Below are 72,089 nucleotides of genomic sequence, written 5' to 3' on the forward strand. Positions count from 1 at the left end.
TATAAAAGAGCTAGCAGTCTTCATGATGTCCGTATCCTCAGATTGCTGTGCTAGAGATTTCAGATAACTTCCCCTTAGATGAGATTAAGCTGAGGTATCTTGCTCTCACTAAGAGAGCTCCTTTAATCTGTATGTTTGATATATATTCTTTCATGTATGTGTTCTCTGATTTCTGTTTTGCTATTGACTTGGATAAATATGTTTCTTTGCAACTTCCTGTGTGTGTTTATTGTGGAACTGGCATTTTGGTCAAGTCTTAGATATAAAGCTTGGGGTCCTGCTTCCCTCATGATGAAACATTGATCAGAAGTTAGCATGAATCTGAAAATCCCCTAGACTAATAATATTTAAGGAAACAGATAGATATAATTCTAGGTTTCCAATCTCCTAGTTCCCCTCCTGGCAAGGATTAAAGTGTTTCTTAGACAAGGGTGGGGGAAGGAGAAGAGTCTAGACATGTCTCCTCTGCCTCCTTTCTAGCCGCATAATGCCTTCATGCTACATTTTTTTTTGTAGGGCCCCTTTCTTCACTTCACAGAAATATAGAATATCATAGTTAGAAAGGACCCAAGAGGCTGTCTTGAACAAGAATTGTCTTCACAATTTATCTGACAAATGACTATATTAATAATCGTAACTGGCAACAATATAGTGTTTTGAGTTTTGGAAATATGCTTTATATAAAATGCTTTACATATTATCTCATTTGATCCTCATGTGCTGATATACCCTTAGAATAACCTTATGAAATGGGTACTGATATGATTCCTATCGTACAAATGAGGAAACTGAGGTTGAGAAAGAATAAGTTACTTGCCAAGGGTCCAAGTGTCCAAGGGAGGATTTAAACTCAAACCTTCCTAACTTCATGTTCAGTGCTCTATATGCTATGCTAATGATCTGATTTTGATTATCCTATGTTTGTTTGGAGACCTCCTTTGAGGTAGATTACACTAACTCCAGAGACAATCCACTCAATTTTTCTATCATTTTAGTTGTAAGGAAATGTTGTTTTTGTTTTATTTTTAATTTATGGAATAAAACAAGTATTGCCATAACATAATACAACAAAAATATGCTTGTACATGAAATTGCAAATCTACTATGCACAACTTGCTATTCCTTTCAAATATACAAGAAAATTATTATGTAAATTTACTATCTTCCACCTCCTACCTCCCTAAAGATGGCTGCCATTAGACATGTATATATATGCATATATATGTAAAGTTACATATATATCATATTTCTATTTATCATCTCTTTCTCTGGATGAAAATAATGTTTTTCTTCATATGTCCTTTATAGTTAATTTGTGTATTTATAATAGACAAAATAACAATTCACTCAAGTAGGTTTTAAAACAATATTGCTTTTACTGTATACAATGTTCTCTTGGTTCTGTTCATTTAGCTCTTCATTATTTCATTCAAGTCTTTCCATGTTTCTCTAAAGTCATTGAGCTCATCATCATACTATTATTATTATTTTTTTGCTTTTTGGTGAGGTGATTGGGGTTAAGTGACTTGCCCAGGGTCACACAGCTAGTAAGTGTTGTCTGGATTTGAACTCAGGTCCTCCTGACTACAAGGCCATAGCTCTATTCACTGCGCCACCTAGCTGCCCCAAGCTCATCATTTCTTACAGCACAGTTGTATTTCATCACAATTGTATAAAACCAAGTCTATATTTTCATTTTTATAAGTTACTCTTAGTTCTACTCTCTGGGTTAAGTAAACAAGTTTAACCCCTCATCTTCATGGTAAGTATTCAGATATGTGAAGATAGATATCGTGGGCCGCCTATGGCTTCTCTTTTTTGAAGCAAACTTTCCAGTTCCTTCTGCCAATCTTTACCTGACATGAACTCAAGGTGCCTCCTCCCGACACTCCCTCTTTCTCTCCCTCTCCCTTGTCAGTGTCCTTATTAAAATGTGTTGTTCATAGCTGAACACCATATGCAAAGGTTCATGGATCTGTAACAATAAGTGACCTAGAGGTCATTTCTTTTGAACTGCTCATTTTACAAATGGAGAAAACTGAGGCCCAAATAAATTGAGTAACTTATCTAAAGTCAGTTAGTTAGTAGGTACAAAAGGAAGGCTTTGAAACCAGCTCTCTCTCACTCTACAGCCATGGCACTTTCCACTACACCATCTGCTTCTTATTCCACAGGGATTTGACTGGAGTAGAAGGCTATAGAACTATTTACATTTTAATTCCTCCACAGTATTTCTGTCTTAAGTCAGCCTAAGTTTGTATTAATTTTTATAGTGGCTATATTATACTGATAACGTGTTGAATCTGCTGTCTACTGAATCCCCCTCTTATTTTTCAGACAACCTTCTCTCTCACCATGTCACTCCTATCTGTCACTTGTAAAATTGATTTTTTTGAGCCCAAGTTTAGGGTTTTACATTTATTCTTATCAAATTTTATCTCATTAGATTAATTCCAGTGTTCTTGCTTGTCAAGATACCATCATGTTAGTTATCCCTCCCATATTAATGTCATCTGAAAATTTAATAAGCATGCCATTTATGCCTTACAAAGTTATTGATAAAACTATGTAATAGAATAGGGCCTAGTGGAAATTACCGGGAAGGCACTGGAGATTGTCTTTCACGTAAATACTGACTCATTAATTGCCACTCTTTGGATCATCATTCAACCAGTTAAAAATCCATTTAATTGTATTGTCACCTAGCTCATTTCTCTCCATCCATTTTTTGCCATGATAAAAATATGAGATAATTCATCAAAAAATATTTTGCTAAAATATTTCTGAGCCAGAGAAAAGAAAGAACTAGGTTGTAGTGTTAGTGGAGTAGGATATGACATGGCCTGCCATTCCTTACCTCTCTCCTCTCACACCCATGGGGAATCTTACCCATAAGTGGATGGATCAGACAGATAGCTATGAGCTGAATGAGTAGCTCGGTAAGATATATTATAGGGAGCTTCTAACACCTTCTTTTCCTCTTCAATTCTGAGTAAAAGAGCAGGCATCTAATAAATGACTATCTTTCCTCCCTTCCTGAGATGTGAGGAGTTACAGGAGAGTTGCCCTAGGCAGCTAGTAATCCAAATGAACTGTTCCACATTATCTACTGTGCTTTCTTTGCTTATCGGCTGATTTACTTTAATTATGAAAAGTAAAAGCAGCTTAGCTAAAATCCTCAGTTGTGTGGCTAATGATAAGGGGCAGGGATCTTGGAAGTGGAAGTTTCTTTTCCTATTATTGATTCGGGGAAACTTTAATTCTCTTATCGAAAGTTAAGAGAGAGAGAGTTAGAGGTTTTTCCTTTGAAAGAGACAGAAGACACTATTTCTTTATAACTCAAACCAATGTGCGTAGGGAAGGAGGTCCCTGGATTCTCATAGAAGATAAGTATAATGTAAATTTAGATTAATAGGAGAAACCATTGAAGGAATATATAATTATCATCATGATTGTCACCATCATCTTCATCATCATCATTATTGTTGTTTATTATTATTATCATTGTTGTTTTTATACTCAGAAATGATACTGCACATGAACCCCTTCACAAGTGGGGAGAGCTTTTTTGCTGCAGTAATATATGATACTCCAGACTCCATGTTTACATATCTCATTTCTTTTCAGTAAGCTATAATCTGCCATTTAGAGGCTCTTAGAGCCTTAGATATTTGCCTGGGAGCACAAGAGCCTAATTAACCTGCTCAGGGACTCCCGCCCAGTATGAGTGAGAGGCAGAAAGTGAATCGAGGTTTTCCTCACTCTGAAGTTAATTATTTATCCATTATGCTATACTCTTTCTCTCATGAGTTTTATTACTGATTTCTATTTCTCTGCCTCTGTCTTTCCTTAAAATCTAGTTTGCTTTAGATGATTTTTTTCCCTATATTTAGTATCTAGCTTGGTGGATATGCATAGGCAATTTTCTCTAGGTCTCTTCTGTTATTGAGTCATTTTCAGTCACATCTGTCTCTTCATGAGCCCATTGGGATTTTTTGACAAAGATGCTGGAGTGGTTTGTCATTTCTTTCTGCAGTTCATTTTACAGACAAGGAAACTGAGACAAACAGGGTAAAGAATTGCCCAGGGTCATACAGCTAGTACACGTATGAGAATGTTAATGGTAGGATAATTTGTTAAGACTTATAAAGGGAAACAACACTATAAGCTAGCATGAAGTCACTAAAACCAAATCATTCAAAATTCAGTTCATTTCCTTTTTTGTCAAAGTTATTATTAGACTTTTAAAATTAAAGAGATTTTATCAACATATTTTGATTTTAGTAAGGCATTTGACATCAACACTCATAACCTTGTGAACAATTTGAAGATACGTAGGTTAGATGATAATATATATATATGTATATATCAAATATAAATAGATAAATAAAGATAGATAGACAGAAGGATTCAGAATTGGAAAAAAGACTGTGTCTATAGTATTATGTTACAAAATCACAATCTCAAGGGAAGAATCTGCTGGAGTGCTCTAGGATCCCATTCTTGGCCCTGGAAGCCATATTTTTTAAAAAACAACTTCAATGAAAATATAGGAAACTGGCCAAACAAATTTCTATGTTACACAAAATCAAAAGGGACACTTAAGATATTAAATTTCAATAGACTAGAAACATAGACTGAATTTGCTAAAGTAAAATGATTCTCAAAAAAACAATTGTGTGGTCTTGTGATTTAATTTGGGTGACACATTCCCGAGAAGGAAATTCCCTCTAACAAGGTAGTTTGTCAACTGTTTTATTATTTACTTTTTCTTTTTGTCAAAATACTTTTCAGCTTTTCGTAGAAAGTAACTCAGAGAAATGTTGACAGAAAACACACAAACCAGTTATTGAATCAAAAAATAAAACAAAAAGCTGGCAGCTTTCATTTAAATTTCCTGTCTCAACCTTCTGCCTGCATTGGGAAATACACATTAACACATTGCCAGTCCCTTGGAAGAAGCCTTGTTTCTTTGAGAAATAACCCTGGGAAGTTCAGGGTATGTTTTCAGGAGATAAGTGCAGGTTGCCTATATCACACTGGTCAGGATGAGGTAGATATCACCTTTCCTACCTCAGAAAGCAAACTCATCCTCAACCTTTGGCTAGTAACAATCTTTATGTAAAGGGAGAACACAGGACTCAATGTCATTTAATGAAAACCTACTTAGGCAAACCAAAGTCTCAAGGTCACATATCTTCCACTTCAAATCTTTACTGAGTCTCTATTATATAAAATCTTTTGTTACCGGATGCAGATAGAATGAGGGGTTCACCTGAGTAGAAGGCAACTTCATTGACTGAGTCAGTATAGCCAGGAAGCTTGTAAAGGGACCTCCCGCTTATTGCATATAAACCTGTCGGCTTACTCAGGTTGGAATTTTGCTTGCATGAGGTGACCAGGAACACCTCCGGAGGGTCTTCTTAAAGTCGTGTACATTTCCCTGAAATATCTTCATACACCTCTCTTCAGGGGCAAAAGGCTGGGCTTTCCAAATCCAAACTGTATTGTCCATTGTGTTGGAGAGCAGGTAAGACTCTTCAGAACTTGAACTCAAGCCCAACACAGAGTCGAGGTGATTCCTCATGGTGTACGTCAGTTGAGATCTTGATATCATTGTTGATGCCAGCAGAAATAATCTGATCACTAATCATTGAAGATCACAGTCAACTTGTTTTGTTCCTTAGTCATTTCAGTCATTTCTGACTCTTTGTGACCCCATGAGGGGTTTTCTTGGCACTGGAGTGGTTTGCCATTTCCTTCTCCAGCTCATTTTATAGATGAGGAACTGAGGCAAACAGAGTAAAGTGACTTGCCCAGGGTCACGTAGTTAGTAAGTGTCTGAGGCCACATTTGAAATCAGGAAGATGAATCTTCCCAACTCCAATCCTTGTGCCACCTAACTTCCCACAGTGAATACTTGGTAGCTATTCAAAAAACATCTGGACAGCCACTTTATTCCAGATATCCCAATGCTTAACTGTAGTCTCATCACTATCAGTGCAGACTAGCTGGGGCCCCCTCCTGGCAGAATAATTAAACTTGACAAAGAAAGTATGCCCCTTCACCCTCTTAATTCTCTCTTTCATCTCATTACCCCAAAAGTGACAGTCTTATCTGTGGAAGCTGAGAAGAGCATGCTCCCATGTATGTTAGAGTACAACTCCATGCCTGCCTCACTGTGTCCTGTCAAGGTGGCACAGTTATCCCAATCACCATTTACATTCCACAGCAAGATAAGCATGTTAAATCCTTCAGATGTGAAGGTGGATCTATTAGGGTAGAACTTGCTATAGTATGCCTCCCCTTCATGTCCTGAGAACAGCATGAGAATAATCTGAAGGGAGAACATCTTGGAGGATCTGGTCCTAGCAGGTCCCCACTTGGCAGCTGCTGCCTGTGTAACATCACTCTGTCCCATTCAAAATGAAAGTGGGAGCGGTCACCTGTTAAATCCACAGGGTGCTATGGAAGGCAAGGGGTGCTATCCCAAAGTGGCCGCTATTGGTGTTCCAATCTGTAATGGGTGTAATGGGTTATAATTGCCCTGAGGAGGTCAAGTCTTGGTATAAAAGGCAGGAGGCTGGAAGCTTGCATAGTGGAGGGAGTGGAATTGGTGGAATGTCAGATGATAATGGGTAATGAGTAAAGGGTAAATGTAGTTGTTTTGGAAACAAATCCAAAACCGGCTATCACAGAGAGAATAAAACATGGTCCATTGTCCTCTCCCTACCCTAGTATTTTCACCCTTTCTTTCCCTATGGGATCATGCTGTGGATCCCAGGAAACCAAGGCCTCCACTTTGGATAATGTTGGTGTAACAGACGCCCTTCCAGCATAGTGGATCCTGCCAATGCTTGTGCCCAACTCTCTTATCCTTTGAGAATTCAGAATCAATACTGAACTATGATGAAACTGTGGAGTCTTTTACTTAGAATTCTAATATTCAAAATGAAGGATATTCTGTTTTTTTTTCCCCCTCTACCTTGAAAAGAACACCACTAGAGAATGCTGTTCAGTTCTGAGTGATAAAATTCAGGAAGGATATTATTAAGTTGGAGAGCATCCAGAGAAAAGGACTTGAACCGAATCCGTATAACAATTGTTGAAGGGACGGGGAATATTTTCCACAGAGGTAATAAGATTTGCAGAAGGTATAATAAATGTCTTAGAGTAGTGCAAAAGAGATTTGACTTGTTTAACTTGGGTCAAGAGGGGAGAACTAGTGGAAATGGGGGTAGGGGACCAGCTCTATGGCATAATATACAGAGTTCTGGACTTGGAATCAGGAAGACCTGAATTCTAATTTGGCCTCAGTAACTCACTGGCTGTGTGACCTTGAACAGGTCAATCAACCCCTCTGAGCCTCAGTCTCTCCATCTGTAAAATGAGGATAATAATATAACAGGGCTGGCACATGCCAATATAGTGTCCCTAATGCAATTCCACACATGGGGGGAGGAGGTAACAGTAACTAAGCTCTTGACTTGTTCTCTGTGAGCAAGCCACTAACTTTTACCTTAATTCTAATAATTTGATCATGGATGCTTTATCCCCCTTTGTTTAATTCTTAGGTGTGTTATAAAGTCCTATGTTTGAATCCAAGTGTCCATAACACGGAGAGTTTATCCTTTGTATCCTTTGCTCACCTAGACTTTGGCCTGTTGTCAGAATCTCCCAACATCATGCTCTGCTCTCCTGCTGAGGGATCTATTAGTGACAATTTTAGGACATCTCTGACGCTGACTTTCTACCCTTTCTACCTTTCTGGGATTTTTTTTTTCATTTCCTGCTGCTGAAAGCTGCCCTAATTATGTTATCTTTTCTTGTAAGTCTGCCTCATTTCTGCCTATTGGCCTTCTTTAGATTTGTCCAATCTACAACCATCCAAGTACCATTTCTGACAGCATCCTGAGTCTCAAAACAGGTCAGCTCTCCTCTTAAGAAACGTGGGATACGTCTTCATCTCTATTAGCCATTAGAGGCTAATTGAATACATAGTTTGCTTAAGCTGACCTCTCTGAAAAGGGAGATAGCTGCTGGAGAGAATGAAAAAGTCCATACTTCTTTGGTGTAGTGGAAGGCCTACCTAAATCTCTCTTTTCACATACTTCATCCTCTGCCATTCTTTTATACCTCCTGGGCTCTGCAAGTTATTTCAATGAAATGTACATGTTTTCCTCACCCCCTTTTCATCTAGACTGGGGTTGGGGAACTCGCAGCCTTGAGGCCACATGTGGCCCTTTAGGTCCTCAAGTGTGGTCCTTTGACTGAATCCCTTGGATTGCACTTGAGGACCTAGAGGGGCACATATGGCATTGAGACCACAGGTTCTCTACCCCTTACTCTAGACACTGACCCCAGAAAATAAACAGGAATCCTTTTTGGAGAAAGAAAGGTATTGATTCAAATTAGGAGAGGGACCTTGGCAGAATGAAAGAACATTGGATTTGGAGTCAGAAGTTCCGGGGTTTAAGTCCAAACTCTGCCACTTGCTCTCTGCATGAAGCTGAACAAGTCAATTAACGCCTCTGAGTCTCAATTTCCTCGTCTATAAAACAAAGGGAGGGTGTGAACTGGATTGTATTTAAGCTCCCTTCTAGTTCTCTAATACTATCCTAATCTCTTCCTACCCTCAGTTCCACTACTATTGACCTCAGTATTTGGATGGTTAGATAAATTGACAGAAAGGGGCCACAAAAATAAGGGCATGTATACCAAGTGGAATAATGGTTTAATAACAACAAAAAAATGCTAATCAGTTGGTCAATAAATAAACACCTATTGAATATCTACCATGTGCCAGGTACTGTCCTATGTGCTAGATATATGAATACAAAAAAGGAAACAGTCTGTCCCCTCAAAGAACTTACATATATACTTATATTATTATAAGGAAAATATATGTATATATATGTTTGTGTACATATTTGTATATGTGTACATACACATAACATGTATACATAAACTACATACACATACATATGCATATATATAATACATAAAGTGACATTTAAATGACAAATAAATGTTATATAACCTTCTAGTGTGGAGGGGAGAGCCATCTTAGAATACCTAGCCTCTTTCACCTCTCATCTCAAGAGCCATTTTCTACATGAGGCCTTTGGCTGGGAGCATGAAAGTCCTCATGTAGAAAGTGACTCTTAATATGAGAAGTGAAACAGACTAAGTATTCCAAGAGGAAGAAGTAAAAGAATGCGTTATAGGCATGGGAAAGCAGCCAATGCAATAGCATAAAAATGGAAAATCATCTGTCAGGTGTGATGGACCTGTAGAATGCACAAAGATGGGGGATAAGAAAAGGCACTGAACTTGTGATTTCACTGGTTTAAAGAAGTGCCAGATGAAGAATTCCCTCTACCAATGCAGGTCAGCACATTTTCTTTAAACTGTACTTAGATTAGGGCCTGTTAACTTGAGGCTTATGAATTTAAAAAAAAATGGTAACTGTATTTTAATATAATTGTTTGTTTTTGCTATCCAATATATTTTTTGGCCTTTAAAAACATTATTCTGAGAAGGGGTCCATAGGCTTCCCCATAATGCCAAAGAGGTCCAGGATTTAATAATCAAGGACCCTTATATAGAGGTTACCTATGGCAGTGAGAGATTAGGTGACTTGCCTAGGGTCACACAGTCAGTATAGGTTAAAGGTAGGACTTGAATCCAGGTTTTTCTGGATTGAAGGCAAAATTTTTACACTATTCCAGAATGCCTCTGCATGTAGGAGGGTTATGTAAATATCTGTGATTCAGTGGTTTGGAACCACATCATTTTTATATTCTATGCAATCACTGATTGATTAATAAGAGTGCGACAAAAGTGTTCATTTTGTTCATAATGAAATCATAAACTGTGCCATGTTAATGTTGCAGGTTTAGAGTCTAGAAGGGACTGAATGTTATATTGAAACATCCTGAGTGTGAGATATATTGCATAATGAGCAATAAAGCATCATCATATTCCAATTTGGGACTGAATAGTAGCAGCGGCTGAGGATGGGAGGGAAATTTCTCTCAGAAGAAATAAAGGGAATGACCATCAATCTTAGGAATGTGACAGCTTACTTATGGCAGTGTTAAAAGGCCTGAAGGGAACAGGGGGTCTTGGCAGTGTATAAGTTCTCTTGTGTTTATCTGAGAAGATGAACACCAAGGCTGCAGCTTACAGAGCGGCCATATTCTATGGAAACCTTGTCCTTGGAAAGCTAGCAGGGTTCTTCCTAGGCAAATCTCTCACCAGCTGTAGAGGGAAAATGGTCAGAGGCCAACACATGCCAATTAAAGGGGCTCAAAGTCCCTGTTCCATTCCTCCTATGCCAGAAAGCCCACTGGACTATTGCATTACAAAGAAGGGCCAGTGTGCCCAGAGAAGGCTTTGATATATATAACTGCCTTTGGCTTTGAGAAGGATTTCAGTTGCTTCAGCCTCAGGTCTCAAGTTTACCCAGTACACAACCTGAATTAGCCTCATACAATTCACCATCAATCATTCTTAAACTTGGGGATGATGCTCCTTTGAAACATTTTCCTCTCTTACTCATCTGTTTCTCTTCATTACTGATTCCCCTTTAGAATCAGGGGCCATCTCCAGTTGTCCTGATCTCTACATTGCCACTGCACTCAAATAGTAGATAAAAATAGAGATAGAGATATATCCTTTTCCTTTTAGCTAGTAAATAAACTCACGAAAACTCGATTTGCTTCTATGTAAATTAAGGTATTAAAAGGGAAAAAATAATGAAATGAAATATGTTATGGTGTCAGTGGCCAAATGTAGATGCTTAGTATTGAGTCTACAGAATGAAAGTCACCAGAGGCTAGTGATTTTGCACAGCCCTCCCTCACTTAAATCCAATTCACTTGGAAGTCATGGCATCACTGTCCTGATGTCATGGTCCTCTTTGAGAATGAAGGACAAAACAGTAACACTAACAACTCTTTGGAATCTCATACAATGACTTTTAGAAATAGAATTTCCTTACAAATTTATTCATCACATTACAGAATTACAAATCCAGAATTTTAAGAAAAAAAATTTAAGAACTTCCTCATTTTACAAGTGATGAAACAGATCTCTAGTTAGGTTTGAGAGACTTGTCCAAGGTCACATAGGTCATAAACACCAGAGGCTTGATTTGAGCACAGTTCTTCTGAATACAGGTCCAATCATCTCTCCCCTATACTACATACACTGCCTCTAATCCAACATTCAAGTCTGGCCTGGACTTTTAAGTCATCTAGTCTGACACCTAATATTATGGATGAGGTAATTGAGGTTTACAAACCTAAGTGACTTTCCCTAGGCCATGTAGGTCAGGACTCTAGCAGAGCAGAGATTCTTACTCTCGTGCTCTGACTTCATAAACGCTTTTGCCAAAGGAATGCCACAAGCTGTGTGCTTTATATATGAAGGTGAAAGGAAATATAGTTCATCAAATGAAAGTCCTAAAGCCTTTTGCAATTCTTTCCAATAATGTCAGTATGTCTCTTTTTCTTAGTAACATAAAAACACTCACTGTGCAGGCAGTGAGTGACATTAAGGCTTTCCTCCCCTGTAATCTGTCACTCATCCTGGTGTTCTTCCAAGAAAACCTAGTATACTTGTGCCGAGTGGCAGCTGGGTTTGCATGGCAGGGGAGGGAGACTTGGCAAAAATTATCCAGCTTCGACTACTGTAGACTGGGAGAGATCATCTGCCATCAGGCTGCTCATTTTCAGGAAATGATTTGCCAACTCTCATATAAGGAAACAGGATAGGGACCAATATCTTCCCTGGTTCAGATGTTTCTCATGGTCTCCAATATTCCCTCTGGGCTTCATTTTATAGTCTCAATACCATGCATCTAAATTTGGCCACTGACACCATAACACATTTCTTTTTTTTTTTAAACTTTTAATACCTTAATTTACCTAGAAGCAGAATTGAGTTTTCATGAGTTTACTTACTGGCTAAAAGGGGAAAGGATGTATCTCTATCTCTATTTCTATTTCTTTTTTGACGATCTCTATCATCTCTGTAGCCCTCTGTTTACGTATTTATATGTACATATATATCATCTATATACGTATATGTGTATATGTATGTGTGTATATACAAACACATATTCTACTTCTATCGCTATCTGTGTGATCTTATTCAGACCAATGGACCTCACTGGGTCTCAGTTTCCCCGTCAGATAGACCATCCCCTTCTAGCTCTAAATTCACGATCCTATACAGGTAGGTAGGTAGGTAGGTAGATAGTCTGACAGACAGACAGATAGATAGATAGAACATTTATTAAGCACTTACTAGGCACTGTGCTAAGCTCTGATGACACAAAAGCAAAGAAACAAGCCAGTCACCACTCTTAAAGAGCTTGCGTTTTAAAAGGAAGACAAAATATAAAGGAGGGCTATAAAGAGGGGCAGGGGGAATGGAAGAAAAGTATTGTAATGGAGGCCAAACAACTAGTATGGAACTGGGAGCAGCCAGAGGGTGAGCCAGAAGGGGAGGGTTGGCATAATAGTCAGGCTGTGTCACAATATGGTGATTCCAGGAAAGGCCTTGCAATCACTGAGTAAGCCTCAGGATGGAGTTGTCTCCACGGGGCTAGTTAATAGAATCCAAGAATCCAAGGACTGCCCCCCCCCAACACACATACCAATCATAATCAGTACTGACTTGAATAGCCTAAGATGACTCCTATTTCCAACTGTCTGTGAGCTGGCCCTGCCTTGTATATGAAGTCTGCCATCTTGTTTGAGCATAAGAGGTCATAAGTCTCTTGATCAGTTCAAATCTCTGCAGAAGTTATTTCTGCTAGCTGCATTTAGGCAGCGTCCTTAGATCAACCTACCGGCTTGCAGAGAGGTGTTTCTGACAGCCGTGATATCCCCAAATGAACAGAACATAGCCCAGAGTGTTCCACAGCAGCAGAGCACCCCTGAGTCTGCAGTTACAACACAACGAATTTATAACTAATATCCAACGCGCAGGCAATGCACATATAGCCTCTTCCCAGGATAAGAAAGAGTGAGATGAAAGTTTGTTATGATCTAATCTCTAACTCCTTTTGGTATCTTTTGTATTGTATAAGGGAGGGATGAGTGGGAAAAGATAAAAAACATCCAGCATCTTTGGAAGTGATTTCAATAGAGGCAAGAGGAAGGATAATATACAATTGACTTAAGTCTGTGAGGGAAGATTGGTAATCAGTCTAGAAATGGGAAGAGTATTATCCCAAGGGATTTCTGGCACTATTACAAGAAGTATCAGAAGGCAGTGTGGGCCAGTGGAAGGGGCACTGACTCTTGATTCAGAAGGCCTGGGTTCTAATCTCACCTCCGATGGTGGTTTCTTATGTGACCTTAGGCAGGACATATTCTCCCGGGGAGAGGGGTAAGAAGGAGGGGTTTATTTTTTTTCTCTGTAAAATGAAGTAATGTATTAAATGGCATGTGAGATCTCTTCTATCCTTAGATCCCTGATGTATGTACATGTATGTTACTGTGTGTCGATACTATTTACTCTCTGTGATCATAGTGTCTGATGATACAAGGAAGCAAAAATGTGCCGTCAAGGTTGAGCCAGGCATTGAAAATCTTAATGCCAGATGTTATTATAACCCCTGAGGGCAAATCATAAACTTCCTAAGGTTTAAAGCACAGGTCTGCCTATGTCACCACATAATTAAGAAACTCCAACAGCTCCCTATGGCCTTCAGGGTCAAATGTAAAGTCCTCATCTTGACATTCAGTGCTCTTCCTACCTTACTAGTCTTCTTACACTTGACTTCCCCTCCATGCACTCTCTTATCAAGTCCTTCCACATGACTCTCCTTCTTCCATCCTCTATGCATCTGTAGCTGGCATGTTCACCCTCCTCATCTCCATCTTTTAGTTTCTCTGGCTCCCTTTAATGCTTAGGTCTAGCCTCTGGCTCCCTTTAATGCTGAGGTCTAGCCTCAGACAAACTGAGACCTGTGAAAGACTTGGTCTTTTTACTTTTTTTTAGGCAATTGGGGTTAAGTGACTTACCCAGGGTCACACAGCCAGTGTTTGGTCTGAGGCTGTATTTGAACTCAGGTCCTCCTGACTTCAGGGCCGGTGCTCCAGTCACTGCACCACCTAACTGCCCCTGAAAGACCTTATCTTAGAGATCCTCTGTACCCCCACTGCATCCAGGGCCATCACCAGTCATCCTGACCTATGTCTCCAATGACTCTGGAGGAGATAATGAGGCTGATGACTTTGCACAGCTCTGCCCCACTCAAATCCAATTCACTTGCAAATTAAGACATCACCATCCTAATGTCATTAGTCCTCTTCAAGAAGGAAGAAAGAACAGCAGCAAACAAATCCCACCTTCTGGAAGAAGCTTTTTAGTTCTTCTAACTGCTTGTGACTTCTCCTCTGAGATTAACTTCTTTCAGCTCTGTACTTATGTCCCTAGTCATCTCCCTCCATTCAGATGTGCACCCCTTGAGGACAAGAATTATTTTTGCTTCCTTTATATGCCTAGACTTAGCACAGTTCCTGGAACACTGCAGGCACGTGAGCAATACTTTTTGAATTGACTTTGTGTTAGCATGTGCATAAAGGGGAAAGTCTATATTCAAAAAGTCTTGAAAGCATTGCTTGCTTTTGGCAGCCTTGATTCTGCAGTTCTGGAAAGTCTTCTTGGCTTACTGTACTGAGGATGGATTGTTTTGCCAAACTCTGCTTGATTTGTCACTAGATTCACTTAGCCATTCTTCATTCAGCTGGTTGACCTTACTGGTGAATCATTTGCATTTTTATATTCTCTTGGGACATTGTAATAATGTTTTCACAGTGCTTTACAAATATCTTATTTCAACTTACAACAGCTCTAGGAGGTAGGTGCTATTATTATTATTATTATTATCCCTGTTTGACAGGTAAGGAAATGAAAGCAGAGATTCCTAAGTGTCTTGATTAGGGTCACACAACAAATAAATGTCTGAGGCCAGTTTTGAACTCAGGTTTTCCTGACTCTTATCTTTGCATTCTATCCATTGTGCCATCTAGCTGCCAATATTTACAAATAGATTTAACCATTGGTTAATAAAATGATCATTCTCCCTATTTTGTTCCTGAAGTGTTTCCTAGTCATAATTTCAGATTGTGGTCTTCTAGTACTGTAACATCTCTGGGGTGATGGCTCAGTCAGGACTGGTCTTTGTTTTTCCAGGACCATGCACAATCTCCCGTGATACCTCGCTCTTGAACGGATTATTGGAGAGATCATACTTTTTTGGCCATGATTTTCAGAAAATAATGAGAGCCCAGATACCTACTGTGTTTATGTGAAGGGATAAAGTGGAGAAATATAGCTGAGTGGATATATACAAAGTCCCCTCTGTCAGCCTCCCACTCACCAACAGAAATTTGACTTTCATGCTGAAAGTCACATGGTAGGAAAACCAATGAAATCCAACGCCTTCTAGGGGAGTAGGCCAACCATCATCATCTTAGAATCCCAGCTGGAGAGCTGGAAGGGACCTCAGATTCAATCTACTCAACTCCCTAATTCTATAAATAATGAAGCTAAGGCCCAGGAAGTTTATTGCTTAAATTCACACGGATAGCAAGTGTCAGAGGAAAGATTTGAGCCAAGTTCCTATGATTCCAAGGTCAATGAACTCACTGCCTCTGTCTCTCTTTGTCTCTGTCTCTTCTTCCCTGTTTCCTTCTTTTCTCCCTTTATAGTATATAGTATGGCTGTTATCCAAGGCTCAACCCTGCCACTAGAAAGGTGAAGCACATTAATATAATGAAAGGTTTATTTTTTTGGCCCTTTTGCTTACCTGTTGAGTCATCTCAAGACACCCTAATGTATGAAGTTCTGAACAAATCTGAGTGCCTGAACCTACGTAATATTTTAAAGCTCAATGTGATTATGTTTGATTATTTCATAAAGAGAGGGGGATGGAGAGAAAGGTCTGTGTGCTTGCCCTGGCAAGGGAGTTGATGAAGAAGTTGGGGAGGAAGTAATCAGAGAAGAATGACTGAGGTGAAGTATGGTCAGGGCTTTCCTGAAATAGCGTTCTAGGGGAGAAACAGTTACCAATCAAGAGAGTGATTTCCACCTCCCAACTCCCTGGAAGTTCTTCCAGGACATGGTCTTTGGGCAGTAGGGCATTTGATGTAGAGTTTTAGAGGAAGTGGTCAAAGAGGAGAGAGTGAGTTATTTCTTAATATAATTAAAGAACTCTTTTGTTGTTCAATCATATCTGACTTTTTGAGACCCCATTTGGGGTTTTCTTGGCAAAAATACTGGAGTAGTTTGCCATTTCTTTCTCCAGTTTATTTTACAAATGAGGAACTGGGGCAAACAGGGGTAAGTGACTTGCCCAGAGTTACACAGCTAGTAATTATATAAGGCCAGATTTGAACTCGCAAGATGAGTCTTCCTGACTTTGGCATTCTACCCACTATTTGGTTGGCTGCCGTGGATATAAATTACCTAATGACATAATGTTTCATGTTATTCTTGTGGGGAAGATGGAGAAATATGAATTGTCAAATATTACAATTAAATGGAGTTAGAACTGGAACTGTAGTTGGATAAAAGGTGTTAATGGAGCAATGGCTATGTGGAAGGAGCCTCCACTAGAGTGCCACAGGTATCTCTGCTTGGCCTTTTGCTGATTGACATTTTTATCAATGCCTTAGATAAAAGCATTGATGTTAGATTTATCTAATTTGAAAATGATGGAAAGCTTGGAGGGGTAGCTCTCACACTGGATGGCAGTTAGAGATTCAAAGGGATCTTGATAGTCTAGAGACTTAAGATAATTCTAATAAGGTAGAATTGTAAAATAATAAATGTAAATTTTACACTTGAGTAAGATAAGTCTTCTTGACAAAGGAAGATTGGGGAATTATGGATAAGTATACATTTTTCTGAAAAGAAGAGGGGGAAGGGTTAGTGGATTGCATGCTTGATATGAGTAAGCTGTGTCATGAGTTTGTTGAATAATCTAATATGATCTTGGGCTACCTTAATGGGGGCATAGCTTCCAGAAAAAGAGAGGTCATGCCCCATTGTACTCTGGCCATACCAGATCTCATCTAGAGTATTCAGTTCTGTGTGCCATAGTTTAATAAAGGCATTGATAAGCCAGGAACTATTCAAAGCAGGTCAATCAGACTCATGAAGGCTGGGACCTATTGTTGGACAATCAATGACACATAACAAGAGCTTAATCAATACCATTGTATTGAAGAAAGGAAGCACGTGTGCTTCCTTTGATTCCTGTGATTAAAGGAGGTTGTCACCTTGATTGCCTTCATCTCATCTAAAATCCTGCCTTCTCCAAGAAGCATTTCCTTAGCTCCATTAATTCTACAACTTTCCATCTATTCATCCTCACATATCTTGTTTGTACACAGTGGTTTTCATGTTGTGCATTTTAAACTGTGCTGTTGTTGAGAACAGGGACTGTCTTTTGCCTTATTTTTCGGGTATCCCCAACGCTTAGCACGCCTAGCACAAATTTATGTTCAGTCATTTCATTTGTGTCCAACTCTTCATGACCCCCTTTGGGTTTTCTTGGTGAAGATACTGGAGTGGTTTGTCATTTGCTTGGGGTCACATAGCTAGTGTCTGAGGCTGGATTTAAACTCAGGAAGGGGAATCATCCTGACTTCAGGCCTGGTACTCTATCCACTGTGCTGCCTAGCTGCTCACCAAGTACAGATGAGATGCTTAAGGAAGGCCAGTGGACTGACTGATTTAAAAAAAAAAAAGGAAACAAATTCAGAAATTCTTATGAAGAAAGTGAGAATAGAGTCTACAAGCGTAGTGGATGGACACAAATGCAGTGGGATAGGCAGGGGAAGTAAAGGGATCAAGCATTTATTATTCTAGATCAGGGATGGAGAACCTGCAGCCTCGAGGCTACATGTGGCCCACATGTGGTCTCCAGGTGTGGCCCAAATCCAAACTTTTTTTTATTCTGTGAAGTTTGGATTCAATCAAATGGCCTCACCTGAGGACTTAGAGGGCCACACGTGGTTCCCCACCCCTGCTCTAGACACTGCACTAAGTGTTTTACAAAGATCATCTCCTTTGAGAATGTCTCTGGGGACAGTGGGCATTTCTTTTTTCATCTGAGAACATTACGTCCTTCCCCTTTAAAGTATACCATGCCCATACGCTTTCCTGTTTTCCCATGCTGGATGGCACATGACATGCAGAAAAGTTTTAAAAGAGAGGCAGAGATTATCTAGTCACTACAAAAATCATTGTTTTGGTTGGGAGCACATGAGGGATGCATGCAAGCTGGTCCTTCTGTTCAATTCCATAGGTTGCTAAAATCATAAAATAACTGAGGGGACAGAAAGTACTAAACTAGGTTACAGCACAGGCATTAGGTTAACAATGATCTAGGATGGGGCAGCTAGGTGGCGCAGTGGATAGAGCATCGGGCCTGAAGTCGGGAGGACCTGATTTCAAATTCGGCCTCAGACCAAACACTTGACACTAACTGAGTGACCCTGGGCAAGTCACTTAACCCAGATTGCCTCACTAAAAAACAAAAAAACAAACAAAAAACCCCCAAAACAATGATCTAGAGTGCTGCCATTGTGAACTGGTCACAAGTCCTCAGTGGCTGCTGAATGCCTGCGTGGAAGGCCTCTCATTTCCATCATCCTGGACCAAAAAGGGCATGAATTCTGCTACCAGGAAAACAGAAAGAGGCATGGCCTCCAGGGCAGGCACAATTTACAGATAGCTGATCAAATAATGTAAGACATTAAGCAAGAGTAAAACTGATTTTCTCCCTGCTCGATGTAGATGTGAATCATAGAAGCAGTAACTTGGAAATGTTCTTAGATAAGCTGTCCTGCTCACCCATCAGAGCTCACTTGGTGAATTTTATAAAGTGTTAATGACAGCTGGTTCTTATCTTTACATTTCCCATCACATCCAGAAGCAATCGGTTGAGGTTGGCAAGGCCGGTCTGCCTCTGGCAGTGGGCAGCAAGGTGCTAAAGCAGCCTATGTTTGTTTGGAATGTATAACTACTTCTATTCAGAGTTGGTTATCACTTGTGACTTTTAGATACTGTGCCTGTAGGGGCTCATGGACTTGGAGGTCTACCAAGGTCATTTCCTGAACCCACTCTTTTTTTATCCACCAGCAAAAGGGGAACAAGCATTTATCATTCGCGCACCATGTGCCAGGAATTGTGCTAAGCACTTTATAAATGCTTTCTCATTTGATCCTCACAACTAACTACCCTGGGAGTTAGGTGCTATTTTGATCCCCATTTAATAGTTGAGGGAACTGAGGCAGAGAAAGTGACTTGTCCAAGTCCACACAACTAGTGAGTGGCTGAAGCTGTATTTGAACTTGTCTTCTTTTTTTCTCAAATTCTTCTTATTTTTAATTTATGGAATTAAAAAAAGCATTTCCAAATCATATTATGATAAAAATATGATTGGACACGAAACTGCAAATCTGTTATGCACAATTTACTATTCCTTTTAATATATAATAGTTATCATGTAAATTTCTTTTTTCTTTCCCTCCTTTCCCTGTCCAAGAGATGACTACCATTAGACACAAATATGTATATGTGTGTGTGTATGTATATAGAAATGTGTGTTCATATATATATTTTTACTCTATATAGAATATAGAATGTATGTATGTGTGTATATATAGAAGTGTGTATGGAATGATTTTACATATGTATATACATATGTAAATGATATGTAATGATTTTACATGTATAAATATATATGTAAAGTCATTCCATACACACTTCTATTCATCAGTTCTTTCCCTGGATGCAGATGATGTCTTCCTTCATATGTTCTTTGTAGCTAATTTGGGTATTTATAAGTCAAACTGACTTATTTGCGCAAAGTTTGAACTCAAGTTCAAGTTTAAAATTGAATAACAATTTAATAGCAACAAAGACCAGGAAACCAAGTAGGGACCTGCCAAGTGTAGAATGGCTAAGAAGTCATGGCACATGAATGGGATAGAATCCTACTGCCCTCTAAGAAACAATGGATATGATGAAAAGAAGCAGGGGATTACTTATATGAACTGATGCAAGAGATAGTAACAAGACCAGGAAAACAATAAATGTGACTTTATATAAATGGAAAGACCAGTAACAAATCTTCTAAAACTGAATGATACAAAGATATAATGAACAATTTTTTTCTTTGAGGGTTGAAGGACTATGATTGTGAAATACTGCATATAGTATCAACAGTTTTCAGTGTGTTGGTTAATTTTGCCTACCTTTTTTTTTCTTTTTCCTTTTTAATGAGGCATAGGGAAAAGGGAAAGGGATAAAGTGAGAGGTGTAGGCAAAATAATAAAATATAGCAATGAATTATTTTTCTAAAATTTGAAAGAAAGCTATATACACTAAAGGTAATAATACCCAGCATGGAAAATAACAATTTACTAATATACATATTATTACAAGAAATTATTTTCAGATATACCTGTTCTTATGTATTTATATTCTGGGAACTAGGAATTATTTTATCTTTTTATTCTCCCTTACTTGCTTATTTATCCTTTCTTCAATTCTCTCTCTGGGTAACCCTACCCAAAGCTCAGTGTCACTTTTTTTTTTTTTGGCCTGAGTATTACTAAAATTATCTATCCTATTGCAGAATTCAAAAGTCTCTGAATGAATGAAGTGTTTATTAAACATAATTATGTGCAGAGCATTGTGCTAAGCACTGGGTACACTAAAAGTCACACAGTCCTTGCTCTCAAGGAGCTCACATTCTAATGAAGAAGACAACATATGGGGAAGGATTCAGCTGCAAGTTAGTTGGGGAGGTCCCATGGTTTTTAGGGTACAGCAGCAAAGCAGATGGTAATGTGCCTTCCTCAATGTAATTTCCATTAATAAAATCAGTTCAGTTTATGACCCCTCAACAGGTCTCTAATTTCTAGCTGACTGCCCTGGAGATGTTAGGAAATTCTCCTTTGGGTGAAAAAAAATTGAGGATTCTCTGTCTTTTGCCTAAGGCAGTGTATCTCACTCCAAGTGGGAGGACCCATTTATTCTGTGTATTTTATGGTATATTCTAATCTGTATAAATTCTTTGATTTCTTTTTTGCTATCAGTTTGTTTAAATGGTTTTGTTCACTATGCAATATTTGTTCTGGTCTTTCTATAAGTAGAATTAGTGGGAAGGACATCATGTCTTTGTCTGTAGCTCAGGCACTTCTTTCCCCTTAAAAGGAAAGCCATGAATGCAACTTGAATTAAAAATTATTTCCTTGTGTCTATCCATATTTAGGAGAACAGTCAGATATAAATATAGTCCAGCATCTTTTATCTAAAGAGAGTAGAGTCAGGCCAGACAAATAGTCCTAAATTTCTATTTCCCTCCAGGCTGGAATCAACATATCCCTTGAATATGGGTGGGCATGATTCCAGAGATAACTATTCTCACCTCACTGTGAACCACATTTAGACAAACCCATGTGGACATTCACATAAACTCTGCAAACAATACACATATTCTGCAAGTAAAGGCAGGAAAAGGCCAGATTTTATCTCCAAGGCAGACTATGGGTTGATTGAGGCTGGTTCATTCTGCTATTATATTAAATATGTGTTTTATTTTGGAAAGAGAGTTTTTTTTTTTGAGACAGTTTCAACCACTGTGTAGCAAAAAGAATAATACTGGGGGTCTTGCTACCTGAGTAGCCTTCTCTTTGTGTTTATTACTGTGTTCCTAATGTTCCCAATGTTCCCTGAAAAAGTCATTTAAAAAATAATTAGTCTGTATAACAGGATATTTGTTTTTTTAGGCAAAGAATAAATGCCCTTTCAGTGTTGATGCTATGTCTCCAAATTAGCCATGATTGCATCCTTGCTGACCCCTTTGGAATCCTTCTTAGACATGCTTAGGACAGATGTTGTGAGAACTGGAAAACAGAGAGGTTTTATGTGGACTTTGGCATGGTGAGAAATGTTTTATTATATAGTTGATGCCCCAAGGCACCTGCAGGGGTGACAAGCTTCAAAAACATGTTTGTTTGCTTGTTAGTTTGTTTTTAACATGCTTTCCAGAGTGAGAAATTGGTTTGTAGGAAATAGTGCTCACAGCCTCTTATTCAGTTTGGTATGCCATTAGCCATGTGCTGGGATGGGGCATGCTGGCAATGATACCATTCAGGTAAACTCTTAAGTCATAAACTGGGAGTCCTATAATAAACATTCCATGCCTTCAGACATAGACCTTTGAGCTTTCAGGCTTTTGATTTTCTTTCCCTGGTAAGTTCACACTTCATAAAGATTCTTATCTGTCCCATTTTTTTTTAAACCTGTGATTCCCATGTATAATATATCAATATAACATATCAAATTGCTTACCATCTTGGGGAGGGGATTGGGGAGGGAGGAAAGGAGAAAATTTTGAACTCAAAATTAAAAAAAATATTTAAAATTGTTTTACATGCAGTTGGGAAAAATAATATTAAAAATAAACCTGTGATTCTTTTTGTTTAATGTAGTAGTATAACTTGTTGTTGTTTGTAATCCGTGGAAAGAAAGGATATGTGTTCTAACCAGGATGTACCCTGAAGAATTCAGGGACATGATCAGAAAATGTCACTTACTAAAATTGAAATGAACAATGATTGACACAGCCTGGATGTGACAAAATAAATAGTCACTTAGAGATGAATTTCAAAATGTGTTGTAAATCAATCTATTGTATATTCTAAAGCTCATAATAAGTTCCAATTGTAGTGTTAGCTCATTTTGGAAGAATATTTGGATGGCAAATAGGATATCAGTTAGAAAGGAGTGTCGGGTAGGAAAAGCATCTGTTAGATTTACGTAAGCTCAAGTGCTTTTCACATTTACATAAGGACAGAGAGCTCTTGTCTGACGGAATGAGAATTTTAAAAGATCTCAATAAGTTGGAGTAATAGCACTAATAAAAGTAAATGAAATTTAATATAGAAAAATATGAAGTCTCTCTGCTGTGTTTAAAGGAGAAACAGCATGATAGGGTGAACAGAAGAGGGGATTTGGAGTCAGGGGATCTGGGTTCAAATCTCTTATATTTCTATCACTGATTTTTTTGACTTATTTTTCCATATACACAAATTGGTACATAAAGGAGTTATAGAATAAATGAAAGGTAACCTTAAAGGGAAAGACTCTTGGGGTAGGGTAAGGGAGGGGACAGGAAAAAAGCCTCCTATAGGAGTTGACACTCTGACTAAATCTAAAAGCCTGAGATCTGAGGACAAAGGTTAAGAGGAAGAGCATTACATGCGTGAAGGCTAACCAATGAAAAAGCATGGAGAAAGGAAAAGGAATCCTATGTGTGAGGAACAGTAAGTAGGCCAACACGGCTAAGCCATAGAGCTAATGCAAGGGAATAATGTATTAAAAGACTAGAATGGACAATCATGAGGGGGAGAAGCAAGATGGCAGTGACTTGCTTGAGCTCTCCCCCAAACCCCTCCAAACACCTGTAAAAAAATGTCTCTAAATAAATTCTAAAGCAGCAGAACCCACAAAAAGACAGAGTGAAATAAATTTCTAGCCCAAGACAACCTGGATGGTTGATGGGAAAGGTATATCACGCCAGGCTCAGAGAGCAGCGCAGTTTGGCGTTGTCGCGCAGGCCGCAGTGACCCTGGAGCAGGCCTCAGAGGACTGAATCGCTGGCAGCTGTGGTGGTTTCCAGACTTCTCAAGCCCTGAACACCAAAGACAACTTGGAAGGTCAGTGGGAAAAGTCTGTGACTGCGCTGAGAGAGAAGCTAGGTCTTAGCAGCAAGCCCTGAGCCACCCGGGTTGGCAGCCGTCTCCTGAACTTCCGGCCCACAGACTGAAGGGGAATTGAGTGACTGATCAGAGGAGAATTGCAGGGATCTCTTTGCCAGTGCTGAGGCAAGAATCTTTTGCTTTGCCCCTGCTCGGATTTGGGTCACAGTTCTGAGGGGTGGTCCTGGGGGGAGGATGAATGCTGGCGTGGTGGAGCTTGTTGTGGCAGTGGAGAGAAAACACCTTGCCCCTTATCATACCACCTTGGAAGAACTGAAAATTTATAGGTCCCTAGAAGTATCTCTGAAAACAGCTGTACAAATCCCTGAAGCTTGGGACAGTACATTCTCCACATTGGAAGCAGACTCTTACCTTAACAGTGAGTTTAAAACTCAAGTAATTGGCCAGGAACATGAGTAAGCAGTACAAAAACAGTCAGACTATATTATCTTACTTTGGTGACAAAGAAGATCAAAACATACAACCAGAAGAAGACAACAAACTCAAAGCTCCTATATCCAAAGCTTCCAAGAAAAATATGAATCAATCCTAGGCCTTGGAAGAGCTCAAAAGGGATTTTTAGCAGCAAGTAAGAGAAGTAGAAGAAAAACTGCGAAGAGAAATGAGAGTGATGTAAGAAAATCATGAAAAACTAGTCAACAGCTTGCTAGAGGAGACCACAAAAAATACTGAAGGGAATAACACCTTAAAAAATAGCCTAACCCAAATGGCAAAAGAAGTCCAAAAAGCCAATGAGAAGAAGAATGCCCTAAAAAGCAAAATTAACTAAATGGAAAAAGAAGTGCAAAAGCTTATTGAAGAAAATACTTCCTTAAAAATTAGAATAGAGCAATTGGAAGCTAGTGACTTTATGAGAAATCAAGACACTGTCAAATAAATCCAAAAGAATGAAAAATCAGAGAACAATGTGAAATATCTCATTGGAAAAACAACTGACCTGGAAAATAGATCCAGGAGAGAGAATTTAAAAATAATTGACTACCTGAAAGCCATGATCAAAAAAAGAGCCTAGACATCTTTCAAGAAATTTTCAAGGAAAACTGCCCTGATATTTTAGAACCAGAGAGCAAAATAGAAATTGAAAGAATCCACCGATCTTCTCCTGAAAGAGATTCCCAAAGGAAAACTCCTAGAAATATTGTAGCCAAATTCCAGAGTTCCCAGGTCAAGGAGAAAATATTACAAGCAGCCAGAAAGAAACAATTCAAGTATTGTGGAAACACAATCAGGATAACACAAGATTTAGCAGCTTCTACATTAAGGGACCACAGGACATGGATTATAATATTCCTGAGGGTAAAGGAGATAAGATTACAACCAAGAATCACCTACCCAGCAAAATTGAGTATAATCCTTCAGGGGAAAAAATGGTCATTCAGTGAAATAGAGGACTTTCAAGCATTCTTGATGAAAAGACCAGAGCTGAATAGAAAATTTGACTTTCAAATACAAGACTCAATTGGAACATGAAGAGGTAAACAGAAAAGAGAAATCATAAGAGACTTATTAAGGTTGAAATTCCTGCATGGAAAGATGATATTTGTAACTCATGAGACCTTTGTCAGTATTAGGATAGTTGGAGGGAAAAATTACATGTATGTGTGTGTATATACATATATATATATATATATCCATATATATACACATATATATATGGATAGATAGATAGATAGATAGATAGACAGAGAGATAGATAGAGGGCACAGGGTAAGTTGAAGATGAAGGGGTCATATCTGGAGAATAAAATTAAGGGGTGAGAGAGGATTATACTAGGAGAAGGAGAAAGGCAGAGGTAAAACGGGGTAAATTATCTCAAAAAAAATAGAAAAGAAATGGCTCTTACAGTGGAGGGGAAATGGGGGAAGGTGAAAGGGAATGAGTGAATGTTATTCTCATAGAATTTGACTTAACGAGGGAATAACATACACACTCAATTGGGTGTGGAAATCTGTCTTACCCTACGGGAAAATTGGGGGGCAGGAAGGGGACAAGAGAGTAGGGAGATGATAGAGAGGAGGGCAGATTGGGAAAGGGGTAATCAGAAGTAAATACTTCTGGGGAGGGACAGGGTCAAAAGAAAGAATAGAATAAATGGGGGGGGCAGGATAGGATTAAGGGAAATAGAGTTAGTTTTTCACAGCATGTCTGCTATGGAAGTGTTTTGCATAACTGCACATATATAACCTATATTGAATTGTTTGCTTTTTCAGTGAGGATCGGTAGGAAGGATGGAAGGGAGAAAATTTGGAACCCAAAGTTTTAAAAATGCATATTTAAAAAAAATGTTTTCACATGTAACTAAGAAATAAGAAATACAGGAAAAGGGGTACAGAAATCTATCCTGCCCTACAGGAAAATAGAAGGGGAAGGGGATAAGAGAAGGGGGGAGAGATAGAAGGGAAGGCAGACTAGGGGATGGGGTATTCAGAATACATGCCATCTTGTGGTGGTGGGAGGGGTGAGATGGGGTGAAAATTTGAAACTCAAAATCTTGTGTGAGAAAATGTTGAAAACTAAAAATAAATAAATATATTAATAAAAAATAATTAGACCCTTCAAAAAAAAAACAGAATGATTATTTTATTTTGTTTTGTTTTATTTTTTGCTCTTGACTCAGTGTTTAAAAACTGGTGGTGAAGGTGGCAAGCAGTCTAAGTATGTTGGAGTCAAATGTCCCCAAGACTCTGATTGCACATTTTGTCATTCCAAATATTGTAGAATGCATTGTTACAAGGAATCACTTGTCTCTATCTAGGTTGCCTTGCTCTATGCAAAGGAGTTACTTACATAAATCCAGATAAGGGAAGGGAGGAAGGAAAGACTTACCTATTACTTACATAATACTTAAAAAATCTTTTTGTATTTTTCACTCTCCTACTTGTTCCTTTTTCTTTTAAATGTCAAAGCCATAATGGCCACCTCTATTCCTTCCCTGTACCTTTAAAAATATTATGTAGCTTTAATTTATTTAGATATTGGTTAAGGACCCATGAAAGAAGGCATTTTCAGTATCCTCTGGATTCCTTGAGATTAGTACCAGTACTTGGGTGATGGGAGGAGCTTTATACTGACTTAAGACAAGTTCAGACAAAAATGTACATGTTAAATAAACTTGAAAATTGAAAGAAAAGCAATCTTTATATAATGTAGATTTACAGTTTTATGTGCCGTCCTATATTTCTGTTCTATTTCATATATGCAAATGTCTGTTTTATTTGATGTTTATTAAGTTCAGGAAAAAATAAAATAAAACAAAATAAACAAACAAAAAAATTGGAATGAAGATGAATTAAGCCAAACCATCTCATGAACACTTAAAAATAAACCACAAGGGCAATGAACAGATGTAAAATGGAGCAGATTTTTTGGCTATCCTCTTTTTTTATCAAGCAAATGGATATTTAGAAACAAGAACCCTAACACCTCAAAATCTGAAGTGATATAGGAAGAAAAGAAGTTATCTATAATAAAAGTTAAACACAGTAAGAACAGTTGGATGAGAACAAGAAAGCCATATATGTAAAAACTAACAACAAGCAATTTTCTGGTGAAGAAATCAAAACAGTTTATAGTTGTATGAAAAAAATGCTCTAAATCATTATTGGTTAGAGAAATGCAAATTAATACAACCTTTATATATTGTTTTAAAACTACCAGATTGGCTAAAATGATTGAAGGGGAAAGTGACAAATGTTGGAGGGGATGTGGAAAAATTGGGACACTAATTCATTGTTGATGGAATTGTGAACCGGACCAACCATTTTGGAAAGCAATCTGGAATTATGACTAAAGAGTTAGTAAACTGCTTATACCTTTTGACCCAGCAATGCCACTACTAGGTCTATTTCCAAAGATGAGTAGTGAAAAAGAAAATAACCTTTGTGTTCTAAATATTTATATCAGTTGTCTTTGTGGTGGCAAAGAATTGGAAGTTGCGGGGATGCCCATCAATTGGGTAATGGCTGAACAAGTTGTGGTATATGATTGTGATCTAATGCTACTGTGCTATAAGAAATGATGAGGTCCAAGGCAGACCCAAAGTGGCAGAGTGAAGTCAGGGACTCACTTAAATTCTCCCCCAAACCCCACCAAATACCTTTAAAGGAGGACTTTAAACAAATTCTAGAGTAACAGAACCCCCAAAAAGACAGAATGAAACAATTTTCTAACCCAAGACAACTGGGAAGGTTGGCAGGAAAAGTCTGTTGCACCAGGGTGAGAGAGGAGTATAGTCCAAGACAGGCCATGTCAATACAGACAGATAGAACTTATGAAGAGAAATATGTACAGAATGATTTCACACACACACACACACACACAGGTGTGTGTGTGTGTGTGTGTGTGTGTGTGTGTGTGTGTGCGTGTGCCTAATGGTAGCCATCTCTGGGGTGGAAGGGGAAAGAAGAAAAAAAAGAAATTTACATGATAGCTTCTTAATGTATTTAAGTGGAATAACAAGTTGTACATAATAGATTTACAATTTCAAGTGCAATTATTTTCAATTATACCATGTTATGAAAATGCCTGTTTTATTTTATAAATTATAAATAAAATAAGTTTTTTTAAAAGTGATGACACAATTTTGAAAGTTTTGAGGGATTTTTGATATCTGACACCTGAATGATAACTGACAGGCAAAATAACTACAGATTATATCTTTATGGAATGATCTATACATTTGTTGGAAGTCATAGATTTAGAGCTAGAAGGAACTTTAGGTAAATGTTTAACAACTGGCTCTCCAATCACCAATCAATAAAGTTTAATCTGAGTTATTAACATTTTCCCTATCAATTTCTTATGTGTACATAACTAACAAAGCAATAAACCAATCCTCTGTTTGTATTTTTCAATTTCTGAGGTGTAAATACTTACAATGAAAATGTAATAATTGGCAATCACATGTGAATATGATATGAGCTGGCTCCAACACACCCCAGTTTAGAAACCATCATGTTTAACATCTTCCTTTTACAAAAAAAAAATGCTGAGATCCAGAGAGACTACATTACTTACTCATGTTGACAGGCATAGTAAATGACAGATAAATAATCTGAATTTAAATCTGGTGTCTTTTCCAATATGGTGTCTCGCCATTGCATCTATTGTTTCTTACAATAATCAAGCATTTGACTCAGCAGAGCAAAATGTTACTATAAGGAATCTTGGGCAACAAGGTTTCTTCCATGTGTTTGTTAAAATCATACAAAAACAGATATGAGAATGGAGACATTTTTGTCAACCATCTGCATGACAATATCAAATGAGGCATAAAATAGGCAGTTAGTCGCCCAAAGGTCTTCACTAATGTAGTGGAAAATGTCCAACACAGAGCCAAAATGAGAGATTCCCTAGAAAGGTTGAGGTCTTCTACATATTCTAGTCTGGAGAGTATATTGTACTAATTGAATCACAGTCCATAATATTTAGAGATCCAAATCACCACCAAAGAGTGAGAGCAGAGAGGTTATTGTCAACCATGAGTCCACTTCCAAACCATATAATTATTTTATACGTATTAAAATGCAATTAGCAAAAGAGAAAAGAAAGCCACAGAATGTGTTTTGTACAGGTGTTTTTAAGAGAGACCTGGTGGGTCTGAAATGCAAAAAAAGGTGGTTATTCACCCAGATAGTCTGAGACTATCTTTGTACCTTGAAATATGTTAATCTCTGTCCTGGTCTGAAATTTTAGAGCTGCAGAGAACAAATTTCACAAGGCTTATTTTAATTCTTTATATGGCTGGATGTCTGTTAAGATGGGTCAACAGATAAGATTTTTTTTTAAAGGTATGAAAGGACCAACTAATACCCAGTAGAAGACAAATCATATCTAACATCGAACAGGAGATAGCAAACAAATTGGATTGCATTTGAGAAAGTAGAGAGTACTCAAAGAATCCAAATCTGTTCACCAAGACAAACATGCAGACATTTCTTTCAGCATTCATTCCTGCAGTGATATGTTGCTGTAAATCATGGAACAATTACATCAGCAATAAATGAAAATTGTGTGTGACCTAAAAAAATAACAAAGAGACAATCTCTTTAAACTATACCTTGGGCACTTTTCCTGCTGCACTCCCAGCTTCCACATAATGCAGAAAATCAAGAAATCAAAGGGCGAATAGGGATAAAATTTAATTGCTTATCATAATAAGTTGTATATATTGTAAATGTTGTTCTAGCTTTCACATTCACAAAATATCAGAAGTGATCATTATTAATAAGGTTCTCTAATTAGCATTAAAGAGAAATAGCATTTGATGTTTTCATTGACCCTCCAATCAGTGGATTAAATTGTACATTGCAGATAGACGAATACGAAGATTTTGGAAAAAGTTAAAGTGTTTTTGTTTAGTGATATCCCACTCTTCCTAACTCCATTTGGACCTTTTTTCCTTAATAATATTTTTCCAATTACATGTAAAGATAGTTTCCAACATTCAATTTTGTAAAATTTTGAGTTCCAAATTTTTCTCCTTCCCTTCTTTCCCTTCCTCCTCCCTCCCCAAGACTGTAAGCAATCTGATAAAGGTACAACATTTCGAGTTTTCTTAGCAAAGATGCTGGAGCAGTTTGTCATCTCCTTCTCCAGCTCATTTTACAGATGAAGAAACTGAGGCAAATAGGGTTAAGTGAATCCAGAGTCTCACAGCTATTTAGTGTCTGAGGCCAGATTTGAACTCACTAAGATGAGTCTTCCTGACTCCAGGTCTGGCATTCTATCCATTGCCCAACCAATCTGGGCCAAGTAGGATTTACCATTGTAGTCTGAACTGCCTTATTGACATGAAAGTAGGTTTAATGAGAGTTATTGGATTCAGGAAGGAGACAATTTGAAAGCAATTATAAAGATCATAAGTCCCCATATAATTAAATTTGTGACAGAGTTGATGTTTCCAATTAAGTAGTTAGCTAGATCAATGTGTACATTTTTCTCTCTCTGTGTCTCTGTCTCTCTGTCTTTGTCTCTGTCTCTCTCTGTCTGTCCCTCTTCATATATATGTATATATATATATATATATATATATACACACACATACATACACACATATATCTCACTAGATTTGTTTTTCTCTCCTTCCCTCTCTTCTTTTCCTACTTCTTTTCTTCCTTCCTTCTCTCCTTTTTTCTTTCCCTTCTCCCTCCTATCTTTCTTCTCTCCTTTCTTAGCTCCCTCCTTCCTTCCTTCTCTCTTTCCTTCCCTCTTTCTTCCCTTCCTTCTTCTTTTTTTCTTCCTTCCCTCCTTCTTTTACACTCTCCTTCCTTCTCTCTTTCCTTCCTTCCCATCTCACCATCAGTGATTAGTGCCTTATTATTATTGTCTCCAATCTTCAAATGGATCACTATGTATGCTTGGCAAGTCTGTTTCCCTATCTGTAAAATGGGAATAATAATACTGGAACTACCTACCTCACTAAGTTTTAATTTTTTTCATTTCTCCTCTCTCCCTGTCTTCTTTCTTTCCTTCTTACCTTCCTTCCTTCCTTCTTTGGGTTACAGTTAATTTGTAAGTAAAGTCTCTCTTTGAATAACATATCAGGGGACATAACAAAATACTAGCTTTAAAAATAATTGTGCAACTGTAATGATGGCAAATATTGTTTTCTTTTTGCAGTTGCTTGGCCATCTGTTCTTTATATGTATATGTAAATGTAAATGTATATGCATATGTCTGTATCTATATATATATGTATTGTTGTAGAGGCAATATGGTAGTAGTCTAATTAGTTCATTAATTAACTGTATATTTTTCCTTTCCTATTGGTATTTTAAAACTGCATCTTAATAATGTCTCTTAAATAATATTAAAAGTCCTATATGCCTAGAGTCATTTCTACATACATTTAATACATTCAAATACACAAAATATAAAGGGCATTGCTACCTGTGTCATAGGCAGAATCAATTTCAACCAGCATATAATTGCCATCATAAAGCAAATCCTAGGTAGTAGTTGAACAATCAAGTCTTCTGGGACTTCTTGATGAGCATTTTAAATAATTATTTAGGTAAGTCCTTTGAGCTTTCTTATATTCACTACACATTTGTTTTTGATTGTCTATTGTACACAAGATACTAGGGAAAGCAAAATGATAAGAAACATTTACTGCTTCAATGGGCTGTATCTTTTTGTAATTTATATGTCAATTACACATGAATAAATGCATCTGTAAATTATGAGGCTAGACAAACTACACGTGCTAAGTACTTTGGTAAGTGTTAGGGATACAAGGAAAAACAGAAACAGTCAATGCCCTCAAGGATTTCACATTCTAATAAGAGGTAAAGCTGACAAACAACTATGTTCATGTCAGATATATACAGAGTAAATTGGAAGTGACTTCAGAGGGAAGCTACAAGCAGGGTGTGGGATAGGCAGAGGTATAGGGAGAAGTGGAAAAGTTTCTTATAGAAGATAGACAGGCAAAAATTGGGTGATTCATTAACTGTGTGTATGCATAGCCTAAATCAAGAATAAAGTACATTTGGAAGCCTCTTGGAAAACCATTTTCCCATTTATATAACTTGTCTGACTTTTAGACCAGTACATGATGGTGAACATAGAGAAATGAAAATCTGATTTCAAAACTAAAGAATCTAATTTCAAAGCTATATTAAAGATGGCAATGATTAATGTATGCTTTGGTAGGCATAGAATAGTAATTGAATGATGGTTTCATTTAAACAGAGAAATTACCTTTGTTACTGGACTACAAAAAAGCAGTACACAAAATAAAGACATTTAGTTTATGAATGCATGCCTTCCACTTAAAGTGTCTTGACTTATGGACCAATCACTAATCCTTTTATTAAACTGGCTTAATTAATTTGAAAACAAAACAACACATATTTTTTTCATCTTCTCAAAAACTTAATTTTTTTAATTTTAAAAATTGATTTATTTATTTTTAGTTTTCAACAATCACTTCCATAAGCTTTTGAGTTTTAAATTTTCTTCCCCTTTCTCCTCACCTCCCTCCCCAAGACAGCATGCAATCTCAAATAGGCTCTACATATACATTCCTATTAAACATATTTGCATATTAGTCATGCTGTAAAGAAGAATTAGAACCAATAGGAGGAACCACAAGAAAGAAGACACAAAACAAAACAGAAGAAAAAAAAAGAGCAAGTAGTATGCTTTGACCTGCATTTAAACTTCATAGTTCTTTCTCTGGCTGTGGATAGCATTTTCCATCATGAGACTTTTGGAGATACTTGCATTGTTGAGAAGGGCTAAGTCTATGAAAGTTAGTCATCACACAAGGTGGCTATTAATGTGTATAACATTCTCCTGGTTCTGCTCATTTCACTCAGCATCAGGTCTTCCAAGTCTTTCCAGGTTTTTCTGAAGTCCTCCTGCTCATCATTTCTTATAGCACAATAGTATTCCATTACATTCATATACCACCACTTGTCAGCCATCCCCTAATTGATGGGCATCCCCTCAATTTCCTTTTCTTACCCACCACAGAAAGAGCTGCTATAAATATTTTTGTACACATGGTTCATTTTCCCATTTTTATGATCTCTTTAGGATACAGCCCTAGAGGTGCTATTGCTGGATCAAAGGGTATGCACATTTTTATAGTCCTTGTTTTATAGCCTAGTTCCAAATTGCTCTCTGAAATTGTTAGATCAGTTCACAACTCCACCAGCAATGCATTAACATTCAATTTTCCCACATCTCCAGCATTTATCATTGTTTTGTTTTGTCATGTTAGGCAATCTGAGAGGTGTGATGTTGTACCTCAGAGTCATTTTGATTTGAATTTCTCTAGTCAATAGTGATTTAGAGCATTTTTTCATATGACTATAGATAGCTTTAATTTCTTCATCTGAAATCTGCCTGTTCATATCTTTTGACCATTTATCAATTAAGTTATGACTTGTATTCTTATAAATTTGACTTAATTCTCTATATATTTTAGAAATGAGACCCTTATCAAAGACACTGGTTGTAAAAATTCTTTCTGTTTTCTGCTTCCCTCCTAATCTTGGTTGCATTGGCTTTGTTTGTGCAAAAACTTTTCAATTTAATGTAATAAAAATTATCAATTTTACATTTCATAATGTTCTCTGTCTCTTGTTTGGTCATAAATTCTTCCATTCTCCATAAATCTGACAGGTAAACTATTCCTTGCTCTCTCAGTTTGCTTATAGTATCAGACTTTATATCTAAATCATGTCAAAACAACAATTATTATAAAAATATGAAAAGAATATTGTTAAATAATGTTGTAAAATTCTTCTGTGGCTCTGTGAGTTCTTTATAAATTTGTGTTTTCCTCTGAGGGAAAAATAAAAAAAATAAAAAACAAAACTACAGTTTCGATATACTACTGCCAGATATCAGCGATTTTCAAAGTCTGAACTCTAGAAAGGGTTCTTTTCATAAGACTTATATGGGATTTCTCAAATCTAGTATTCCTTTTCTTTATATTTACAACAATGAATTTGTAAGCTTTTGGGGGAAGAGTTCAGAGGGCTCCTTTTTAGTTTCCCTGATATCAGAGTGGAGATATATTGAAGATGTTAGAATCCCTGAAAATGGGGAAAAGAAATGGTTGCCTGTCTCCCCAGTGTTTGATATTTAGGGGAACTATCTTAAAGGCAGCAGCTGTTTTTTCATCAAAGAGAATAAACATCATGATGTGGACGTTCCTGGAATTCACAGACCACTGTTAGACATTTTTTTTTGTTTCCTCCATAATACAAAGAATGTGTTGTAGATTACATGCCTTATAAATCTTTGTTGAATTAACAGATTCTAGAGAAGAGATATTCTTCATCTACTTTTCCCCTATAGTTAAGTGTAGGTGAAAATCTATTGAATTACATGTAAGTCTTTGAACTGGTTTTGTATTGTTTTAGTGCTTGATGCATTCAGCCCAATGTCATCTGCAAACATGCACATTTAGATAGTGTATAGGCATTGTCTCCATGGCAGTGATGACATCTTTGGTAAGTATTTCTTGATAATAAGACTGAGACATTGAACAAAAAGTAACTTTTGGTGTTTTATCTTTTAAGAAATAGAGCATTGATATATATATGATAGACACATTGATGAAGGATAATCTTTAAGCTTCTGTTTCTATTTAATCAAATGTTGTATTTGAATAGTTGACAAATAATAAGTGCTTTGGGTCCTGTATTCTTATATCTATCAGCCAAATTTTGTAATGATAAAGATGTCCATTAAGGACTATTGCTTGTGAAAGCCAGCCTCTTTCTGTCTAATATCTTCATTAAGGATGCTCCAGATTGATATATAGATGTAAAATGCAAATTTTACATAGATAAATAAGTTGATATATTGTTTAGAAGTTATGTTCTTTCACTTGTATTTTGGTGATATTAATAAAATCTGATATTTTTCCCATTCCTTTGATATTTTTCTATACTTCAAATATCTTAGAATTAATCTTGCCAGACAGTAAATTATGCACTTAGAACAGAGAACCTATAGGGCTCACACATAAGCATATTCATCTACCTGTCTTTCTATTTATCTGACATCTAAAGTGGATACATATATATGTATATATGTGTATGTGTGTGTATGATTTGTAATCAAACAACATCACTAGAATAATATTGTTGTTAAAATACAATTTCATGGAGTATTTTGACACAAGAACATAAAAACTTTTTTGATGTGTTCCTCCAATAAATTGGTACTTTACTTAAAAATAGTGAAATAATTCTCTTCACACTTATTTAATTGTTTTTAACTAATTTACATACATACATTAATTAGAAATTCAGTAAATGTTTATTAGGTGCTTTATACTTGCAAAACTAAATTCTAGGTGCCTAGGGATAAGAGATAAAAACAGAAAACAAAAGTTCCCTGTCTTTGCATAATTTACATTTTAAAACAGGAATATATTTGCATAAAAATATGATACAAGGTGTAATGTAGCATAAGCGAAAGGAGATAAAGGAAAAAAAATTCCAGTGTATTGATGGAAATGTGATGGCATTAATATGTCTTCCCTTCAAAGGAGTAGATTACAATTTTCCTATACCTTCTAATCCAGTGTGATTTTTGTTTATATCTACCCGTAAATCATATATATGGAAGATTAACCTAACCCTTCTTCCAGACTTCTTATCATTTTGTGGTTACTAATGTAGCCTTGAAGCTATCTGTCAGTTATCTCTTGAACTCACTGTATTGATTCACTTTCTTTTCTGATTAGAGATTTTTTGACATTCTTTGTATGCATGTCACAATTGTTTGTTTCCTACTGCCATGTTTTTTGTATACATCACTATAAGGAGGATGTTGATGTTAATAATATGGGTATTTGTGTCTAGGGCATCCTGGAACTATTAAAAGTCCTGCACAATTTCCCCAAAATGAGTTAACATCTTATCTTTCCTCTTTTCAATTTTGGATCCATCTTATTATTTAGCTGTGGGGAAAGTCCTATCTACCTGTCTGTCTATCTAATCATGTATCTAATTAATTAATTTATTTTTAGTTTTCAACATTCATTTCCACAAGATTTTGAGTTCCAAATTTTCTCTCCATCTTGTCCCTCCTCCCACCCCAAAATAGCATGTATTCTGAATACCCCTAATTTGCCCTACCTTCTATCTCTCCCCACCTTCTCTTATCCTCTTCCCCTTCAATTATCCTGTAGGGCAGGATAGATTTCTATGCCCAATTTTCTGTATATATTATTTCCCAGTTGCATGTGAAAACAAATTTTTTATCTTTTGTTTTTAAAATTTTAGGTTCCAAATTTTCTCCCTTCCTCCCTCCCCACCCACCCTCATTGAGAAGGCAAGCAACTTGATCCAGGTTATACATGTGTAGTCATGCAAAACACTTCCATAGTAGTCATGTTGTGAAAAACTAAGTATATTTCCCTTAATACTATCCTGCCCCCAATTTATTCTATTCTCTCTTTTGACTTTGTCCCTCTCTAGAAGTGTTTGCTTCTGATTATCCCCTCCCCCAATCTGCGCTCCCCTCTATCATCCTCCTGCTCTCTTGTCCCCTTCCTCCCCTATTTTCTGTAGGGTAAGATAGATTTCCATACCCAATTGAGTGTGTATGTTATTTTCTCAAGCCAAATCCGATGAGAATAAGATTCACTTATTCCCTCTGTTTTCCTTCCACTGTAAAAGTTTTTTCTTGTCTGTTTTATGTGAGATGATTTACCCCATTCTACCTTTCCCTTTCTCCTTCTCCCAGTATAATCCTCTCTTATCCTTTAATTTTATTCTCCAGATATCACCTTTTCATCTTTAACTCACCCTGTGCCCTCTATCTATCTATCTATCTATCTATCTATCTATCTATCTATCTATCTACATACATATAATTTTTCCCCCCCAACTACTCTAATATTGACAAAGGACTCATGAGTTACAAATATTGTCTTTCCATGCAGAATGTAAACAGTTCAATCTTAATAAGTGTCTTATCATTTCTCTTTCCTGTTTACCTCTCCATGTTTCTTTTGAGTCTTGTATCTGAAAGTCAAATTTTCTGTTCAGCTCTGGTCTTTTCATAAAGAATGCTTGAAAGTCCTCTATTTCACTGAATGTCCATTTTTCCCTCTGAAGGATTAAGCTCAGTTTTGCTGGGTAGGTGATTCTTGGTTGTTGATTCTTGGTTGTAATCCTATCTCCTTTACCTTCCAGAATATTATATTCCAAGCCCTGCTTTCCTGTAATGTAGAAGGTGCTAAATCTTGTGTTATCCTGATTGTGTTTACACAATACTTGAATTGTTTCTTTCTGGTTGCTTACAATATTTTCTCCTTGACCTGGGAACTCTGGAATTTGGCTACAATATTCCTAAGAGTTTTCCTTTGGGGATCTCTTTCAGGAGGTGATTGGTGGATTCTTTCAATTTATATTTTGCCCTCTGGTTCTAAAATATCAGGGCAGCTTTCCTTGATGATTTCTTGAAAGATGATGTCTAGTCCCTTTTTTTGATCATGGCTTTCAGACAGTCCAATAATTTTTAAATTCTCTCTCCTGGATCTATTTTCCAGGTCAGTTGTTTTTCCAATGAGATATTTCACATTGTTTTCTATTTTTTCATTCTTTTGAATTTGTTTTACAGTGTCTTAATTTCTCGTGAAGTCACTAGCTTCCAATTGCTCCATTCTAATTTTTAAGGAAGTATTTTCTTCAGTAAACTTTTGGACTTCCTTTTCTATTTGGCTAATTCTGCTTTTGAAGGCATTCTTCTCCTCATTGGCTTTTTGGACCTCTTTTGCCATTTGGGTTAGGCTACTATTTAAAGTGTTATTTTCTTCAGGATTTTTTTGGGTCTCCTTTAGCAAGCTGCTGACTTGTTTTTCATGATTTTCTTGCACTACTCTCAGTTTTTCCTCTACTTCTCTTACTTGCTTCTCAAAATTCTTTTTGAGCTCTTTCATGGCCTGGGACCAATTCATGTTTTTCTTGGAGACTTTGGATGTAGGAGCTTTGACTGTGTTGTTTTCTTCTGGTTCTATGTTTTGATCTTCTTTGTTACCGAAGAAAGATTCTATGGTCTGATTCTTTTTGTGCTGCTTGCTCATGACCCCAGCCAATTACTTGAGTTATAAATGCTTTGTTAAGGTAGGAGTCTGCTTCCAGAGAATTTACTGTCCTAAGCTTTGGTGGTTTTGTGCAGTTGTTTTCAGAGATACTTATAGGGACCTGAAAATTTTCAGTTTTTCCAAGGTGTTATGATCAAGGGCGAGGTGTTTACTCCTTTCCTGGCCTGTGCTGTGGTCTATGAGTGACCACATGCACTCTTTTCTGTCTTGGATCTGTAAGGAAAATTTCCTCTCCACAGCCACTACAAGCTTCACCACGCCAGCACTCCTCACCCCAGGACCTCCACCCAAAACTATGACCTAGATCCAAGCATGGGCAAAACAAGAGAATCCTGCACCAGCAGAGAGATCCCTGCAATCCCCCTCTGATCATCAACTTGATTTCCCCCTCAGTCTGTGAGCTGGAAGCTCAAGAGGCGGCTGCTGTCCCAGGGCCATGCTTAGGGACTGGGACTGGGACCCTGTGCTTCTCTCTCTCACCGCAGACACAGACTTTTCCTACTGACCTTCTAAGTTGTCTTTAGAGTTCCTGGGTTGAGAAGTCTGGAAACCACTACAGCTGCCAGTGATTCAGTCCTCTGAGGCCTGCTTCAGGTTCACTGTGGCCTGTGTTCCTCTCCCAGCCTGGCGCAATATACCTTTCTGAACAACCATCCGGGTTGTCTTGGACTGGAAATTTTTTTCACTCTGTCTTTTTGTGGGTTCTGCTGGTTTAGAATTTGTTTAGAGTCATTTTTATAGGTATTTGGAGGGGTTTGGGGGACAGCTCAAGCAAGTCACTGCTTTTCCTCTACCATCTTCTATCTCTCCATAATATGTATACATATACACATATTGAGACATTAGACTAAAAATACACTCTTTTCACCTGATGATAAGAATAGATCATTATAATAATTTTGAAAACTCTTCCATTTTTTATTGATCTTCTCTTCTTTTCTTCCAGTATTGTTGATAAATGTTCTAGGAATAATTTGACTTAGGTATTACATGAAGTCTTCTGGGGATTCATTTTTTCTTTCATTACTTCTCATTTTTTTCTTTTTTACAAATTAACTCATCAGTTTTTTCTAAATGTTTTGCAAATGGGGTTGGACCCTAATTCATTGCTGTCCTTGGCTACTCAGTTTTCCTTTTGTTTTGTTTGTTTTGTTTTGCTTAGTAAGGAGATCAAGAGCTTATTTGCCAGTAAGTTTGTGGCCTCTTGGTTTCCTGGTTATGGAAATTGCTTTTAGTTAAACTTCCTTATAAAACACTGATAATCATTATCAATTTATCTCCCTTTATTACTTTTTCAGTTTTCAGAATCAATATATTTTTAATAGATGTAGTCAGGATTGTTTTAATCAGAAAAATATTGTATCCTATTTAATTGTTCTCATCTCCTCATTATGCATCCAAAAGAAACATTATCAGTGAGAAGAATATACACACCTAGGGAATATATATGTAGGAGAACATAGAAGGAATGTGTGTTAGCAAAGAATACACACAGGGAAGAGTATTTAAGGAACACAGGTGGCCAAGGAACAAACAGGGGATGGGAATCTCACATCTCCACAACTTTAGGGATTTGATGTCTTATAGTAATGTCATCACATTGTTTCTACTGTACATGTTTTCTCCTTGTCTCATATGACATGTAGTTTCTTCGTGGCATGAAATACCTACCAAGCTATGATTCACTGGTCTTAGGATCACTGCCAGGAATTATACCATGGGACATATAAAGTCATCACCTTCCAGTTTCTGGCTTTGTCTGGAAACCGTAACTATGGTGTTACCTCTTACTATAAGAGAAGGCATGGGCCTTATCATCTTATTGTCCAGTGTCAGCTTTTCTCTCCAGAAGCAGAGTATTTCATCTGGAGATAAGCTTTTTTTGGAACACACATCAACCAGCCAGTTAAGGAGTACCTATAGGCATTCAATCTGCTTTTTAATCTCCCTCTTCTACTCACCAAGGCTCTGTCCTACACTTCTTTCTTACTTAGGGTTAGAAATCTCCTCCTTCACCCACCTTTTAATGTGTCATTTCCTGATTGTCAATCTCCTGTGAATCATTTTGATGACTACCCTTTCAACAAATTGCCAAGATATGTCTTAGTCTCTTAGCCTGTGACTTTCCTCATTCTCCCTCAACTCTGAACTACTCTTCATGATCTCATTTGGGGTTTTCTTGACAAAAAACAAAACAAAACTGGAGTGGTTTGTTATTTACTTCTCTAGTTCATTTTACAGATGAGAAACTAAAGGTTAAGTGACTTAGCAATGCTAGCTGCCAATTTGTTCATTACTACATTATGTAATTACCTTGAACCTGGTGACTTTAAATTATGCAAAGGAGGTCTGGTGCATGCACTCATTACCTGAAATGGCATTTCCCCTCTTGGAAAAACTGAGGAGCCTGTTTCTGGAAGATCTGTGATGACATGGAATGGAAATGATTTGGAGAGATAGTGGAGCATGTATAGACATACTGTTACTTGTCCTAGCCTCATAATCACATGGTTAGTAGGCTTCTTCTTTAATCTACTGTGTAGTCAGAACTGGAGGCATCTGCATAAGGCCAGAGTCAACCTCTGCTTAATCTCTTTGGTTCAGTCTTTTCAGCTGCTTTGCTCATGGTGTCTAATGTCTTTTCATTTATCTTACATTTCAACTTCCAGCTGAAATAACTCACTACAGTTTCTCATTGGATTTATTGACTAATAAATTCAATATTTGATGATTATTGAATTATCAGAATAATTGATCACTATGTGGTCTTGTGCAAACTTTATACTTTTGATGGAATAGTTATGTAGTAGGGTAGCCTGATTTTTATTCAGGCAGTCATCCTTCATGTGCTTCTTCCTATGTCATTCTTGCTACTCTTTGGTATCCAACAGTTCTCTCTCTTTCTGTCTCTCTCTCTCTCTGTCTCTCTCTCTTTTTCTCTCTCTCTCCACATCTAATTACAGTCCAAATCCTTCTTGTTCTTATTCACAAGGGTATAGGAAAATATATTTTTCTTGGCCCTCAAATGTATTTCTTTTCTGGCCAAGAGTCCACCCCTCCATCCAAAGTCTTCAAATCCCTTTGTTAGACTCTATTTTCTTAGCCATATGTTCACTTCCTAATATTCCTTTCTCTCCCCATCCCCTTATCTTTAACTTATAACAATGATGAATGTACCTCCTATGCTCTTACAGTCTCCAGTTTCTTGCCTGGAACTTAAAACCCTTGAAATTGCTTTCTAGGTTCCTTTGGGTGGTATTATTTTTCCTATATGAATCTTCAAAAGTGAGTTGAAGACATTCAGTTTACTTAGTGTCAGGATGCTGTCTATGATTTGTCAGACATATCCTCCCACAAGTAGTAAACCTTGCAAGATGACCAAAGAAGACCATAAAGAAAGAGAAGAGAAGAGGGTTACAGGAAGAATATTGGGGAATGATATCATTTAAAGGACAGCGTTGGGACTAAAAATCATCTAAGAAAATCAGGAAGGAGCAACCAGGCTTCTAGCAGTGTCATAGAAATTTCGAGTCTGGGTAACTGGGACTGATTTAAGAAGAGTTATATCTAGAGAGTTAAATGCTGCTGAAAAACAGCATTAGCTTGTCCTAACAAAAAAAAATCTCAATGAGAGAATTTAGATAGGATTTAGAACTCAAAGAGACCTGTGATACTGTCTCATGTAATACTTACATTTTAGAAATGAGAAAACTAAGACAGAATTACTTTGATAAAGGTCATAGCAGAGCTGGGATTTGAACTTAGGACTTCTGGCTCCAAATTGAGTGTCCTTTCTAAAATGTTTCTTGAAAAAGTATTCCTAACCCAGAGTACAACATTTTGAAAAATGTTCACAAGATCTTTGAGCAGAGATTTAAACCCATTGCATAAATTTGGCTGAAACTCAAGGGCAAATTTCCATAAAGTGTCTTATCTGGATCTCAGAATTGTACAACAAACTTTGAGATCTCATGGAAAGAGAACATTTATCATTAAAAGTAACTTCCTTTTTTAATTTTCTTAAAGCAATGAATTGAACTCCAAAATTTTCAATCAATTAAGCTTATTTTCTTGAAGTTGTCATTCAGCCCACCAGCTTCATTCCCTCAATGTCAGGAATGTTTGAAATGGTTCCAGACTGTGATCAGAATTAGCTAATTTAAAAACATTTCATCACTTGAACATAAGCACCCAGGAATATGTCATATTCAAAAGTCAGTTGTGATAAAGAGCACTTCCTCTCTCCTGTGTAATATTTCCAACTTATTCGTTTTAATAAATGGAGGGTTGATGTATTAGTGAGGGGGATGTATCATTATTTCAACTTCACTGAGTTATGTGTCATGGTGATACTTTGTTTTATAGATAAAATGAACAATAATCTTCTTCATTAGCAGAGTATAATTAACTGATGTTCATCTTGCACAAAGAATTATAGGAGAGAAGCCTGTTCAAATTCCAAAAGAGACCAGGAGTACTTTTAAAGTTCTGCCCCTTTTTAACATAATATCATAATATATAATAATAATTTATCCTGTAGATATAGAGAGACAATGTGGCACAGTGATACTGAGATGACCTCAGAACCAGGAAGAACTGGTTCAAATCTTCCCTCTGACATCTTGATTGTATAATCCTAGGAAAATCATTTAAACTTTGAGTGCTTTAATTAACTTTCTAAGACTATATATGATTGGTAGAAGGAGTTTCCTTATCTGGGACTTCCTTTATCAGTAAAATCATCAGTTCAGTCCCTATCCTTATTCCTTATTAGTAGAATACAGGGGTAAGAATGCCTGAAAAAATAAGATGAGTAATCAATATCAGTTCATATCTATTCTGTTTAAACCGTTGACAGCCATGTCAACCCTTACAATGTCTAAAAGTAGGACAAATTACATAGCAGGTCCAACTTTATGAAAATGACTCCTAAATGCCTATTCAAAAAAGTCACATTTGTTTATATATACCTCAAGCACATGCCACACACAAGTGCATAATTAAAGGGAGGTAGTGGGATGGACAGCAAGGAATACTGGGTTTGGAGTCAGAGGATTGCAGAATTTCAGAGTTAGAAGAAAATTCATAAACCATTTAGTCCAATGCATGTGTGAAAGAGAATTTCCCCTGCTCAGTTCTAGACAAGGGATCTTCCAGTCTTTCCTGAGAATTCCAGTGAGAATAATCTCACTAACCATTCTATCTTTAACCAGCTTTAATTGTTGGCAAGTTGTTCATTTTTCTGTTCTACATCAAGTCTAAATTGGCTATTTCTGGTGCTTATCACACTGGCTGGCACATAATAAGTGCTTAATAAAATGCTTATTGATTTATTCTTTGCAACTTCCATTCATTTTTCCTGGTTCTGACTGCTGGGGCTAAGGGAAATAAGTCCAGTCCTGTTTCCAGATGACACTCTTTCAAACACTGCAAGGTATCTATCATGTTCTCTATGAGCCTTCTCTTTTCCAACCCATGCTGTTTCCTTTTCTCCAACTATTCTTCACATAAGCCTTGATTTCAGCCCCTTGACTATTCAAGTTTTTTTTTTAAAGTTGGTCTTGCATAGTATGCCTATCTTAATACAGGGCCAAAGTGCACTAACTCTTCTTGCATCCCTATCACACTATGGACTACTACTGAGCTTAGACTCCACTAAAATCTTTAGATTTTTTAAGACAAATTGATATGTAACCATACCTCCCTCATTTTGGGCTGGTGAAGTCAATTTATTTAACCTAAATGAAAGACTTTTACATTTTTCACTATGATATTTCATCTAGTTAGATCATGGGCTCATAGATTTAGAAATAAGAAGGACATTATGGTATATTTAGTAAGCCCTTGAGGTACATCCAGTTCCTCTGATTCCAAATCCAGCACTCTTCCATCTATCTATCTATCTATCTATCTATCTATCTATCTATCTATCTATCTATCTATCTAACTATCTCTATCTCTATCTATATATATACAGGGAGGGGGAGGATCCTAGTATTGTCATCCAATTTGTTAGATTCGCTTCCAAGTTTTGTATCATTTGTTAAATTCTACATATGGCTTTCTAGAAGTCATTGATAAAAATGTTAGCGTGTCTTGCACAAAGCACAGATTATTCTTGGTGCACTCAACTGATAACTTCCTTTGAACTTGACATTGAACCATTTAATTACTAGTCTTTTAGACTTGTCATTCAATCAATTCTGAATTTGTTGAACTGGATTATGATGTAGCCCACATGTCTCCAAGTTTTTTCCCAATAAAGAGGTGGTGATTCTGGAGTTTGATGCTTGGGTAACTGGAATGTTGATTACACCATTAAGCCAGATTTGGAAGAGAGGAAGTCAATTAGGTTTTAGGGAAGAAATGATGAGTTCAGTTTTGAACAGATGTGATTAAAGTATGACTAGATGTCAGAGTAGAGATATTTATAAGGAAGTTGAAAACCCATGTCTTGGATTCAGAGGAGAAATCAGAGCCAGAAATATAAATTTCAGAGTTTTCTCTGTATTGAAACCTTGACATTAAATGAGATTGCCAAGAGAAAAGGGAGAAAAGATGAAAAAGTCAAATTACAAAGCTTTCATGAATGCCTACATTTAAGATAGAAGAGCAGAACTAGAAATTAGAAAAAGGAAATGAAGAAGTAATAGATATATAGGTCAGGAAGACTCAAGAGGTTGGAGCTCAAAGAAGAGAGATTAGAGAAATATTGGTAGCTAATTTCAAATGTCTCATAGAGGCAAGGAGGATCAATATTGAGGACAAATTATTATTTGGAGATTAGGAAATATTTGGTGAACTTGGAAAAGACCATTTCAATGCAGTGGTGAGGAAGAAATCAGAGTACAGACTATAAATTATTGAAGAGTGAGTGTGAGGTGAGAAAAGAAAGGCAGCAAATGCAAACTGATCTTTTGGATATATTTACAAAAGGAACATGACAGTGTAAATAGATAAATAAACATGTGAGCAGCTAAATGGTAATGGCTCATATTTTGGATATAAGATATGGTATGTGGACACCTACTCACTCTCTGGGCTAGCTAGCTCCCTCCAAACTGCCCTTGCCCTGGCAGATCTAAGTTCACAGAAAAGGACTATTATCATGTGACTACGCTTAAAATCTCTCAGAGTTCTTGGGGTGACCCTAATGGAGAGGAAATACACTTTTCTTATTCAGCATTGTAGCTCTAGAGCCTCAATGGTACATTTCCATTGGCACAAATAGGCACTCAAAATTATTACAAATCTATATCCTAAACATTACCATTTATCTTACAATAAGGTGAAAGAAATACTAACAACACAGATACTCGTCTATTAAATACAATAATAAGAAGTATGTTACTGTCCACGTATAATCTTAGTCCCATCTCTTACTTATAATTGAAAACTATGTTGCTTTATACTTAAAATTTATGTTTGTAACCTGGGAAGATTTATATGAATGGTTACAAAGTGAAGTGAGCAGAACCAGGAAAATATTATACACTGTAATAGCAGTATTATAACAATCATCAACTGTGAAAGACTTAACTGCTTTAATGAATACATTATTCTAAGACATTTACAAAGGAATATGTTTACTTGCCTTCTCAATATGTGGGGGAGGGGTTAAAGGATGGGAAAGAATTTGAAACTGAAAATTAAAAAAAAGAATGTTAGAAATAGTAACTTTTAAAAGGGAAAAATGTGTTGTTCTTTTTTTAAAGAAATGAAAGGTATTTCTCTGCCCCTTTTAATCACCAAACTATTCACATACAAAAGAGCTCTCTTACTAGGTACTTTATCTTATTAGGTACTTTAAGCCTTTCTATTTATGCTACAGTTAATTTATTGTCCAAATCTCATTTGAAAACTATATTCTTATTGTCAAATCTCATTTGAAAACTATATTCTTTACACATAAATTTTAACAGTTTTGATTAAGCCAAAGTTATTCTCTATTTCTTTCAGGCATTAAATTGTTCCTTTATGAAAGTGGCAATATTTTGCATCATTTGCCAGTTGATATAATGCTTTTTCTTTTATGTAAGAGTACTTTTGTTTTACCTTTCACCAACAAGTTGCTCCATATAAATGTGAAGTAACTTAAGGGGATAGCATCTTACATGAGAAAAATGGAGAAGGGATAATTGATGGAGCCCAAATCAGAAGAAATTGAGAGAACATGTGATACAGGTAGAGGAATCAGTCTCAGAATACTTCACCAGAGTAGAAAATGAAATTACTTACTGAAAGCAAAAGCTCTAGAAATAGAGTTGAAAATTTGGATTGTGTGTAGAAAAGCTCAGAAATACCAAGAAGTCAAGAACCGCTGAGGGCCAAACTTCTTGAAACATTGTTTTCTTTTAACCTCTGTGCTATAACACTACCTTAATTTGCTCCCCTCTTAAACCATTCCCACTTTTGATGCTTCCTTCACTTTCCAATACATTAACTGAAAACTCTCCCCAATTCTTGGTTCTTACTCTTTGTTCCTCTTTTCTCTTCTCTCTTTATTTTCTCCCTCAGAGAATGCTTTCTCCTCTCCAGAACTCCAATGGTTATGTGACCTCATTAACTTGGTTTTTGACTGCCACTTCCTTCAATCTTCCCTCCCTTCTATCAGCCTCCTCCCTTTTCTTTCCCCTTTCCCCTCCTACTGCCTGTAGGATGAGTTAGATTTCTATGCTTGAGTATATTATTCTCTCCTTGAGCCAAATCCAATGAAAGTAAGGTTCAAACAATGCTCATCTCACTCCTTTCTTTTCTTTGATTGCAATATGTCTTTGTACCTTTTCATGTGATGTAATTTACCCTTTTCTGCCCTTACCTTTCCTCTTCTCCCACTACAATCCCTTTTCACCACTTAAATAGGTTTTTTATCATCACCTCAAAGTCAATTTATATCCACATTCTCTGTTTATGTATATCCCTTCTAAATGTTGCAATAAAGATATGGTTCTCAAGTATCATATTCCCATATAGGGATGTAAACAGTTTGCCCTTATTGAATAACATTTTTTTTTCCTCTCCTGTTTACCTTTTTATGCCTCTCTTGAGTCTTGTGTTTGAAGATCTGTTGAACTCTGGTCTTTTCATCAGGAAGGTCTGGAAGTCCCTTATTTCATTGAATATCCATCTCCTCACCTGAAAGATTATGTTTAATTTTGCTGGGTAGTTGATCTTTGGTTGTAATCCAAGCTCCTTTGCCTTACAGAATATCATATTCAAAGCCCTCTGATCTTTTAAGGTAAAAACTGCAAGGTCCTGCATAATCCTGATGGTGCTGTCACAATATTTGAAATGTTTCTTTCTGACTGCTTGCAGTTTTTTATCCTTGACTTGATAATTTTGGAATTTGGCTGCAATATTCCTTGGCATTTTCAATTTGGGATCTCTTTTAGGAGGAGATTAGTGGATTTTTTTGGTTACTCTGGTTCTAGGACCTTTCTTCCTTGATGATTTCTTCAAAGATAATATCCAGGGTCTTTTTCAATCATGGCTTTCAGGTAGACCAATAATTCTTAAAATACCTCTCCTGGATCCATTTTCCAGGTCATTTGTTTTTCCAATGAGGTATTTTATGTTTTTTTTAATCTATTTTCCATTATTTTGATTTGATTTGAGTGATTCTTGATGTCTCAGAGTCATTAGCTTCCACTTGCCCAACTCTAATTTTTAAGATTGTTTTTTTTTGAGTTAGCTGTTGTACCTCCTTTTCCATTTTGCTAATTCTACTTTTTAATGAGTTGTTTTCTTCAGTGTACTTTTTTCCATTTTATCAATTGTATTTTTAAAGGAATTGTTCAATTTTTCTTCTACCTTTCTTAATTGACTTTTAAAACCCTTCTTGAACTCTTCCAAGAAGGCTTTTTGGACTTGAGACTAATTCATATTACCCTTTGAGGTTTCAGATGTGGGTATATTGACAATGTTGTCCTCTTCTGAATTTGTGTTTTGATCTTCCCTGTCCCTATAGTAAGAATCTATGGTCTTTGCTTTTCTTTGTTGCTTTCTGGTCATGGTATTTGCCTTTTCCCTGGCTTTTAAAGTTCAACTCTTCTTCTGGAGCACAGAGGGCACTGTCCCATACTTTTTGTGCTGGGGTCCAGGGGCCTGGCTACTGGTTTTGTGTGCTGGGGCCTCAGGTGATAGCAGCTGGAGGCTGTAAGGACCTGGCAGCTTACCTGAGCTGAGCTGGTGGTGGTGACTGGTGTGCACCAAGGCCAGGTGGGGTTCTTCTGCATTTCCTCAGGGCTATACTGAAGCTTGTGGGGTGGGGGTGGAGATGGGGGTGGTCTGGCCAATGGAGGTTGCCTCCTTATTTGGGGCTGTGCTAGAACATGGGTAGGCTCAGCTGCTGGTGAATACCCTTCCACCAATGCAAGTGGTGGTTCTCTGTGCTTGTGTCTGCTGATTTTCCTGGCTGTGCCAAGGCTTGTGATGTTGGCACTTGTCCCACTCCACCACCCTGGGGCTCAGGATCTCTTGCTGGTCCACTGAGGTGGGGCTTGCTGGAAGCATCCTGTCCTGTGCTGGTGTTCTTCAGCCACAGTAAGAGGGATCCCACTCCCCTCAATCTTTCCAGCCTCATGAGCCAAAAAGTTAGGGCACCCCATCTCTCTACTGACTCCACTATTCCAGGATTCACCCTGGGGTGGTATTTTCTGAGTCCTTCGAAGTCAACAAGGAAGGGTGGGTGTGACCCACTGCTTACCCCACCATCTTGTCTCCCAGAAGTCTCAGGCTGACCTCCTTAACTTAGATATTGCCTATAGCAAATCAGAACAAAATCCATTCATGCCCACCCATGAGTAAGTCTTGTCAATGTTCTTCCATAATTTTTCCCTGTGTTTTCTAGCCAATATTTGAGGGATCATCCTTTGTTCAAATTGGTTATCCATTATGATTGTTTTGTGAATAGCCTATCTTTTTTGAAGTCATATATTTCTTTGATGAAATCTTTTACACAATTTCTTCCAAGTTTGCAATGGATTATTTTCTATTTATAGCTACCATGTAGCCTAATTTCCCTTTGAGTCATCTTTAACTTGATTTTTTTTTTCAGAAAATGTAGTACGCCATGACTCAGATTCTCAACAATAATATTATTATTAAAAATTGACTCATATTCATAGCAATAGTAGTTTTATTTTGAAAATTGACTCACAGTCATAACAATAGTATTATTAAAAATAGTCCGTCATTTCAGGGAGAAGATTGGGGTTGTTAAAAATAACTTCACAATTCCACAAAGGTGCTCTAGCTAACAGTTTTAATTCTATTGAATTCTGGGTCCAACTCAGCATCCATTGGATTGTTTGCTCATGATCTATACTGATGGACAAGCTCTGTAGATTGTCCATCCAACTGTGTATCATAGTCTACAATATAGATATTCTCTGGCTATTTGGTTTTTCTTGTTTAAATAATTAGGTCAATGGCAATGGATCTTATTTAGAAAGTTCTAAAATGTTTTGGGACTTGAAGCAATCACTATATCATTATTTGAAACTAGGAGCACTTGGGAAACCTCATTATACATGACAAATTCATTTGATACTTGGTTTCAGATTAGACCTCCTCTATGACAATGGCAAACATGTTTAGCAAGTATACATCTCCTTGTTTTGTACTTTAATGATCAGGAAATAATTGAGGTCAATTATAACCTTTTCCAAGTATGAGCTAGCCATGTGGCTATGGGTAAGTCATCTCACTTCTCTAAATCTCTATCTATTCTGTTTTAAAATAGGCATAATGGAGGATGGAGGGAAAGACACAGACAGTAATCATAACTATGAATGTGATATATGAATGTAATGGAATACTATTGTGCTATAAGAAATGATGAACAGGCAGATTTCAGAAAAACCTGGAAGGACTTGTGTGGTTTGATGCTGAGTGAAGTGAGCAGAACCAGGAGAATGTTGTATACAGTAACAGCCATGTTGTGTGATGATTGATATTAATAGACTTAACCCTTCTCAGCAATACCAGGATCTAAGACATCTCCAAAGCTCTCATGATGGAAAATTCTATTATATCCAAAGAAAAAAACTATGGAGTTTGAATGCAGATGGAAGCATACTATTTGCTATTTTTTCTCTTCTGTTGTATTTTGTTTCCTCTTTCTGGTGGTTCTTCCTTTGAATTCTAATTCTTACTTACAACATCACTAATATGAAAATATGTTTAACCGGAATGTATATGTATAGCCTATATTAGAATTAGATTGTGTGCCATCTTGGGGAGGGAGGTAGGGAGGTAAGGGGAGAAAAAATTTAAAACTCAAAAGCTTATGGAAGTGATTGTTGATAAATCAAAATTATATATATGGCATAATGGGTGGAGCCAAGATGATGGAGTAAAAGTAGTGACTTGTTTGAGCTCTCCACCAAACCCCTCCAAATACCTGTTTAAAAATTATTGGACTATCTGAAAGCCAAAAAAAAAAGATCTTACATGTTATCTTTCAAGAAATTATCAAGGAAAACTGCCCTGATATTTTAGAATCAGAGGGCAAAATAGAAATTGAAAGAATTCATTGATCACCTCCTGAAAGAGACTCCCAAAGGAAAACTAGAAATATTGTAGCCAAATTCCAGAGTTTCCAGGTCAAGGAGAAAATATTGCATGTAGCTAGAAAGAAACAATTCAAATATTGTGGAAACACAATCAGGATAACACAAGATTTAGCAGTTTCTACATTAAGGGACCACAGGGCATGGAATATAATATTATGAAGGGCAAAGGAGATAGGATTACAACCAAGAATCACCTACCCAGCAAAACTGAGTATAATCCTTCAGGGGAAAAAATGAACATTCAGTGAAATAGAGGACTTTCAAGCATTCTTGATGAAAAGACCAGAGCTGAATAGAAAATTTACTTTCAAATACAAGACTCAAGTGAAACATGAAGAGGCAAACAGGAAAGATAAATCATAAGAGACTTACTAAGGTTGAAATGTTTACATTCTTGCATGGAAAGATGATATTTGTAACTCATGAGACCTTTGTCAGTATTAGGGTAGTTGGAGGGAAAAATTATATGTATGTATACAGATAGATAGATAGAGGACACAGGGTGAGTTGAAGATGAAGGAGTGATATATGGAAAATAAAATTCATGGTTGAGAGAGGATTATACTGGGAGAAGGAGAAAGGGAGAGGTAGAATGAGGTAAACTATCTCACATAAAACAGACAAGCAAAGGCTCTTACAGTGGAGGGGAAATGGGGGAATGTGAGAGAGAATGAGTGAATCTTATTCTCATTGGATTTGGCTTAAGGAGGGAAAAACACACACACTCAGTTGGGTATGGAAATCCATCTTACCCTACAGGAAAATAGGAGGAGGGAAAGGGGACAAGACAGCAGGGGGATGATAGAGGGGAGGGCAAACTAGGGGAAGGGGGTAATCAGAAGCAAACACTTCTAAGGAGGGACAGGGTTCAAAGAGAGAATAGAATAAATGGGGGGCAGGATAGGATTAAGGGAAATATACTTAGTTTTTCACAACATGACTACTATGGAAGTGCTTTGCATGACTACACATGTATAACCTGTATCGAGTTGCTTGCTTTCTCAGTGAGGATGGGTGGAAAGAGAGAAAGGGAGAAAATTTGGAACCCAAAGTTCTAAAAACAAATGTTAATTTTTTTTGTTTTCATATGCAACTGGGAAATAAGATATACAGGAAATAGGGTATAGAAATCTATCATGCCCTACAGGATAATTGATGGGGAAGGAGATAAGAAAGGGGGGAAAAGATAGAAGGGAGGGCAGATTAGGGGAATGGGTATTCAGAGTGCATGCCATCTTGGGGTGGGAGGAGGGATGAGATGGGGAGAAAATTTGCAACTCAAAATCTTGGGGAAGTGAATGTTGAAAACTAAAAATAAATAAATTAATTACTAAAATAAAATAAAGTAGGCATAATGATAACTGTATTAAGGATGATAGAAGGTCATTATTATCACACCCTCTCATTTTCTATTTTCAAATATAATCCCCAATCAGATAAATGTTTTCCCATATAGCTGGCTCCATATAGCATGTGACATCACAGCTATAAAGTTGAACCTGGTAGTCATTTTTCTTTAGAACCTATTTAGTACTTTCTAATCAACAGGACTCATTAGCTTTCTCAGGTAGAGGATGTTAAAATTTAGGATAGCCCAAGTCCAATGAGTAGATTTGCTAGAAACATAGACAAATGAGAATCTTATATAATTCAGTGCACAATCTAATTATTTTTGCCTTTTTCTATAAAGTCTTAACTAAATTAAATAAAGGAAGGAAGGCAGAAAGGAAGGATTGAAGGAAAGAAAAAAGAAAGGAAGGAGGGAGGGAAACAGAGTAGGAAGGAAGGAAAGAAACAAAGAAGGAAGGAAGGAAAGAGGGAAGAATCCCTACAACAATAGGGGTAAAAACAATTTTAAATGTAGTAAAAATAATTCAGATTTTCAACAATACAGCTTGGATTCCTCAAAAAATTCTTAATTATTGGATCAGCTAGGTAGTGCATTGGACAGAGCACTGGCCCTGGACTCAGGAGGACCTGAGTTCAAATCTGGCCTCAGACAAATAACACTATCTGTGTAACTCTGGGCAAGTCACTTAACCCTAATTGCCTCACCAAAAAAAAAAAATCTTAACTATCCACATCTTTATCCTCTGAAGACAAGGTCATAATATATACTCATCTACTCTGCCTAAAATTGCATTTGACAATTTTTAAATGGTCTAACATACTGAACATCAGAAGATTTCATTTTAAAAAATCAGAACTTAGAACTGAATTGTACAGACAATGTCTACTTTGAGTTTATTACAGATAAACCCAATAGTAAATATTTGGTTCCTTTGACAAAGAAATAAAAACAAAACCAGGTTCATTTCTCAGCTGGCTAAAAGACCAGTAGATAATAGCCCGTGAGATTATTTGTTCCATCTGCATAGAATCTCCCAAGACCTAATGTACAATAACTTTATCATGCTTTTTTGATGTTAACTTTTCTTTACCAAACATTTAACAAATTGGGATGCCTTGCTGTCCTCTTTGTTTCTAATTCTGTCATCTTTTAAAAAAGTGCCTACTGAACACTTGCAAACTCAATAGTGGAAATGATGTTATTGTTCACATCTAGTAATCAGAACATTCCTCACAGTAAATTTTGCTGCAGTCTTGGAATAGTCATCCATTTAATAATTTACTAGGATGGATAGCTAAAGAGAATGGGGTTGGGAAGACAATAAATAAAATGATAGAATCATAGAACCAAAAGGGACATAAAAGGTCATTTACCTTTTATGGCAGTCATTAACTTCCTACTTCAGAACAGGATTATATCCTATAAGGATGACTGTTTGCCCTTTACTTTAAAATCTTCAGAGAAAGAGACCTTTCTTGTAAATGTATTTCAGCATCTCAGAGCCCATAGTTTAGGAATCCTTAATCTTTTTTTTTGTATGATATATCCCTTTGGAAATCCTTGAAATCTATGGACTTCTCCTTAGAAAAAAAATAAATGTAGAAAATAAAATACATTGGATTACAAAGAAAACAAATTATATTGAAATTCAGTCATAAAATATTTTTAAATATAAAAAGTAATATATCTGTTGATAGGTCAATTATTTCAAACTGATGCTGATTTTAAATATTATTTTGAGATAATTGAAACAATTACAATTTTATTTGAAAATATTTATTATTGCTATTGGTAGCAAAGTTGCAGGTACTATTAATTTGACCATGGCATGTTGATAACATTCGTATTTGAAAGAAATGCTAAATTTTAATTGTAGGCTAGTAAAAATAAAAGTGTCATTTTTTTCTGTCCAAGTTCACAGACTCAATTACGTAAGACAGATTAAGAATCCCTGCCTTAGTATTAGAACATTTTTCTTAATTTCTAATTTAAATTCTTCTTACTGCAATATGTGCATTCCTCCTTTATGATCTCATTGCAAAGAAATCATAGGAGTCTGTTTACTATCAAATATTCTTTCCACCCAGAAGAAGATTCATGTTTTCTTCTCCAGATCATATCCCCAAACTCTAGTCATCTTTGCTATTATATGCTACACCCTTACTGTACTAAAAATGGCATTACCAGAAACAGATTAATGAACGGCTGAGGATACTTTAAAAAACTTTGCCTGTGATGCTCTTTCATTATCTCTTCCTGCTGTATTTTGTTGATAATAAAGAGCAATGTTAATGATTTACATGGGTTTATTGTATATCCTGCAACTTTGCATAAGTTGCTAATTGTTTCAACTAGTTTTTGCTGTTGTTGTTGATTCTCTAGGGTTGTCTAAGTATATACTATCATGTCATCTGCAAAGAGTGGTAATTTTATTTCCTCATTGTCTTTTTTTATTCCTTCAATTTCTACTAGCAATTCCTAATAATTCCTTTATTCCTTCAATTTCTACTAGCAACTGGAGTTAAGTGACTTGCCCAGAGTCACAAAGCTAGGAAGTATTATGTGTCTGAGGCTGGATTTGAACCCAGGTCCTCTTGACTCCAGGGTCAAATGCTCTATCCACTGTGCCACCCAGCTTCCCCCCTTCAATTTCTTTTTCTTTTTTTATTGCAATAGCTAGCATTTCTAATACAATATTGAATAATACTGGTGATAATGGACATCCTTGCTTCACCCTAGATTTAACCTAATCTCCCATTTCAGATAATGCATGGTCTTGCTTTTAGATAGACACTACTTATCATTTTAAGAAAGACTCCATTTGTTCCTATATTTCTAGTGTTTTTAAAAGGAATGGGTGTTGTACTTTGTCAAATGCTTTTTTGCATCTAATGACACAATAATAATAAAATCATAATAATGACTTTTTGTTATGGTCAATTATGCTTATAGTTTTCCTCATATTGAACCAGCTCTGCATTCCTGGTATAAATTACACCTGGTCATAGTATATGATCTTTGTGATATATTGTGGCAATATTTTTATGGTCAGGTTTTTTTTTTTACTCACTTTCTAGCCTGTTTATTGACTTTAAACTATTTTAAAATTGGACTCTATTCCCAGGGTGGGGAGAGGATGCTGTCCTGAGATTTAAGCCTTTTTCACACTGCTGTTTTCTGAGCCATTTCTGTGGGTTTGGAAGTGTTTGATGCTTCTCAAGTGGTGTGATCTGGGGAGAGGTGTAGTCACCACTATCCTGGTCTGCACTCTCATCCTTATGCAGGAAGGGACGCTGATCCCTTGAACCACAAATGCTACTTCTCCATAGGGACTCTACTTCCTTGCAGCTACAAATGATATTGGCCCTCAGAGCCCCTGCTATCTTGGGCTCAAAAACATTCCTCTCTACCCCAGAACTCTAACCTGGAAATGGGTATAGGCAATGGAGTTGTCAAATAGAACCTGGTTTTGTGCCCAGTGATAGCACAGAAGTCCCTTGTGATCTCTTTCTGACCAGTTGCCCAATTCCTTACTATCTTTGGCTTGAGAGCTCCTGTTCCTACTGCTGCCACTGTTGTTGACTCCAAGGCCCCTTGCTGATGTTGCTACCACATGGACTTCTGACTAGTCCCCAACCCAGTAATAGACTTCTCTTTCTTTTTAAATAGTCTTGGGCTGGAAAAATTTCTTACTCCAACCTTTCAATAGCCCTGACACTTCAGAACTTGATTTGATATGTTTTTAAAAAGTTGTTTGCAAGGCAGTTTTGAGAGAGTGTGGTTGTAGTATTTCCTCTTTTTCATCATCTTGCCTCTGCCCTGATCAGCAGATCTTAATAAAATTTTTGGATGGATAATGAATTGGGCCAAAGCTTGAAGAAGAGGAGGAGAGTGAGCTGTATTACTTCAGTGAAATTGTGTAGTACATCTAATGGCCCCAAGTTTCTCCCTGAACTAAATGTACATTTTTTTCAATAGCAATATTCTTCTTGTAATACTATATGGATATGAATCATGAAATAGTCGGCTCTGAAAATTAAAGTTTAGGATCTCCAAAGGGTGATGGAGAGGAGCATGGTGGACACAAATAGGCTGCAACAGATTTCTATTAAAGAATTGTGGGAGATAAGGAGAAAGGATGTCATCAAAGAGATAGATGAGCAAGGAAGAAGGTAGGCTCATGAAAATGAGAGATAGACAGGTCAATAGCCCACTTGCTTCACAGGAACCCATACAATTTCAAGCAAACTTTAGGAAGGACCTCCACACAATAGAATAATCCTAGTGTAGGATTAACAGGAGGGAATGGACAAAAGCCACATGGGATTAATTAATAATAACAATAAACTATCATTTATATGGTACCTATTATATGTCAGGACTCTACTTAGTGTTTTTCAATTGTTATCTTATTTTATCCTCATGACAGCCCTGGGCTGTAAGTGTTATTATTATCCTCATTTTATAGATGTGAAAACAGAGGCAAATGAGGTCAAATGACTTGTCTAGGGTCACAGAGCTAGTAAATATCTAAGGATGGATTTGACCTCAGGTCTTCCTTACTCCAGACTTGGTACTTCATCTACTGCGCTACTCCTATGAAAAGACTGCAATTTGCACTAATGGAGAGATGGCTTCCATTGATGACATTAAATATCCAATGATGTATTAAAGGATCAAGTAAAGAGTAAGGTTTAGTTTCAATTTAAATAGTACTTTCCATTTTCTCCTCTTTATTGGCATAATTATGCATCTCTGAGAATTCATTTTATATTTTGATATTCCCCTCCTACCAAGTTTGTCAACCTAACAACTAATCTTTTCAAATTTTATTGTTTCTTTTCAAATCTTTATAGATTTCATTACATATCTTTGTTTAATTAAACCTCTTTGAAAAATCTAAAATCTTTTGTTTCCCCTTCCTCCCAAAATTGTTCTAGCACTCAATTCTCCAGTGAAGTAGAAAATTTCTTATAGAGAAATAGGCTTTGCATCTATTTTTCTATGGTTTGTGCACAGTGGTGGCTGAAAGACTTGCTATTTTTTGACATTATTGAACTATGTCAATCTCCCTTCAAGAAATGATCCTCATCTCTGGGAGAATCTAGCATTTGGAAAATGGATTGTGACCAGAGTCTTGCATCATAACTTAGAGGGTTTATGAAAACTAGCCAGACTCTTGCTATAACTAGGAAAGTTCCAGAATCACAAATTCCTAAGCATATTTTCAGTATTGCAGTAAATGGAAAAGTGGAGAACTGAATCATGTAGTCGTACTTGGTGAAATAAAGAAAAAGATTTCCATTCTCACTGGAGAGATGAAGTATCTGTCTGTGTAAATAGCCAGGTGGTTCTCATAAACTACCACCTACCTCACAGGGATACTGTGATTTTTTTTGAAGCATAAAACACCATATCCAATGGAGTTATCATCATCATCATCATTGTTTCTCCATTCTATAGAGCAGAATACTACAACTTCTGACACCAGAGGAGTGAAAAGATTTTACTGGTTGATAACTGTGATTTGGGGATCTTGAATTAACCCAGAGAATGTTGAAAAAAACAATCACGTGAATTTGAGACCTTCAAACACATGTCTTGCATTTTTGGATCCAGAGAAAATGACTGGTCAATCAGTCAACAAGTACTAATTGAATGAAGCATTTATTAAGCACTTACTATGATAAAAGCACTGAGAATAAAAATAGAAAAGTAAAACAGTCTCTGCTCTCAAGGAGCTCACACTAGAATGGAGGAGAGTTTCCATGGCAAGTCAAATGGAAAAGTCCAATGGCCCTTCAGATGCAGCAGCAAAGAAGATGGTAATGTCTCTTTTTAAATTTCACTTCCATTGATAAAATCAGTTTCTGATATCGAACCATTTGAAAAGAATTTTCTCTTCTGTCTTCTATAACGATAATGATAGCACCTGTAGGAACAGTTGCCAAGTTGCATTTCTGCAGGAATTGCTTATTAAGCATATATTATATGCCAGGTGCTGTGCTAAGCACTAAAAAAATAACAAACAGTAAAAAATAGCCCCCGCTTTCAAGGAGCTCACAGTCTAATTGAAGAGTAAGATTATTTGAGAATCAGAAAGTCATAGACTAGTAGTAGCTACCATTTATATATCAAATATACATTTGATCATTTGATCCTCACAAAAACCCTGGGTGGGAGGTGATATTATTGCCTTCATTTTACAGTTGAGGAAACTAAGCAGAGAAAGATTAAAGAACTTTCCAAGGATCATACAGTCAGTTTCTGAGGGTAGATTTAAACTCAATTCCTCCTGAATCAAGGTCTAGGGCTTGATCCCCCTAGCTGCCCAACTTTATGTCATGTGTAAACACAGTGAGCATGGTATCTCTGTCTTTTTCCCAGTCATTGATGAAATGTTTCACCACATAAAGCCAAGTACAGCTTAAGGGACACTCTACTGGAGATTTTGACCAAAGTAACATTGACCTATTAATGACTTCCCTCTACTTCACTATTCAACAAATGGCAAATCCATGTAATTATTTTACTATCTAATTCACATCTCTCCATCTTCCCAATAAGTCTAGCAAAATATATTTTATTAAGTGCTTTGTTCAAATCTAAATAAATTAAATCTATAGTGTTCTCCTGATAATTTCTTTTTAATAATATTTTATTTTTCTCAATTACATGTAAACACTATTTTTAACATTCATTTTTTAAAAATTTTGAGTTCCAAATTCTCTCCCTCCTTCCCTTTCCTCTCTCTCTCTTTGAAATGATAAGTAATTTGATATAGTTTATACATGTGCAATCACACAAAATACATTTCCATATTAGTCATGTTTTGAATAAAGAAAAAAGTGAAAAATAGTATGTTTGGTCTTTATTCAGGCTCTATCAGTTCTTTCTCTGGATGTAGACAGCATTTTTCATCATGAGTCCTTCAGAATTGTCTTGAATCAGTGTATTGCTGAGCATAACTAAATCATTTACAGTTGATCATTGTACACCATTGTTGTTACTGTGTACAATGTTCTCTTGCTTCTACCCAATTCACTTTGCCTGATCTATCATTTCAAGATCTGTTCTTGTTGAAACCACACTGGCTCTCTAGAATTATGGCCTCATTTTGTAAATGTTCATTATCCAATTTTTTAATGATCTGTCTTAAGTATTTCCCAGGAATCAGAGTCAAGCCTTGTAGTCTACAGTTGCACACTTAATTTTCATTCCTTTTTGGAAAACTGGGAAAATGCTGACCCACACTACCACTCTTATTTTCTATGTCCTTCAAATTGCAAAGGCTATGGTTTCATTACACCTGCTATTTCATTAAGTACCCAAGAATGGAGTTAAACTAAGTCCAGGTTTTTTTTTAACTTCTTAAGGGCAAGTAGGCAATCTCCTACTATCTCCTTAATTGTTTCGGATATCAGTTTTCTCTTAGATATTTTTGTTTTGTCATTGCCATTACTATGGATGCTGGTAGAGAATTCCAAAGAAATTTAAGAATTAAAGCCCTCTGTCTTCTTTTATGTCAATTACCATAATCTCATCTTCACCAACCAGAAATGTTATCTCTTCTTTGGTCCTCATCTTTCCTCCAATATAGCTCTCCTTTGTTATTATCGATACATCAACAAGCAATTACTATGTTACTAAGTTATTAAGCAGTTATGCCATACCAAGTTCTTCTCCAATTGTTGGGAATATGCAGAAACACAAAGGTGTTGCCCCTAATTTCAAGAAGCCCACACTGATGGGGGGCATGTAAATATGTAGGTATGCAGAAAAATACGCAGAATAGATGAAACTCATCTAAAAAAAGTTTTAGCAAACGAGAGGGAGGATCTAAGAAAGGGCTCCTGAAAAAGAGTTAAGTGTGTGCTAAGTTGTGAAAGAAGCCTGAGACACCAAGATGTAAGGAAGAAGAGCATTCTAGCCATAGTGAGGAGTGAAGCTATTACAAAGGCACAGACATAGAATATCACATTTCATTAACTGTAAGTAGACACATATAGTTTGATCACAGATTATATAGAGGAGAGTAAGGTGTAAGAAGGCCAGAAAGGTTGAAACAGTACAAGTTATGAAAAACTTTGTGTAATAAATAGAGAACTTTTAATTTTACTCTGTAGAAAAAAAGGAAGCCATGGGAAATCATTGAGTAAATGGATGACAATGGTCTCATTTCCCTTTTAGAAAAATCATTTTGACTGCTGAGTGGAGGATAGATTGACAGTGGGAGAGATTTTGGGTAGTGATATTAGTTAGTAGTCTCATGTAACAGTCCAAAAAGAAGTGATGAGGGACTAAACTAGGTTTGTGAATGAAGAGGGAAATTAATGGATAGATGCTATGGAGGGAGAAACAATAAGATTTGGTAATTAATTGAATAAGTCAGATGAATAATAATAAAGGAGTGAAGAATGACATCAAGGTTGTGGCTTATATGACTAGGAGGATGGTGGTGTCCTTGACATTAACAGGGAATTTGAAAAAGAGAGTGTTTAGGGGAAGAGATACTGAGCCCTGTTTTATACATGTTTCATTTGAAGTGCCTATGGGGTATCCAGTTAGAGATGTGAAACTAGAGCTCAAGAGAAAGGCTAAGTCTCAGACTATATTTCCCAGCTATTTAGATCTGAGAATTTTCTGCATTTCAATCCAAGGAGGCAGATGAAATGACTATGTGAGATAATTCTGAGTAAGAAAAGAAATGACCCTGGACAGTGGTTGTGGGGTATGGGTGTGGTGTGGATGAAGTACCAGCATGATAGGGGACATAGAAAGAATATGTCCATGTGTATATACATACATACTCAAACACATATAATTGTAGTCTTGACTAAGGTGTTTATTGATTTTTATTCAATTGAAACATAAGTTCTACTTTCCAAAATCATTTAAATATACATGAATCTTCATGGTTTAAGTGTTTTGAAGCAATAATTGGTTGGGTTATGCTAATTTATTCCAACACCTCTTTCCATTTTATAGGTACATTTCTTCTATTTTCATTTACAGGTGTGATTGCTAAGTTTGTTTTTACCTTCAAATCCTGTTATATTATTTCTTCTCACACTCCCCTTCTTAGAAGAAAAAATAAAGGAAACAAAAATTATGAAATAAAAATTCAATATCTGTAGTTTATGTGACTTGGAATAATCGAGTCCCAGTCTAGACCAAGATGATTAAGTATTTTCTCTGTATCTCTCTTCCTTTTTCTCTGTTTCTCTGTTTTTGTCCATTATTCTCATCTCTGTCTCTGTCTCTCTTTCATTTGTGCTCCATAGCTCTTTAACTTTACTTTCCTTAAATCTCTTTCCTTCACTTCCCTGTCCCTTCCTAATGTTTCACTTAATTATATTTCCACCACTGTAAAGATTATATCATATTTTTAAACCTTCCTTGTCCAGACAAGAAAGTAATAAAGAGGACCCCACTTCCTCTAAATTCTCTTTCGAATAATTGTCTGTCACATCAACTTTATTAATAGCAATAATTTCCTTCTTCTGACTCCATTATCTTTCCTTATCATATATCTTTTTCTACCTATCCTCCATTGCTCCCCAAGAGTTTGTCTCTATTTGTTCCAACCCTGATTCTTAAAGAGAGTAAGTTTCCAAAGAGAGAATAATCTCCTCTCTCCTTTTCAAGATAATGACATTTAAATATAACTAACCCTTCTGCATTGTTCAAAACTTGTTTATCTTTTTTAGGCTTCTTTTGCCCAGGTGTTTGCTTTTTGAAGACTGTCCAGCTATTATTTTCCAAAAAGAAAGTTTGCATTTCACCATTGCTGTTGAGGGACTTTTTTTTTTTTTTTGCTATAGGTCTAAGTTAAATTTCCAAGTTATCAGTGAATGCAATCTATTTTCTTATGCTTTTTTGATATATTATATTTCCTTTCCTTTCTCATGGCTCTTCACAACTCTAACTGGATTCTTTTGTATATTACCTTTTGGTTGCTAGATATATGTAATATGTATTTTTTGACCTCAAAGATATTGAACTTATCAATCATAATTCTTTTTGTAGTATGAGTGGAGTTTGTCTCTGGTGATAACCTATAGATTCTAGCAATGTACACTTTGCTCTCTGTATCCAATACTTGCAGGAAATTTTTCTTTTGTGATTTCTCGAAAAATGTTAGTTATGATTTTTTTTTGTTTCATCATACTTTTATGGGTACCCAGCGATCCTAGCTTGCCATGCCCTGTTTTTCATGTTAGTGGTCTCTGGTAATTGGCAGTTTACATATGCTTCACATTTTGCTGTTTTTTTAACCACATTATTTATCATATCATTGATTTCTTAATTATTTCTTTCATACATCCTCCTACTTCAATGGCGTATCTGTTAATCCATTACATTGCATATTTTTTCACAATCTCTGTTTTAAATAATTTATTTATCTATTCCTTTAATGTCTTTTTTTTTACACCTAAGAATTCCAATCAGTCTTAGGGTCATTGAGACTATTTTTTATAATTATTATCGAATTAATCCTTCTTGTGGTATTATCCTTTGATTTTTTTTACCTATAGTTTTCTTCATATTATTTATGACTTTCTCATCTTTTTGGTCACTGCTTTTTCTTCACCTCTGATGAATATCCCAACAGAGAGGTCTGACTGGGAGAGACTTCAATAGGGGTGGCTAGCAAAGGCCCTTAATTATTGTCCCTCTTATAATTAGTCTCTAACTTTTAACTCCAGAGTGGAAAGCAAGAGTGGAAAATACCTATGGTGAACTCCACGGTAACTTAAAAAGATTCTTAGTGATTATCTACCCTACCCACAATTGGTGCAAAGTTTCTCCTCTCTGTCTGCTCTCTCCATCTCCTTTTCATTTTCTGATTTTTTCATCGATATCATGCCCATGAATTTTGGGTGTTTCCTAAGACACTATCCTTGTCCCATTTCTTTTTTCATTCTATACTTTCTCACTTGGTGATCTTGTAAGCTCCCATAGATTCAACTACCATCTTCATACAGGTGATTCTCAGATCTATATATCAAGCTCTATTTTGAGCTCTGATCTCACTAGACTTCTTAGATATTTCCTAGTAGATATCCCCAAATCATCTCAAGTATATATCCAAAAGAGACCTTCTCTTTTCTCCAGAACCCAATCCTTTCCCAAAGTTCCCTGTTGCTACTCAGAGAATCACCATTGTCTTAGTTACTGAGGAGTGTTACCATTGGTATTATCCTCCACTCTTCAGTATCACTCACACTACATATCTAATCCATTGTCAAATATTATCATTTCTACTACTATTACATCTCTTACATATGTTCTCTTCTCTCACACAGCCATCACTCTAGTTCAAGTCCTTATCATTTCTCGCCTGGATAGCTAAAGCCATCTTCTAATTGTTGTCCTTCTTTCCAGTCTCTCCCTTCTCTAACCCATGCACCACTCAACTACCAAGGTTTTACTAAAAGCATAAGGCTATGTCATGCCCTAGTACCTAAAATCTAATAGATCTCCATTTCTCCCAGGATCAAAGATAAAGCCTGTAATTTCACAAGCAAAGCTATTCATAACCTAGCCTCTTCCAACCTTTCCAGTCTTCGTACATTTTGCTTCTCCCTACACATTGTATGATTCACAAACCTGACCTACTTCCTTTGCTTGCACATGACATTCCACCTCCAGGCGCTGTAAGTTTGCTGTCACCCATACCTGGGATGTTCTCCCTCCTCGCCTCCATCTCTTGGCTTTCTTTAAGATTTAGCTCAAATATGCACCATCTGCAGGAAGCCTTTTGTTGTCCCTGCTTCTAGTGCCTTACCTCTGAGATTAACTTCCATTTACTTTGTGGAATATATCTTGTATATATTGAGTTATTTACATGTTTCTCCCATTAGAATGTGATCTCTTTAAGGGTAGAGACTATTTTTGCCTTTCTTTGTATCCCCCAGTGTTTAGCACACTGCCTGGCATATAGTAAGCACTTAACAAATGCTTATTGATTTGACTTGTCTATGACACTAGTAGAATGACCTCTATAGAGACCATGCAGCCTGGATCTTGGGGTCAGAATAAGGAGAAAGAAACAAGTAGTGTATAGCCTTGGAAGGGCCACTCCATCTACTGAAGTAACTGTTTAGGGCTTGGCCTAAAGGCAGAATGTCGGGGGTGGGGAGGTAGAATAAAGAACTAGTAAGGGTACCTTTTCATGGCACTATTGTTTTCTTGTGAATATTATTTTCTTTTCTATTAATTTTAGTTCTTTTGGGTTTATTTTATTTGGATCATTTTCTTGCTGTGTTTTAGGAAGTGGGAGAGCAAGCAGGGCTTAACTGGAATCTCATCTTAACCATCTTGTTGTTAAAAGGCCCCACTTCTTCCTGCAAATTTCACTATTAATTTCTCAAGGTTAAAAAAAAAGGCCCCATTGAAATTGCTTTCTTAAATCTTAATGTTGTTAGGCAATCTTGTCATCTAGCTTATATTTAACTTCCAAGCCAGCATAAAGGTGTGATTTTCCATTTATTAATGTTATCTTTTATGGTTCCCATTAGAGTTTTATAGTTTCTATTTAATACATCTCTGGTATCCTGAGTTGTATCAATGGCCATTATGAAAGATTTTCATTTTTTCATGTTGAGTGTCTTTATTTTTCCTCCACTATATTTCCAAGCTCTGCTTTATGATGGTGAGAGGATATAATTGTTTTATGGATTTTTTTTATGGTTTGCAGTAATGAAGAATTCATTTATCATCTCAACTAATTTTAAATTATTTTCCTTGGAATTTCTTTGTATTTAATTAAGTTATCAGCAAGAAGCTATATTTTAATTTCTTCCTTTTCTTGATTGACTGTGAGGTACACTGGCCTGAGTCAAAAGACCTTCATTCTAGCCTATGCTCTGTTACCAATTGTGTGACCTCAGGAATTTAATGTCTCTGAAATTCAGACATTACCTTTTCTCCATATAAGTGAGTTAGCCACTCATAAGAGTTGTTGAGGAAAAGAATGAAAAATGAAAAAAAAAATGTCAGGTTTGTCCTGACATGCATCGACTGGAAATAGAGAACTTCATCCTACATAACCTTATTAGTTTCTATTGCCAGTGACCTTCCTTTTTTCTTTCTCCTTTCCTTCCTTTCTTCTCCTCTCTTTCTTCCTTCCTCTTTCCCCTCTTTATTTTTCTCTTCCTTCCTTTCTCCTCTTTTTCTTCTTTCTTCCTTCCTTCCTTCCTTCCTTCCTTCCTTTTTTTTTTTTTTTACCCATCTTGAGCATCTCGTTCTAATGCTACTTTTTTTTTGTTTTGGTGACCTGTGCTACTGAAACTCATTCCAATATCATCTTGGAAGTCCTTCATAACAATTTGATCAAAGGTCCTTGTAGTATATATTATTTTCACTCAGGGCTCTATTGTCCCATTCATTGGTAATAAGTTAATAAACAATTGTTTACTCAAGATAAAAGAACAAATTGGTCAGAGTTCCATCCCCTTACAAAGATGGTGATAAGGTGAAAGGAAAATAATGAAGTGGTTGTCTCCTGACAAGTGCTAGATACCATCTAAATCAATGATTCTTGAACTTTCTTGTCTCACAAAAACTTTATACTCAAAAATTATTGAAGACCCCAAAGAGTTCTTATATGTGAGAAACATATGTATTTTTCATATTTTAAGTTAAAATTGATAAATTAAAAATATTTATTAATTCATTAAAATAACAATATTAAGCTCATTACATGTGAACATAAATGCCATATTTTATGAAAAACAAGTATTTTTTAAAACAAAAATTTCAGTGAGAAGAGAGGCATTATTTTGCATATTTCTGCAAATCTAAGAAAACTGGATTTTCATATCTGGTTTGACATTCAATCTGTTGCAATACATTGTTTTTGTTGAAATATGTTAAGAAAATCCTGCCTCACACAGTTATGTAATTGGAAAACAAAGCATTTTATTAGGCCAATAATGACTTACTATAACCAAGTTTTGTACATGTTAAGGCCACCTAAGATGGAGGCACTCATTTGAGAAATGCCAGTTACCTGCTTCTTGGAGATGATATCCTGCATTCTCCTACCTCAGGAGTGGGGGCAGCCTCTTTCCATTTGTTGTGTAACTGGAATAGACTGTTTTTTAAACTATCAGATTAAGGCACATTCAATCATTTTCTTTCCAGAAACATCCAGGGGGTCAGAGTCCTATTTACTCATAGCATAGATACTTTAGATACCACCTTAGACTTTATCAAGACTGTTCCACATCCATGATCTTAAAATCTGAGATGCTACTCTCTGATTACATTCTCCTGTGAATCTATTTTTCCTTCTGTGTTCTCCTTTCTGTTCAATTCTTTCTCCATTCTTTAGGTCTTACTTCCCTCTCCTTGATCTTGATTCAATGATTAACTAGTTCAAAAAGCACAATCTTCCACTTTTGACTTCCTTCCATTATGTCCTTCCATTATTCATGTCTTTTGAATCCTCAAATTTTGAGGCAGTATGGAATAGTAGATTTTAGAACCAGAGGAAATGTGTTTAAATCTTCCCTCTGTTATCTACTACCTATATGACCTTTGAAAAGTCACCTACCTCCAGGAAGACCTTGGTTTTCTAACTTTGCAATGGAAATTTATGATTTTTCTGGGACCTGCCAGCCTTATCTCTGATCTTATTTTTTAAATGTAAATAGTATTTTATTTTTTCCAATTATTGCTTAATGTAAATAGTATTTCATTTTTTCAAATTACATGTAAAGACAATTTTCAGCATTCACTTTTTATGACTTTGAGTTGTGAATTTTTCTTCCTCTCACCCTCTTCTCCCCACTCCTCAAGACAGCAAGCAATCTGATATAGGTTATACATGTGCAATCATGTGACCTTAAGGCAGCAGGTTCTCCACCCCTGGGCTAGACTCTGAGCAAATAACCTCAGGCTTAATTACTTTTCTCTACAGTTTACTACATATTCCTGTGAAGAACAGAATCAACATTCTCCTTAAACATCATTTTGCCATGAGAGTGTTTGAACGGATTTGTTCTTTCCACTGGTATTGTGCTGAACCAATCTCCCCCTCCCCTTCTCTCTGTCTATCTCTCTCTCTCTTCCTCCCTTCATCTGTCTTTCCTCCCTCCCTCTCTTTCTTCCTTCCTCTTTCCCCTCTTTATTTATTTTTCCCTTCCTTCCTTTCTCCTCTTTTTCTTCTTTCTTCCTTCATTCCTTCCTTCCTTTTTTTTTTTTTTCCCCCCTTTTGCGCATCTCTAATGGTACTTTTTTTGTTTTGGTGACCTGTGCTAGTGAAACTCATTCCAATATCATCTTGGAAGTCCTTCTTCATGACAATTTGATCAAAGGTCCTTATAGTATATATTATTTTCACTCAGGGCTCTATTGTCCCATTCATTGGTAATAAGTTAATAAAAAATTGTTTACTCAAGATAAAAGAATCTTCTGTTATGAACAATGGAAAAAACTGTTCAATAGTCATAATTATTCCAGCGTATGAGATCCATTATGATCAGATTCTTAAGAACACAGAATAACTTTAAGTTCTCTGATATGAGACCTCAAAAGGCCATCATATTTCTATTTTATTGCATACTCGCAGGACTGAATCTCACATGTTAAGTTAAATTAACACAAATATTCATAACTCTCAGGAAATTTGAATTTATTTCTTCATATAAAAAGAGCTATTTGAATCATCAATTAATGTTTTATCTATTCTTTCTTAAACAAGAACATGAAGTGAGGGTGATTAATTTGCATACAATAGAGCAAGTCTAGACCAAATAGTTTTTGCCTTTTGTGTCAGGAGTCAAGTAGAACTCAGAGAAAACTGTACCTAGTTATTTAATATTTGTCAGATACATATACAGATTATATCCTATGATTAGGTCAATGAGTTACTACTCATTGTACCATAAGCAATGTACCATATTGGCAAAGCAGTATTGCTACATCAGAAAGAATATTGAAGTTAGTAAGACTTCCTATGTGACCATGGGCAATTCACTTAACTTCACTGAGACAGTTTTTTCAATTGTAAAATGAAGGTAACAATATTTGTCTTACTTACCTTACAAAATTATTGTGAGGGAAAATCACAGAATTGTAGATTTAGGGCTAGGTCACACAAATAATAAAATGTCCAAGGTGAGATTTTAAGGCAGATCTGGTTGCTACCCAATAATGACTCTCAAAATATTCTATGAATCTTAAAGCATTACATAAGAAGGAATTGTTGTTTTTATCTTTATGAAAGATCAAAATTAACAGTGGAGTTATTAACAGTGTTCACCTTTGTGATATATGCAAACCTATTGCTACCACAGAGTCTGGAAAAAAAAAGTCTATCTAATGTAGCAGAAAACAGCAATATATAAAATTCCCTATAGTTATTATAATGTCTTAAACAAATACTATTGTTTCTATTTTTCAGTTGTTTTTTCAGCAATATCCAGCAGTTTGTGACCCCATTTGGGGTTTTCTTGACAAAGATAGTGGAGTATTTTTCCATTTCCTTCTCTAGCTCATTTTATAGATGAGAAAACTGAGGCAAACAGGGTTAAATGACTTGCCAAGAATGACATAGCTAATAAATATCTGAGGCTAGATTTGAACTCAAGAAGGTGAATCTTCCTGACTCCAGGCCTGAAAAATCTATCTACTCTATCACTTAGCTGTTCCAAAATTAATACCATCGCATATCAGTAAACTGAAACTTTTTTAATCCAATTTGACATAACACAGCTCCAAATTTAGGGAATAAAAACATATACTTGGAATCAGCATAAATATTATCTTAGAATTTAAGGACTAAAATTTAAATACATATATATGTATATTTAAGTACCTATATATTTGATAATCATTTTAAAAAGGATTGTCTCAAAAACAGAACTTATATTTCTGTGTAACCAACTTAGACACATTATTCTACAATATACTTTAAATCAAATGAACTTGAATGCCATACTTGTATATAAGCATCTTTAATATATCCTGATTTCTGGCTATTGTTAGGATGACAGTCTGTAGCCACAGAATATGGAGCAAAATGGCCAATACAACAGACAAATCTCTAACCTTTAGTTCTAGCCAGCAGAGTAAAACCATAAAAGAGAGTGTCTGTGAATGGGTAATAAAGGCTGTTAGAAGGCATTGTAATCATATCCAAGAAGCCCAAAAGAAATATTTAGAAATTTCTTTACTTACCAAGTGGGCATTTAAAATACATATAAAATTCATTTTTAAAAAGATATTTGTTTTATTCTGTATTAAATTATAGAAGTGTCTATAAAAGTAACATACACAGGTTCCCTTGTAATAATTTTTTTTAATATAGTCCCTCTCTCAAAGCCCATCTGTATGGGACTTTCTCATTATTATTATAGAAGAAGGCCCTGCCCTGTGGGAGTGGCATAGCAGGATAGAGTTAGTGAGAACAAGATTCTCAGTTTTCAGCCAGTCCCCTCTTTGAGCAACTATAAGTTCCTTCTAAGTTCAATTTCTAGTTTCACTGATGTATAAATATCTTGGTAACGATTGCTTGTGCCTACTATCTATGGTGAAGAAAATGTGTGTGTGTGTGTGTGTGTGTGTTTTCCTGTATTTCTATTGATAATACAACATTCCAAATATCTCAGAAGGAATTTAAGATACTCAACCCCGAGTCATTGTCTCAATTTATATTCAGCTGGTCATAATTTTTTTAAAGTGGACAGCATTAAACAAAACCCTAACTTTCCTATTATTTTCTACACTGACATACAATAGAATTGTTAAACATATTTTGATAACATTTTATTTTCTCCCAATTACATGTTAAAGCAATTTTTAACATTTTTTTAAAGTTTTGAGTTCCAAATTCTATCCCTCTCTCTCTCTCCCTCTCTTCTTTCCTCCCTGAGATGGTAAGCAATTCAATATAGGTTATACATGTATAATCATGTAAAATATTTCCATATTATTTATTTTGTGCAAGAAAACTCAAACAAAAAAAAGAAAGAATGAAAAATAGCATACTTCTGTCTGTATTCAGATAACATTTTTTAAAATTTTACACTGAAAAAAGAGATATCAAGGCCTTGTATCTCAAATATAAATCAACGTCAGGCACATACAGGGCAGAAGGTAACACAAAGGGATGTACTGGTTAGTATTTAATTGGTTAGGCCAATTGAATTCAAATTATCTTTCATTAAAAACAGAGACAGAGAAATGTCCACCTTTTCAGATGAGGCAAAATAATCCTGGTTTTAATTTCCATTTCACTTTTGAGCCTTTATTCAAAATTCAATTCAGTTCAGCAAACATTTATTAAAGAACCTGCTATGTACAAGGCATGCTGGTAAACAAACTTTTCTCTGCTCTTACTGCTCTGTCCCTAATTGTCAGCTGGGTGGTGCAGTGGATAGAGCACCTGACCTGGAATTAGAAAGACAAGTTCAAATCTATCTTTAGATAACTTCCCAGCTGTGTGACCCAGGGTCAGTCACCTAACTCTTGCCTGCCTCAATTTTCTTATCTATAAAATGAAAAAAGGAATAAGAATAGCACCTACCAGGACTGTTGCAAGGATCAAAAGATATAATATTTGGAAAATATTCTAAAACCTTAAATTACCATAGAAATGCTAACTTTGATTATTTAGCACATTTCTTACTATATAGGATATATGGGAGATGGCTTGTCCCATTAAGATTAAAATGATCTTCAAAACCTCTAGTCTGTTTTCAAGACATGCTTCACACTTTCAAGAAGGCATGTGTTGCTTGAAGCCTCACAAATCATTAACAATTAAGTCAGCTATAGACAAAGAAAATTTACGTGGCTATATAGTTGAAAACTAGAATTTAATTATGTATTCTATCTTCACTCACCCTACTTCCTGCCATTATCTTACTTAATTCTTTTCTCTGCAATAGTGAATTTTAAATAGTAGGTATTTATACGGAGTAAAAATGGAATGACCCATCATCACAGGACTCTTCAATCAATAAACATTTATTAAGTGCCTAAAACATTCCAGGCACTATTCTAGGTTTAGAAGATAAAAATATGAAGCATTCCATTAAACAGTTTAAGATAATAATGACTTAACTGTGGCCTCAATTGATCACCACCAAACTGATACTACTAATGTCACTGGAAAAACACCATCTTTATTTAAAAAATGCTTATGGATATAAAGAAATAAAAAAAACTCTATATAGTATAATTTAATTATGTTTATCTTGATTAACTCCCACAGTTATGTAACATTAAATTAGACTAGATATTCTATGGAGGCTGAATTACTAAATAGTATACATGATCCTGAAATTTAAGGAGATTATAACTTAATTCAAGGAATGATTGTACAGGGTTTATGTATTTCAACACCTCACATAGGTGTGGAAGGGGGGATAATGTGAAAGAATATGATATTAGTTCAGAGGATAAATCCAAATTTCATTCCATTTAGAAGTTTCCAATAAAAATGAGTTCTAAAACAGATGTTTATGAAGAAGAATTTTGTTTCATGATTGTCAGAAATCTTGTGTAAAGTTTTAGAAATGAATTAAGGGGAAACAGGGCAACTTTTTGCCATAGAATAAATATGCAAGATTATACTATAAATGAGAAATAAGGAAAGGCTAAGTGGAAGGCTAAAAGGTTTGTGGAATGGGATCAGGCTTTTTTTTTATTGATATGAGATATCATTAAGAGTCATCAGAGAGGAGGACAAAGGAATAATTGAAGTAGATCATAGACTAAATGGGGGTAGGACACAGATTGGA

The 72,089-nt window shown here is 36.3% G+C and overlaps 1 pseudogene; it reads right to left on the reverse strand.

The window, feature by feature from the left end:
* Positions 1-5,213: 5,213 nt before the first annotated feature.
* Positions 5,214-48,641, reverse strand: LOC114024383 (annotated as a pseudogene).
* Between the last annotated feature and the right edge of the window lie 23,448 nt (positions 48,642-72,089).

The sequence above is a fragment of the Vombatus ursinus genome, unplaced genomic scaffold (genome assembly GCF_900497805.2).
Source record: "Vombatus ursinus unplaced genomic scaffold, bare-nosed wombat genome assembly UNPS02014821.1, whole genome shotgun sequence".
NCBI classification, from domain to species: domain Eukaryota; kingdom Metazoa; phylum Chordata; class Mammalia; order Diprotodontia; family Vombatidae; genus Vombatus; species Vombatus ursinus.